The sequence below is a fragment of the Coffea arabica genome, chromosome 6e (genome assembly GCF_036785885.1).
Source record: "Coffea arabica cultivar ET-39 chromosome 6e, Coffea Arabica ET-39 HiFi, whole genome shotgun sequence".
Taxonomy (NCBI): Eukaryota; Viridiplantae; Streptophyta; class Magnoliopsida; order Gentianales; family Rubiaceae; genus Coffea; species Coffea arabica.
In genome coordinates this window covers 21,007,070-21,079,158 of record NC_092321.1, presented here as the reverse complement: position 1 = coordinate 21,079,158, position 72,089 = coordinate 21,007,070, and the positions used below count along the sequence as shown (strand labels likewise).

The 72,089-nt window shown below is 33.7% G+C and overlaps 3 protein-coding genes across 4 annotated transcripts; 2 read left to right on the top strand and 1 right to left on the bottom strand.

Annotated features, from left to right (window-relative positions):
• The first annotated feature begins 33,216 nt into the window (after positions 1-33,216).
• On the top strand, positions 33,217-35,195 carry LOC113695386 (transcription factor bHLH106). Its single transcript, XM_027214466.2, has 2 exons — positions 33,217-33,690; positions 34,517-35,195. The coding sequence occupies exons 1-2, from the start codon at positions 33,385-33,387 to the stop codon at positions 34,946-34,948; spliced, it is 738 nt and encodes a 245-aa protein (XP_027070267.1). The 5' UTR covers positions 33,217-33,384; the 3' UTR covers positions 34,949-35,195.
• A 22,129-nt stretch (positions 35,196-57,324) lies between these two features.
• On the top strand, positions 57,325-63,973 carry LOC113696251 (CDPK-related kinase 7-like). 2 transcript variants are annotated; one of them, XM_072055623.1, is made up of 11 exons: positions 57,325-58,549; positions 59,177-59,307; positions 59,982-60,023; positions 60,109-60,217; positions 60,993-61,071; positions 61,151-61,447; positions 61,782-61,894; positions 62,188-62,313; positions 62,478-62,540; positions 62,620-62,787; positions 63,342-63,973. In XM_072055623.1, exons 1-11 carry the CDS (start codon positions 58,064-58,066, stop codon positions 63,477-63,479), a joined length of 1,752 nt encoding a protein of 583 aa, XP_071911724.1. In that variant the 5' UTR covers positions 57,325-58,063; the 3' UTR covers positions 63,480-63,973. The 2 variants fall into 2 exon arrangements, with proteins under 2 accessions (XP_071911724.1, XP_027071472.2); XM_027215671.2 differs by having other exon boundaries at positions 57,327-58,549; positions 62,206-62,313.
• A 1,571-nt stretch (positions 63,974-65,544) lies between these two features.
• LOC140009783 (uncharacterized) lies at positions 65,545-67,933 on the bottom strand. Its single transcript, XM_072056099.1, has 5 exons — positions 67,190-67,933; positions 67,065-67,111; positions 66,691-66,987; positions 66,031-66,469; positions 65,545-65,682 (listed from the first exon to the last, which is right to left on the bottom strand). The coding sequence occupies exons 1-5, from the start codon at positions 67,931-67,933 to the stop codon at positions 65,545-65,547; spliced, it is 1,665 nt and encodes a 554-aa protein (XP_071912200.1).
• Between the last annotated feature and the right edge of the window lie 4,156 nt (positions 67,934-72,089).

Below are 72,089 nucleotides of genomic sequence, written 5' to 3'. Positions count from 1 at the left end.
ATTAAATTAAATCAAGGATTAACAAGCTCTAGCCAAGGTTACAACTTCGTAAGTGGTTTATACAACTGATCATTGATGCAATAATTATTTCATCTATTCGTTAATAAACAAGTTATAGTTGCCAAACAAGTGATGACAACCAACTTTTCCTTACTATCTCGATAGTTAAGGTAAGCCCGCCAACTACTTCCCTAATCAAGAAATAACACTAGGTAAGCTCATAGAACTTAATCCCTTGATTACATTAGGAACTAGAAAGGCCCTATTCTAATCAATAAACACACTACCAGAGTTTATTTAAATCAAATTGTATATCTCCCTAACATGGAATCAATCACGTTAGTCGCCACTAATTTAAACAATTAAATAATTATGGATTTAGCTATCTTAATTAACATTAGTTTGTCAAGTTGAATTAAATATCGGATTTTTGATATTCAAACAACAAAACAAGCATGAGAAACTAAATCAGAAAACATACGAATACTAACAAATAAAAGAAATTAATAAAACCAATTAGATCTCACAGATGTAGATAAACCAAATTCTTTTTTATTTCTTGACTAGAAAAGAAAATTAATTACTCTCCATTGAGAGTAACCCATGCAATTCCATTGGTGAAAAATTGCATGAAGTTCCACAATGGAAAATAAAACGAAGGAAAAGAAAAAAAGAAGAGAATTTTCTCTGCTTGTCGACGCTTGATGTTTCTACCCTCTGAAGTACAAATCAAACGGGAGAAAGCCGACTTCCCTTATTCGTTGTTTCCTACTTCGCATCTACTACTTATTAGAAAAACATGTTTTCTAAATAAAAAAAGAAACTATAAAATATAATATTCGAAGTTTCCTTGTCCAATACTAAAACTAATAAAGATAATAGAAGTTTCCAAATCTTCAATCAAAAGCTGTTCATAGTTGATTCGAACTAGGAAATCCCCATGCGCAATAAATTCTCGAGTCTTTTGGATTTGAAAGAAGGTTCCAACCGTGCCACCATCAAATTGACTCTTAACATACTGGAAAATTGCTCTTTTAATCACACTTTGCTCATTTTCCTACAATTAGCACCATTAACCAAATATAAGTAGAATCTATGAATTAAAATAATATTTGGCTAAAATCAAGGGAAAAATTATACACAAATTTAATATCACACCCTAAATTACGCACCCTGTCACTATGCTTTGTTGATGGAAGGACAATGTTATCAGATAAATCTTCCTCAACAATTATGGTATAGAAATACTGCAGCAAATTGGTTATTCCTTAATGGGATTTCAATTCCTTTCATGGATTTCTTAGTTCGTAGTTTTCACTTGATGTCAAATATGACAATTTATGTCATGAGTGGTTGTCTTTCTCTTGATACTATGCCCCATCCTTTTTATAGATGTAATCTTGCACATCTTTATTGAGGGTGTGCATTTAATCCCTTTGTTGGATGTTTATTTTTTAATTTATACTGCAGGGAAGTTATTCATGTTTGCAATATTTCTAATAAGTTACATGTCATTTCAATTAATGGGTTATTTTATCTGTTTTATTGCTGTCAAAGTATTTCCCTTTACTGGTATGTCACTTTACACAATAATCAATCCACCTCATTTTAAAGTAATATTGACAAATGACTAATTTACGTTATATTTGAATGATATTTTATGTTATTTTTAGTCACTTTGGATATATTATAGAAAGAAAATGGATCATTTTGGCTATAATTAGTGTAAAATGTTCTTAACTGTTTAAATGAAGTTTTGTCACTTTTTACTTGCATTTTGTGCATAATTTGTATACGAGTTGGAAATATACTTCATTTGGATGAAAAGGAAGTTGACAGTTTTGACACATCTTCGTATTTTGGCTATAACTTGAGTTACAATGATCGGATTGAGATGATTCTTGAACCATTTTGAAGATAAGAGATAGATCTACAATTCATGTGAAGACATAAAAATCCAGTTTGAAGGTTTTCCAGGTCAAAAAGCCGAATTACAGTAGCTAATTTCCTATGGTCGAAGTTGAGACAAGGCAGTGAACAATCAAGGGTATTTTGGTCATTTCTCAGCCTACACAAATCCAAATGAGGATATTCTTGTGCATTAGAAAGCTAACTCAAAGGGGTACAAGTTTCATATTTTGGTCAAGAGTTAATTCAGCTTCTATCATCAAGAAACGTTCAATTGAGATTGAGGCAGAATTGGAGCAACATTGAAGACTGAACATAAATTGCAAAGGAAGGCAGGGGAGTAATCCGGCCAGATTCTGGCCGGATTCTGGTCAGAAATGGCTACTCTCCACTTGCACAACTTGTTTTCTTCTCCAATAATTCACAGCTATTGATGGACGTTGACTACCACTTTGCAGCTGTAAAATGGGATGTTTGAAACCTCATTTCTTAACTAGAGTCCTCTATATATAGCCATGGACTTTCAAGATTAAGGAGAGCTTGGAGAGTGTAAGAAATACCACAAAAATGTAGTTCTTACATTTTCTTAGTGTTAGGTTAGTATAGTATATGATAATTTAACTAGTAGTTCATCCTTCTTGTTTATTAACTAGGCAAAGATGAAGAAAGAGATAAAGATGGAGGAGATGAACTCATGTGACAAGGGTTACATTTCCTTCCTAACTCTTTTTCTTTTGTACTTGATTCTAAGTTTAGCTAATATACAAGTTATGGATTTATATGTTATTATGTGTTTCTAAAGTTTATGCTTTGGGTTTGGTTAAACTTTTTATGATTGTTAGTGTTTATTATTTGGCTATTTGATGCTATTATTTTGAGCAAGTTATTTAGCAGTTTAGCTCTTTAAGTCATGATTAACTTGGTACCATTAATTGTGATTATTTAAAGGTGTTGTTTCTTCAATGAAAACTAGGATTTAACACTAGTTCAAAAAGTGCTAAACCTAGGGAGTACACTCACGAGAGTAGAGGAGCACCTTTGTGGCTTTAGTGATTCATTTCATGTAATTTCATAGAAGAAATGAATTTGTAGCTAATTTCATAACCACGAGAGTAGGTATGGATTAGTTATAAGTATAGTTGATTCACTACGAAAGTAGGTTTGACATGCATAAGGAAATTACGCCATAACTAGCCAAAATAGTAGTACTCAATGATCCAAAAATAGCACTTGCATGAGTAGTTAGAAATACCATAACCTAAGGAGTTTTCATTTGTTATTATCTTGCATAATTTTAGCATAGTTTTATCTCTTTTAATTCATTGATCGTCTAAAAAATAGAGAAGCTTTAGTAGTGCCCGTAATTGTCCAATTTTTCTCATGGGATCGACCCGATATATGCCCTAAATTACTAGTTGACTTGTATACTTGCAGTTAAAACGGGTATAAATTGAATTTAAACTTATACTTATATAAAAAAAACTTGTCAAATATCAAGAATCAATAATTTAAAAAGATTCAAGACGCTCGATCATGGCTAATTTCAATTTTTGGTATTCAAGTTGGGAACTACAAGTATACACTCTCCTGCATAAGGAGGAGTATTGAAGATTAGTTAGTTTTTAGTTTTTAATTTTAACAGCATTTTATATAATAAGTTGTTGTACCAAATTATTTGATCTGTAATTTGAAGTCTAGTTTGATAGGATTTTATCTTGTAATTTGATTTTTAGTTTGATAGGATTTTATCTTTTGTAAACATTATCTTTGTAAGGCAATTTCTATATAAATTCTTAACAATGTTAATGGCATTGGGACATCATGAATAATAATAATAATAATATCCTTTTCTAAAATTTATCAAATATGACAAAACAAAAAGTTTGGGTAGAGAGAAACTAAAAATATTTAACTCTTTTACGTGGATTATTTCCATTATACATAGTGAATCACAAGAACCACGCACCAAGACAAGGTGAAATTTGGAATTCGAAATTTTCTTGAAAATAACTTTAACTGAATATACAATTATTTCCCCTTGAAGTACTTATAGTCCAAATAGCCCCAGTCCCCCATCCTAAAGAAGCAGCTTAAAGCATACTAACATAAACATAATTAGAAATAAATAAAATTAAAAAATTAAACTGTTCTACAGCTACTCTAGCACATAAGAACTCTATAGGGTTTCTTGGAAAGCTTATTGAGGGTATACGGTTTGACCTCAAACCCCATGCTCAATGTTTTACATCACTATTTATCATATTAAACTTGGTTGAATTCCGTAGCTTGCTAAAACCTATTCTAAAAAGTTGCATAAGTCCGCAAATATAATGCAATAGTGGCCATGAGGCATTTGAAGAAAGCATTTACATGGTATAAAAATATCCTGTTTGAAAAGTAAAGCTTACATGCAAACTTGTATAATAGTGAGAAACTGTATTAACGATGGCGTAATTTCTTAGTTCAATCATATCAAGTTTTGATATGACAAATATTGATAATAATAATAATAATATGCTAAGTGTTTAGCATATAGTGTGAAGATCATCTTGTATTAGATTATTTTAGTGATGATGAAGGTTTGAGTGATGATGTGTCATGATCATCATGATCATGATGATTCAAAATCATGATTGATCAAATAAATAATTGCATGGCTAATGTGTCAATGAGAGGCGATTAGTAGCTAGAAGAAGTTAGTTGTATTTATGTTACAAATTCTGTTAAGCAGCATTTCTACTAAAACTCTATCTTCTTATATAGAATCTTCTGATAGCAAATTGTATAAATGTAAGGATGATTTCCAGATTGTAAACAAGTTTGTTGTGAATGAATTCATCTCTTTTTTACTCCCTCAGACTCTCTTTCTCCTTCTTCTTTCTCTCTTTCTCTCTCTATTGTCCAAAGTTCTTCTTTCCAGTTGCAGATTCATTATTTTTTTTCTGAAACGATAAATGCTTGTATTTCTTGTCAAAAGATGTACAAGTACGAGCAAAGGCTCGATATAGCTTTACAAGAGGTAATTATACCACTAAGGAAACGAAAGTTCCTCATCAAAGGTGATGCCTAACGCATAGGTGCTAAGCTTGGAGTTTAGTTGATTCTTATCATTTTGAACTAGACAAAAGGAGCACATATGAAACAAAAGTCTTAATTGAACAATATCATCCACATCAGTTGCTAATCTGATATCCCTTACTTGTTTCGTTCGAATATGGTTGAGGAGTTTCTGATTCTGCACTTGGAATTGTACTGCCCTGTGTTGCATATTGGCAGCTTTACACATTGCCAGTTTGAGTGCTATTGCTTCATCCACCAGCACCGATCCAGAACTGGTCTCTCATAATGCCCATCCCCTCTTTGACCTTGATCTGCTTCTGTGAGACAGATTCCAATGCCTAGCCAAGGCCGGTTCTTGTCCCTTGTGATCCCAATGCTGAAAATCAGTGAACCAAATTCTGAACCTAACTGTTGATGGTGTAGTTGTAAAGTTTCTGTTTCGTTTGTACTCATCCTAATTTTCACTTTATCTATTTCCCCAAATTCTATCCATTCCTTCATTGCCTTCTGTAGAGTCCTCCATGGCCGGTACTTCTTGCCATTGAATTCCACCTCATTCTTCTCTTTCCATATTTGCCATAGAATATGGACAGTTAAAGAGATATGTTGCCAACCTTGTGGTCTGTGTTTAGCTTCCGTAATTGATATCCACCATCTTCTGAAATAGCCATGTTGCTCCATCATTCCTTCCCATTGGATTGGGGCTAATTTCCAAGTTAGTTTTGCTTGCACGCAGTTCAGAAGTGTGTGTTCAATCGTCTCCCTTTCCTCTCCGCATCTATTGCAAATAGGGTCCCCCACTTTGATTCTACCATGGATAAGGTCTCTCATTGGAAGAGCATTGTTGAGAGACTTCCATAGAAATATTTTCTGTTTATGCTTGACCTTCAATCTCTACAATTCCTTCCATACCTTGCTGGTGTGATTGTCCCAACTTGTAGAGCTCTCGTTCTGGGTTCGTTCCTGCTTATTAGCCTTGTGAAGCATCAGAACTTTATACCCTGAATGGACAGAGTAATTTCCATCTATCCCGTGTATCCAAAAATGAGAATCTTCCCTGCCAGCTAAGCTTATTGGGATACTCAGGATTCTGTCCGCATCTTTGGTATTGAAGGTTTGAAAAATCAAATTTCGATTCCAGCTCCTCTGGCATATCAGCTCGTCTACTCTTTGCGGTCCACTATCCATAGATCTCGTGGTAGTTACTCTTCCATTTGATGTGTCCGGAATCCAGCTATCTTCCTAGATATGTGTACTCTTTCCATTGCCAATCTGTCTTCTGGTTCCCTGTTCCACCAACTGTCTAGCTCCCATCAGGCTCCTCCATATCCAGGATTCATTGTTGGGGACTTTGCACTTGAATATGAAGGACCTGAAATAGTACTTGGCTTTCATAACTTGACTGACTAGAAGGTTGGGTTGTGTTATTAACCTCCATACCTGTTTGCCTAGTAGTACTGTATTAAAGGCCTCCAAGTCTTTGAAGCCTAACCCTATCATGTTCTTGTTCTAAATAAGCTTTCTCCAAGAGCACCGGTGTATTTTATTCTTGCCATTGGTCTCTCCCCACCAATAGTTTGACATTAGTGAACTGATTTCCTTACACAATCTGGATGGAATCTTGAAGCAGGACATAGTATATGTAGGCATAGCTAGGGCCACAGATTTCAGCATTATTTCCTTGCTTGCCAAGCTTAAGAATCTATTTTTCCACTTGAGCATTCTCTGTTGTATGGTTGTCTTAACAAAACCAAAAATCTGCTGTTTTGTTCTTGAAACTACCATTGGTAACCCGAGGTACTTGCCTTGACTGTATGTTTGCATGTTCCCCATGATTTCCTTGCAGATTCAGTAGCTAAGCCAAATCCTCTTGTCCATTTTTCTATCAAGATTATAATTGGTATCAGAGCCTCCGATACTCGGACTAGAAGGCCGAATCTCTGAACTCATGGCAGAAGGTACACGAATGAAATCTATGAAGGACCAAATTCACAAGCAAGAACTTAGAATCCAAGGGATTCTGGATTCCATGGCCACTGACAAAAAGAACTTGGAAGACAAGATTAATGCAACCAATTCTAACTTGAGCAGCAAGATGGATGCATTCATAGCTGCAATTGCAGCTCAAATTACCAATAGAGACGGGGTACTCTTGAGAACACCAAAAACAAGTGGGAACAGGAGTACAGATATGGGTAGCCAAGGGCAACAAAAGAAGACCTTCAGGAGTTCCTTCTCAGTAGGGAATCCTAAGGTTGAGTTACCTGCTTTCAAAGGAGAGCAGCTACTGGAGTGGATCAGGAAGGCACAAAAATATTTCCAACTACATCACATTCCCAAGGAACAACGGATTGAGGTAGCAAAATTTTAATTGAAGAACAAGGCAGATGTTTGGTATTAAGGTTTTAAGATAGGAAGGAATAGTGTTGAATGCGAAGACTTTTCGGAAGAGCTAAACAAGAGATTTGGAAAATTGGGACAGATGGATCCAGTTGAGGAGTTCAACAAATTGCAACTTTCCACCATTGTTCTAGCATATCAAGAGAAGTTTGAAGAGTTAAAATCTAAGGTAATGATTATAGCCCTACACTTGTTAGAATCTTATTATGTTTCTTGTTTTTTGAGTGGATTGCCAGAAGAATTAAGATATCTGGTCAAAACTCACAAGCTTATGACTCTGTCACAAGCATTCGAATTAGCAGAGTTCCAAGAAAATGCTTTTGATGATATTTTGAAGTAGCAGAAAATCTATCTAGAAAAATCAAAATGTGGCCAGTCCCTTCCAAAGTTCAATCAGTACCCCATTAAACCAATCATCGATGGGGCTATTAAGAAACCTAATATTCAGAATTTCAAGAAAATTACTCCAGCAGAGATCCAGTACAGAAGAGATCATCATTTGTGTTTCAAATGTGATGAGAAGTTTGGACGTAGGCACTAGCGCAAACAGAAGGAAATGCACCTCCTAGTGACAATTGATGAAGAAAATAAAGTTGCAAAAAATCAATAGGATGAGGAGATTATTGAATACCAAGGCCATCAAAAGAAGAAAGATGTGAAATTTACCATTCATGCCTTGTCTAGTAGAATGTTACATAATACCATCAAGCTGAAGGGCCAATACATTGAGACTGAGTTGTCAATTCTAGAGGACGGAGGAAGCACACACAACTTTGTGACAAATGCTATAGTTTAATTATATCTAGAGTCAGCTCAAACCGTAAAACCTTTCAGGGTCAGGATAGCTAATAGACAATACTTGTGGTGCAGAAAGGTGATTCCTAAGATGACATGGGAAATGCAAGAGAGGACTTTCAGTCATGACATGTTTGTGCTCAACCTGGAGTCATATGACATAGTCATAGGGATGGACTGGATGGCTGCTCATAGTCCTATAACATTTGACTTCAGGAGCCTAAGTATGGTATTTGATCAGGAAGGGGATAGAGTACTGCTGCAGGGTGACACTGCAGAAACAACACTCAGATTTCCAACAGACAATACTGAAAGAAGTAAGTGGAGTATCAAACTCTAGAAGAAGTCATGTGGCATCAGATTGTCAGAAGCTCAAATAAATGACACTTTTCAACACTCCTTAGACACTTTGCTTAAGGACTACAATGATGTATTTGGAGAGCCCAAAAACCTACCCCCCTCTAGACCCTTGATCACCAAATACCTTTAATTCCCAACGCCAAACCTTTCAAATTAGCTCCATATAGATGCCCCCATGTTCAGAAAAATAAGATTGAAAAACAAGTAAAAGAAATGCTGAGTAGTGTAATTATCCAAATTAGCCATAGCCCTTTTGCCTCTCATGTCCTATTAGTCAAGAAAAAAGATGGGACATGGAGATTTTGTGTAGATTATAGACAGTTAAATGATTTAACCATCAAAGACAAGTTTCCAATACTTATCATTGATGACCTGCTTCATGAACTATATGGGGCAAAATTCTTTTCCAAAATCGACTTGAGAGCTGGTTATCATCAAGTAAGAATGCACCATACTGATATACACAAAACAACTTTCAAAACACACTTTGCTTTCTATGAGTTCACTGTCATGCCTTTTGGACTCACTAATGCCCCAGCCACTTTCCAAAGCCTCATGAACTCGATCTTTGAACCTTACCTGAGACACTTTGTCCTTGTTTTCTTTGATGATATCCTAGTATATAGTCCTAATTTGAACTCTTATCTCAACCATCTCCAAACAGTACTTAACGTCCTTAAAGAACACTTTTGTTTGCCAAGCTCTCCAAATGCACTTTTGGCCAGTCCCAAGTAGAGTAGCTTGGCCACATTATCAATGGTGAAGGAGTGATTGCAGATCCTGCAAAAATCAAGGGTATGTTGGAGTGGCTAGTACCTAAATCAATTAAATCATTGAGGGGATTCCTTGGACTCACTGGATACTATAGACGTTTTGTGAAGGGTTAATGGATTGATAACCAAACTTTTAACAAAACTACTTAAGAAAGATGGATTTTCATGGAACCAAGAAGCTGAAGTGGCTTTTCAGAAATTAAAACAAGTGATCAGTAGCACCTCAGTGTTGGCATTGCCAAATTTCTCTGAACTTTTTATAATGGAAATAGATGCTAGCCATAAAGCTTTGTGAGTAGTACTGATGCAGAAAGGAAGGCCAATTGCTTTTCTTAGCCAAGCTGTTGGACCAAAGAATCAGGGACTATCAATATATGAAAAAGAACTCTTGTTCTTGATCACAGTAGTAACTAAGTGGAAACATGATCTTCTTGGCTCTCATTTCATCATTAGATCTGACCACCAGAGCCTTAAGTATCTTTTGGAGCAGAAAATTTCCACACCTTTTCAGTAGAAATGGCTCATCAATCTGCTAGGTTTAGATTATGAAATACAGTACAAAAAAGGGAAGGAAAATCTAGTAGCAAATGCCTTGTCCAGGAGAGGGTATGAGGATGAGGTGAGTGATGAGGTAGGAGTTGTCAATACTCTCTCTGTACCTAGGCCATCATGGATAATGGAAGCTACAGACAGCTAGAAAGGAGATGAAAAAGCTACAGAACTCTTGAGATCACTACCTATCCACCCTGATGCCTATTCTGATTATACTCTTAAAGGAGGAATACTGAGATTTAAAGGAAGGATTTACATTGGTGCTATGGGAAAGTTGAGTAAAACACTGATTGCCTATTTTCATGAGTCTCCCATAGGTGGTCACTTTGGGAATTTGGGCATCTATTAGAGGTTGAAGGAACATTTCTTTTGGCTAGGGATGAAAAAAGAAATTGAGGAGTGGGTACAAAATTGTGACTGTTATAAGAGGAACAAGTTTGAGAACCGCACATATCTCGGATTGTTGCATCCTTTACCTGTTCCAGAATAGGCATGGTAGCACATTTCAATGGATTTTGTAGGACTTCCTAAATCTGTTGGATATGATGGCATGTTTCTGGCCATTGATAGATTCACTAAATATGGGCATTTCATGGCACTGACTCCTAAATATACAGTAGCTACAGTGGCCACTTTATTCTTTGAAAATGTGCACAAATTACATGGTCTACCACTGAGCATTGTCTCAGACAGAGACAAAATTTTTACAAGCATCTTTTGGTAGGAATTAATGAGCAAATTAGGCATTGAGTTACAATTGTCTACTGCCTACCATCCACAAACAGATGGTCAAACTGAAAGGTTGAATAGATGCATTGAGACATATCTCTGATGTCTATGTTTCCGATAGCCTCACAATTGGAAACAATGGCTAGTTGCAGCAGAATGGTGGTACAACACTAACTACCACACAACTCTACATATGACTTCTTTTCAAGCACTGTATGGGTATCCTCCATCATAATTGGGTCTAGATGCTGTGAGATCTCCAGTTGCAACAGTGGATTTATGGCTAGGTGACGGGGTGAAGTGGAATGAGATGCTCAGAGATAACCTGCTAAAGGCACAAAATCAAATTAAGCAATCTGCTGATAAAAGGAGAATTGAAAGAAGATTCAATGTTGAGGATTCAATTTATCTTAAATTGTAGCCGTATAGGCAATCTTCAATCTTCAGTGGCCATAAGAAAAAATCTGAAGTTGTCCTTTAAATACTATGGCCTTTATAAGATCTTGCAGAAGATAGGCAGTGCTCCTTATAAATTAGAGCTATCAGAGGGATCAAACATTCACCCTGTTTTCCATGTGTCTCTGCTTAAGCTCTCAACAAAAGGTCATAAGCCTACTCAGGATCTACCATTGACAATCGATAATGGTCAAGTCAAAATTGCCCCTAAAAGCATATTAACAACAAGAGAGCTTGTACGAAAGAAACATAAAGTACTCCAGGTGTTAGTAAAATGGGTGAACCTAAGTATAGATGACTCCACCTGGGAGGATGCCACCTTCATTCAGTCTCAGTTTCCTGATTTTTAGTTCAATCCTAGTGACTAGGATTGTTTCAAGGGGGGAGTGTTGCCATGATCATCATGATCATGATTGATCAAATAAGTAATTGCATGGCTAACATGTCAAGGAGAGACGGTTAGTAGCTAGAAAAAGTTAGTTGCATTTCTGTTACAAATTCTGCTAAGTAGCATTTCTACTAAAACTCTATCTTCTTATCTAGAATCTTTTGATAGCAAATTGTATAAATGTAAGGACGATTTCCAGATTGTAAACAATTTATTTTGAAATAATTCATCTCTCTCTTACTCCCTCAAACTGTCTATCTCCTTCTTCTTTTCTCTCTTTCTCTCTCTACTGTCCAAAGTTCTTTTTACCAATTGCAGATTCAGGAGCTAACCTAAATCCTCTTGTCCATTTTTCTATCAAGATTCATTACATGATGAAGTTCTTTTGTGTAGGAAATTTATCCACAGGATAACTAATATAAATGAAACAAATATTCTTGGCAGCAAAAAAGATGAACAACTAGAGTGGCACGAGGAAAAAATGAAGCAAAGAAAAGCTTCGGGAGGCAAATTCTCTAATTCTTTATTTCTTCCAAAATCCTGATGCACATAACTCAGCACTACAAGTATTAGTATTTATAGACTAGCTAGTTCCCTAAATAGCTAAACACAAGTTCCAAGTTGGTAAAGGAAACTGAATACAATTCGGATTTAAACTACTAATCACCAACTACTAACAAATGCTATTACCAAACAATTTAGGAAACTACTAAATAATATAAAACTTTGATTTAATTCCTACATTGTGGAATAAAGGTATGAAGACATGGTTATTGGACAAAAGGGCATGCTAGTCAAACCAAGGCTAGTTCTATCGGTATTTTATTTTTAAGCATTGAACTTATCTTAATTTATACTCTAGTTGTAACTTTTTGTGAATTAGAAACTCTTGAGCCTTTTACAAAATTTTGGTAATTTGTCCATTGAACTTCCTATAAAATAGAGTAAAGAATTCAAGTGGAGTCCTATTGTTTTATGTGAAAATAAGAAAATCTAGTCGAGTTATAAATTACAATAGACTAGACTTGTGAGTGAAATAGCAAGCCATCTGTACATATTACTTAGAGAAAAAGAGGTATAGAGTGGAATAAGATTGCTACTGTGGAAAAAGACAATTTCAATAAAGTTGTGTTTGAACAAGGGAAAGGCATAGTGTGGTTCAACTCGAGTAATTTGTGCTATTGCCACTGAAAGAAGAACAGTGTATCTGCATTAAATTAGCTACAGGTTTCAAAACCTAAAGGAGAAAATGACCTCTAGTAGTGGACATGGGCGTTGAGTGCTGAACTATTGTAAATATTTTTTCCTTCTCATTTACTTTTACTTGCACTTTACTTTATTCCGCTCTAATTTTACTTGAAGTTTGTTGTTTTTTCTATTACGCTTAGTCTAAATATTAGTTTGCTTTACATTGCAAGTGCTTATTATTGTGGAGTGTTATTTGAAGTTTTTGTGACTGGTTTTTCTCTATAAAATTTACTGGATTTTTTTCAAGTCCAAGAACTCTCGAATTCACAAGACCCTCTTTTCGAGATAATATGACTTTTTGTACAACTGTTATTCTGTTGTGTTAGATCCTAAAATCTAGGTGGTTTTTCATTAGTTGATTTCTAGAACTTGGAATACTTTTGTCAAAGGTTGGCAAACAGCTGATTGTGTCATGTTGATTCATGACCTAGTATAGGAACATCACAGAAGTAGGGAAAGCCAAGAGTTATTGTGAAATTGGAACTAATGAAAGCATATGACACAGTTGCTGGATTTTATTATTTGTCGTCATGAGGATCATGGGATTTCCTAAGAAGTCTGTGCATTAGGTGGAAATGTGGGTTACAACTTCCAAATTTTCTATTACTCTAAATGGTTCTTTAGTTGGTTTTTTACATAGTAAAAGACAACTAAAGCATGAGGACCCTATTTTTCCCGTACCTTTTCCTTAGAGTTATGGAAGTTTTCATAGATCTACTACAATGGAGTATGGAACAGAAAGAATTTGAGTTCCATCCCTACTGTTCTGATATTAAGCTGTCACGTATTGCTTTTGCAAATGACCTATTCTTAATCTCTAAAACCACCGAACATTCGTTACATGTGTTAAAAGGAACGCTTGCTGAGTTTGAATGGTTGTCTTTTTTAAAACCAAACCTCTAAAAAAGTAGTGTTCTTGTAGCAAGGGTGGCTGAGGATATGGGGATGCTTTTGTGTGACATAGTAGAAAGGCCAACAGAATCATTGCCTGTTAAGTGTTTGGGCTTCTGTTAATATCCACTAAATTCAGTTACAATGACTATCTGTTAGAGTACTTATGTGGTCTACATAACCACATATAATATTATTAAGATAATCTCTCATTAATTAGAAAGATAAACAATATTATATATATGTGTTAGGAAATTGGTTTAATTTCTTTTAGGTAAGTTTCTTGTTTTATATGGAAGTAACTAGTTTCCTAATTGGTTTTAGTTACTTGAAATAGCAGCCAAGAAATTTTTCATTTTATTTAGAATTATAAGTTATTTCCTATTCTATACAAGTCTATGAATTAAAATTGATTTCCTGCTGTTATTTGAGTTTTTAGCTAGATAATGTTCCTTATAAATATGTGGATTGACATACTTTATAGAAACACACAAGAGCGATATGTAACCTTAGACATGGGGTGATAAGAAAGGGTTCTTGAGAAGTGAGAGATAATATACAAGAGTTGGGTTTGGGTTCAAATTGTATTCTTGTATAGGGTTTTCCTCTCATAATAAAGAACGGATTTTCTCTCGATGGACGTAGACTCAATGGTAGAATCAAACTACGTTAAATATTGTGTGTTGTTTATCTTTCATGTTTGTGGCTTGTTTATCATTAAATTGTTGTGTACTTGATATCTCAATAGTTGTTTGTTTCCCGTTTGGATCCTAACAAGTAGTATCAGAGTCTGATTGCAAGATTGGACTGCTCATAAGCACTTGAATCCCAACAAACTAAATGGTTGGATCAAGAGCTCGGTTGTTCAAGATTGGATCCTAGTTAACTATTGAGATCAAGTGGATTGGCGGCTATTGCCAATTGAACAATTTAATAAATGATATCCTTGCTTTAATTACTTGGTAAAAAGCATTAATGGTGAAGGATGGGAAGTCAAAAAGTATGAAAATACTTGACGATGAATCTAAGCAGGTGATTCAAGGGTCAAAAAAAAGGTGGAATCCAATGTTGATTTTGGATGTGAATCGGTGGAAACTTTCTCACAGCTCCAATGGTTGATATTTCATCCCGATGACTTTTAAATTTCAGTTATATTTTTTGGGTGGTATGGCACGTGTCTCAAAAAAACAAAGAGATCTTATTTTCATGCGCCAGAAGACTCTGACAGTTACGAATTTTTCGTTTTAGGTGGAGTTTTGAAAATCACATATGGCGAGATAATCCTGAGGATGAGAAAAAATATGGTGATTTTACCATTTGGCTGCCTCAATGATTAGGGTTAAAACTCACAGAAGGGGATCCCAAATTGCAAGTGGTGGTGAGAAGAAATCCTGCAAAGGGAAACGGTGAATTGAGACACCTTCTCACGAGTCAACTGAAGGTTTAACTCGAGGTAACTACAAATGTTCATTTGCCAATTGAATCAATTTGGTGTTAGAATTGTATTGATTCGAGTGTGTAGTTCAGTACCATATTATTTGGTAGTTGAAAGCAAATAGTTGTTAAAAGAAATTTTAGCCAAGGTGAAAATTTGTTAGGAAATTGGCTTAATTTCTTTTAGGTAGGTTTCTTGTTTTGTGTGTAAGTAACTAGTTTCCTAATTGGTTTTAGTTACTTGAAATAGTAGCAAAAAAATTTTCTATTTTGTTTAGAATTAGAAGTTATTTCCTATTCTATACAAGTCTAAGAATTAGAATTGGTTTCTTGTTGTTATTTGAGTTTTTGGCCAGATAATGTTCCCTATAAATAGGTAGATTGGCATACTACACAGAGACACACAAGAGCACACAATGGCGACATGTAGCCTTATACATGGGGTGATGAGAGAGGGTTCTTGGGGGGAAAAATCTACTTTTCATTCTCAAAGTTTGGGTTGTTGACCAATTTCATCTTCAAAGTTTCACCCAAAACACATTTCATCCTCAAAATTCCGTAATTTTGGCCAATTAAGGACAATTGACGGGAAATGAAGGACAATTATTTCATTTGGATGGAACTTTGCACGTGAGAAGCACGCTCCGTCAGATCCAACTTTATACCCAAAAAAAAACGGATCAAACCGAATGGAGCCACATTTTGTATTGGACGAAAATTTGGAAAATAGCAAAAGGGAAAAGCTCCATTCTTCTCCTTCTTTCTTCTCCATTCTTTTAGGAACTTTGGGAAGAAAACCTTAGGGCGGCCATCAGTCTTCAAGTTCTAGAAATAGCTGAGAAATTTTCAAGAACTGCTGCATCCCACAGCATCGCAACTGATTATGGGAAACTTGACTGCCCGACTTCTATATTTATGAATGTCTTCTCTCGTATCAACCCCTGGCATTCTGGAAAGCTTTGTTCCCTGTGTTCAACAGTGTCTTTGAACTCCATGGAGCAACACTAATGGCAAGGGAAAATGATCGATTCTTGAAGCAAGTTTCTTTTCATCTTCTTCGTCTTGCATCGGAATGACAATATCAGGAAAAGAGCTGTTATTGACCTACAAATACTTGTCCGGGTATAGTTACTAATTTACTTAGGATGGTTATATGGTTCCAGCAGTAAATATGCTTCTTGACATGTTGAGTAAAGTTTAGCTTTTTCATGTTGCAGAGCTCTTTCTCCTATTTCACGCAAACAGCTAGGCTAAGGGTCAAGCTAACTATTACTCTTTCTGAATTGATGTCTAAAGTTCAAGTGACTTAGATGAAATCTGATGGAACACTTGAAGAAAGTGGTGAAGCGCTCTTAGAATATCGTTGAGGGAAATGGTAGATCAATCTAAGAGTCCTAACTTGTTAAATGATTGTGGTCTTCCAGATAATTCATTTGTCTCTATTCCTCAAAATTCATCAGAGAACCATTGGTCTTGGACTGAGGTCAAATATCTTGCTGACAACCTTCTTTTTGGCTCTTGATGCTAGCTTGGAACATGCGCTTCTGGTATATTTGATGTTATGATCAATCCTACCACATATAATATGCATGATGGATTTTTATTAATATATGGTATTAATCAAAAAATCTTTTAGGCATTTGTTATGACTGTGGATCGATATGCAGCAGCTGAGGGCTTTTACAAACTTGCATTGGCCTTTGCTCCTGTTCCAGATCTTCATAAAATGTGGTTACTGCATTTGTGTGATGCGCATCAGGAGATGCAGTCTTGGGCTGAAGTTGCACAAAAAAATTTGAGGTTACAGAAAGGCAGAGGGAAGAAGGAGAAGAATGTTGGTTTTCGTCCGTTGTAAATTATTGTTTCGTTAAAAAATGGCTCCATTCGGTTTTACCCATTTTTTTTGGGTTTAAAGTTGGTTCTAACGATAAATTTGCAAATTCTCGTTAATTGTCCTTAATTGGCCAAAATTACGGAACTTTGAGGATGAAATGTGTTTTGAGTAAAACTTTAAGGATGAAATTGGTCAACAACCCAAACTTTGAGGATAAAAAGTGCATTTTTCCCGTTCTTGGAAAATGAAAGATGGTATACAAGAGTTGAATTTACATTCAAATTATATTCTTGTATAGAGTTTTCTCTCGATGAACGTAGGTTCAATGGTGGAGTCGAACCACGTTAAATATTGTGTGTTGTTTATCTTTCATATTTGTGGTTTGTTTATCATTAAATTGTTGTATACTTGATATCTCAATAGTTGTTTGTTTCGCGTTTGAATCCTAACAATATATATATTATATAAACAACTAATTACAGAATTCTAATGATTATTCGGCTGCTTTATCTGATAGACTTACAGATTAAGTATGATTTATCAAACGATTATCAGGGTCTTATCTATTCCTATAATAGGGAGGAGTCTAAAGACTCTATAAACTCATCCCCCCACCACTTTGAATACATTGTCTTTTACTTATCAATTAAACAACATAAAAGAGAGCTAGATGAGAGAAAGTTAGATTGCATAATTCAAGACTGTGGTACGAACTTGGTGATTTGAAACTGTGCGGCTCTTCTTGAAGGACTTCGTTAATGGCTCAAAAGCCAATTGATTGTCCTGAAGCCATATTCATTGTGCAATTATGGGCCTTAACATTGATGAATTATAAAGTTGCAACGGTTATAATGTATTTATTACTGTTGAATTACAAGTCTAAATTAATGATCTAGCTCTTATGTCTGACACTATCAACCTGTAATTATCAAAAATCGCAAAAAAAAAATACATTGCTGGGCATCAAAAAAGTTGAGTTACAGATAAAAAGTTCAGTTGATCCAGTCTAGTCTCACTGGCATCTATGTATGCTAGGCTATTGTGTTTACGTTGCCAAAAGATTAATGCTATGTTAGTTAGTTTTTTTTTTTTTTTTTTGTGGACTAAAGAATCAAAGTCTTCTATGTTGCAAACGTTAAATGGTCAGATGTTTGTAAACCAAGAGTGAAAGTGGATTAGGAATACAGAATACTGCTAGATAGAATTAAAAAGTATTTGCTTTTCAAACTTATCTCGAATACATTCAAGAAAAAAGACTCTGGGCTGGGGCTGCATTCTCTCATGTTTAGAAATCATAGTCTGTGAGTGGTTGAAGTTCCTATGGATGGTAGAAGGATGTAAAGAAAATTGCTATAATCAAGGCTCCTTGCTCAACCAATGATTCATGTATCTATGGGAAATGGCATAAGCACAATTTTCGGCTTTGACAATTGCATCCTCTCGGACCTTTGTACTTAAAATATAGGGATAATTTCACCAACCTTCCCTGAGGTTTTTAACAATTACTGAGAGCTCCCCTCAGGTTTTAAAAATTACATATACCTCCCATCCCCTACTTTTACTGTTTAGTAACAATGTAGATCCAACAATATAGATTTTCTCACAAAAATCCTAAACTGTCCTTTAAAATAAGGAAGAAAAATATAGTATAATCAAGTATTTTCTTTCACACTTTGTACAAATCAACAAACTTAATTCCTAACAACCATCCAAGCATAAGTTTTAAACTAAATAGCCATCTAAAAGATTCCAAATTACATGTACAGTATCAATACTTACCATACAAAAAAAAAAAAAAAGCAAAGCAACACACACACAAACCCCATTGATAACCAATTTTATACTCCAAAATTAAATATCAATGCTCAGATACTTTTTTATTACAAATTAATCTGACATAGAACCGCCATTACAACTCTCCTATGAGCTTAAAAATATTAATATCTCAAAAATAGAAAATAAATTCTACCTCGATAATAAAATCATAATAAAAAATTTCTAATCCAATGATGAATGGTTTTGGCCAAATGGAAGGGGATATACTGCACTAGTGAGAGAATTCAGGCAATTAAGCCACCGCTGCCAGCTTATTGCATTATTTACATAGAGAAAATTATGTGACATAGAATGCTTCAGTTGTAGGAGATTTCTCGGTCGAGTCAGCAATGAAAAAACTATATCATGTAGGTGAGACTCTGGAATGGTACGCACTGGCATGGGGAAAAGGCTTTGCTCCTGGGTATGCTTTTATCATATGGTTCGTACTGTAACATAAGTTGATGACTAAATATGGAATATTGATTAGATGGAGTGTAGTTAATACATCCCAAGGTGTCTATTATGTGGTCAAGAGGATAAAATCTATTGTTTCAAAACCAGAAGTTTTTGGGATATTGTGCAAATTCTCTGCTTATTGTATCGGGGGTTGATACCTTGGAGCTAGGAGTTTTATTGGTGGTGTCAACATGCTGGTTGTGGTTCTTTTGCTATAAGCTTAGGAGACTAGAACTGGCTGTTATTGCTGTGCTTGGACACCAATTTTTTTTTCTCAAATAGGGAAAATGACCAATTTAGTTCCTAAACTTTTTTTTACTGTCAATTTAGTCCCTATTTAATTTTTTGGCCAATTTAATCCCTATACTTATTTATCGATTCCAATTGAAGAATGCCGTGGCGGCGCCACCTTGTAATTTCGATCAAGCTCTTAATTGAGCACTTAAACAGGGGTATTTTGGGTACTTCATTGATGAGGCAGTAAGATAAAAACTAAAATAGGAGGGAAAATTTACCAACACATTTTTTTAGTGAGAAAAACCCACCGAACTTCATTAACGTATTAACTTAACAAATCAAAGAGATTTAATCAAGAGGTGGTGATCAGGAGGTTCTATACAAGGCGGTAGTGATGGTGGTGGACGGGTTCTATACAAGGTGGTGGTGAAGGTGAATGAGGTGGAGGCGGGGAGTGTACAATTGGCGGTGGAGGTGGCGAGTGTACAAGTGGTGAGGGGGGGCAGCGATGAGTAAATGCACACTGGTGGTGGAGGTGGGGGTGAGTTTGGTGGCGGAGGTGGTGGTGAATTATAATATTAAGGGATAGGTGGTGGAGAGAATAGAGGAGGTGGTGGAGATAAGAAAAGCCAACTTCAGAGATAAGAAAAGAAATTCAATCATTTCTAAACCACACCCAAGATTTGATAAACACGAGTGACTGGAATGTAGTAGAGTTTCACCTTGTACTGCTTCTTAATTTGTGCTTCTTTTGTTCCGCACGCCTCGGACAGAGCCTTAATAATCGAAGCATCCCCAATACCAAGCTCCAATCCTTCATGAGTTGGAGCAATCCGGTTCGCCAAAAGGTAAACAACAGCCACCAAATCCTCTGGCGTCGTTTCCATCACAGTCCTCAACATGTTACAAACAATTGCAGTTATTGCAATCCACCCTGACTCTTTAGAAATAGCATCCAACGCCTTCGCTACAAACATAAACGGCACCCTTTGTCCCATTCCCCAATATGCCGCTTTCTTGGGATCAAAACTTGCCGGCTTATCCATCAACTCAAGAAGGCTCTCATCAGGAGTAATTAACACCTTAGGTTTCTTAACCACCACTTCCTCACTTTTCCCCAACTGGGCATCCTTAATCTTGCTCGAATAGTCATTTTTCATATCTTTTTCCAACTGGGCTTCTTTAATTTGAGCTTAATCAGGTTCATTCATTGAAATCGGAGCAGAATTTTGAGAAGTGATGGTGGTGGTGGTGGTTTTGCGTTTCTTGGGAGATGGTTTTTGTTGTTTCTGCTTAGACTTTTTCTTGTTGGCATTGGACGGGTTCTATACAAGGTCGAAGGTGAATGTTGTTTCTGCCCCAAACTCACCAGCCGGCTTTTCTCACTAGTTTTGTGTTTTTCCTTCTATTTTACTTTTTATCTTACTGCCCCATCAGTGAAATACCTGAAATACCCCTGTTTAAGTGCTCAATTAGAAACTTGATCAAAATTACAAGGTAGTGCGGCCGCGGCGTTCCTCAATTGGAACCGATAAATAAGTATAGGGATTAAATTGGCCAAAAAATTAAGTGGGGACTAAATTGACAGTAAAAAAAAGTTTAGGGACTAAATTGGGCATTTTCCCTCTCAAATATTATATTTTTTGCATCATAAAATACATATTTCAATCACTTTTTTTATCTTTCTAACTATTTTTTTATCTCATATATATTACGTCACAAAAAATGTTATAACAATTATTTCAAATAGTCTCTTTTCCGAACATATTGTTATGCCTATGGCAAGAAAGGGATAGGAGGGTGGTCCAACAATCTGCTGCTTTGCCGTGAAAGTTGTGGCTGCTATAATTCAAGGGATAATTGCAGAAACCTCTCTTGAGGTTTCTGACACTAACACTCACCTCTCCTATGATTTTTAAAATTGCACTAACCTTCCCTAGGAGGAAATTGGACCTATGACTAACAATAAATTGTATGATTTTACTTTTATACCCTAACTAATTGTAGAAGCTTAAGGAAAGAATTTTAGAAAAGAAAAATTATTTTTTGTTAACAAATTGAGTGACTGATTGAACTAGATTACCTGTGAGTTTTAGCATCATTAACCGTTGTAAGCAAAACTAAGGAATGGTGCCAATTGAGGGGAGAAAACGGCGTACATGTTTTCTATATTATGTTCTTCAAACCAGTCAATTTATGTCTAATTTTATACAACTACATAGAGGAAGGCCAATAAGCAATTCTGGAGTTTCTATTAAAGTAAGTATAAAGAGAACTTGCACAAATATATCTGTTCAAGTCATTTCTATTTCAAAAGTTCCTCTAGTTCAGCCTACTACTACTTCTCAAGTTGCTATATCTCTTTTCATTAATACAGTTATAACTCTATAATCTGGAAATATCAGCAGTAGCAACAATTTTAGTACGTGGTTCTAATGCACTTACTACAGTTTTCATTTACTAAAGACAACTTTATCTTACTAGTATGCACTTCTAATTACTTGTAACTAGGCTTATCTCATACTCAGTAACTTTTAGTGATGTTTAAGTATGTTATTAATTAACTGATTGTTTAGCGATTTTTTTTTTGTATATGATTGGTCCTAACAACATAAGCAGTTGTGTTACCTCTACAAATAGTTATTCATATTACTAATAGAGAGTTTTAAAAGTGACGTATATTCTTTATAAACTTTGTTGCAAGATCCTGAATATATAGTCATTTAACTAGCCATTAGTATCAACCGTTGCTTCATGTATTGTTGGTAAACTTCATTCAATTGCACTTATACCCCTTGAATTTTGCTAATTCTTAATAATTTTTCATATTTTGTCATTCCTCTGTTAATATAACTTGGCAAGCAGTATGAAGGGCAAATATGGTACAAATTTCTCATCTTACTCCTTAAAAAAATTTAATGGTAACTTTTCTGACATGGACTGAATTTGCAACACAAAACTTAAGTTTAGGGTGGTAAGTGCTATTTTCTAAACTACAAAGGAGGTGAGTGCTAGTATCAGAAACCTCAGGAAGGTTTCTACAATTATCCCATAAATTCAAATAGTATATCTCATCGTTGTTTCTTGGCCTAAGGCTCCCAGAGCTCAGGAAAATTGGCACTTGGTAATGGAATGGGGGATGGATCTGGAATGTCTGCAGGATTAGCAATTATTCCTTTTTGTTTCTTCCTGTGTAGCTACTGACTAGTACCCATATAGTGCTTGCTCAATAGCGACCATGGTTTGATGGATTATGAGGTTTTTGGACTCCATTGTAAAGCTTTCTTGCAGATATAAAGTTAAAAACAATATTGATAATGATGTGTTTAGACATAAATGGAGCAATTATAGTTTTTTTTTTTTTTTTTTTTGTTCTTCTTGGCTTTCTGTAATACGAAAATCAGGGCTAGTTTCACTTTGGCTCACAAAGGTAATTAATAATTTCAATTGAGCTTTTAAAAATGAAGAATTTTGAAATTTGTCTTCCGACCAAGAAAATTTGTCCATCTTAGCCCTCGAAACAGTAAAGTTTATTCCAATTTGGCCTTCATTTCTCATTCTATTACTAATGTCAGAATCAGTAAGTATGTCTCCCATGACTTTACATATATATTTCCTTAACTAATATAAAGGTAACATGTTGGGCACGTAAGCACGTTAAAAAAAAATTGTTGAGCACATTAACGTAAATCTATCATAAACTTTACAGCTAGTATTTCATATTGCTGTATAACATTAAAAAATGAAAAAAGAAAAAAGAGAGAGAAAGTGCAAATTATCTGCGTTCTATGGGAGGAAATTCTCAGTCTGTTGATGTGACTACTGCACATGTAAAAAGGGTGGGTCCTTCGAATTTTCTCGTTCCCCTTTAGGTCCGTACGAAATGATTTTGTGGAGGGTCAATGGACAATCAAGAGCCAAATGAAAATACATTTCCTTATTTGAAGACCGGAAAATTTTGTCCCGTTTCACGGGCTATTTATATTCTTTTTTCGCAAGGAGGATTTTTTTATAATTTAATTTATCCTATTTTACAGGAAGAGAATCTAAAAAAATTGTGTAAGGAACTAGCAGATATACAGATTTTATTATATTAAAAGAGTATTTTAACACTTTTTTTGAATTTATTTTTATAAGATTATGCAGGTAGAGAAAGTTTAAAGAGCCTATGTAAGAGATTAATATGTATACAGATTTTATTAGATTAAAGAATTTTTTTGACACTCCTCTTAAATTTTGTCATTGTAAATAGAATTCGAATCTCTAGCTTATAGTCTAAAAGGGATTTAGTCTTTTTGGTGACCGGACTTTTGTTCACAGGCTATTTGTAGCTTCTGAATATTTTGTTTCACGGGTTACCTTCTTAAGTATCTTTTACCCTACTTTCTTTTCAGAACAGTTTCGGTCACCAACGTACTTCAGAAACCATTCCAACGAAATAGTGAATGGTCCCACCCATAAATCAATCATTATTTTCCCAGATGTAATCGAGGCCTTGGGTGATAGTTTCCCAAGTTGTCATTTTAGCCTGACTCTACTACCATCCTTATAGTTTTAATTTTATGACCAAATACGATATTTTCTGACTAGTATTTAACATGTGTATTGACAAGGAAAATTTTTTATTCTGATTAGTTATCGAATTATGTAAGACATAAGTAATTAATCAACATAGTTTTACATATTTACTCATACTTATTTTAGAAAATTATTGTATTCCAAATGTTTAACTACTTATATTATCTTTAAAAATTTGTATGCGTAAATTTATTATAATTTGACAGCATTCAGCAAATATAACAATATAAAAAAAGAAATAAATAATACGTATTCTTTTAGATAGTGATTAAACTTTACAATGATTATGCACCTACAATTACCTATTCATTTTTAGTTAATGACAAAAAAGGCAGCAATGTATGTTATCATGATCGATTTATAGTTTCTAACAATGTCCATAAATGTATCAATGCATCAAATAAGTTCAAACTAGGAAAAATTACCATATATGACTAGAAAATAATTAAAATTTATGTAAAAAATAGAAGTTGTTAAAAGGAGAGAGAAATATTGGAAAAGTTTGATCTGAGTAGAGTTATATATAAAAATGGGTAAAATTCAAGTATCCCTCAATTTGGCATGCTACTTAAGAAAGAGAAAATTATTAATTGAATTAAGTATTTTTCATGTATATGTATGTATGTATGTATATAGATTCCACTAATTGAAAAAAGTGAAAAACTAGATATTAGTTTTGTTTAAGAATAATTTCATAACCTTGCTTAAGGATTTTCACGATTTCAAGAAGCCCCTCCCTTTGACAATTATACATATCTCCCTTACTTTCACTTCCTATGGTATAAAATAGAACTTTCCTCCTTTTCTTCTTGTTAAAAATAGAAGGAAAAATCATTCAAAACGTCCCTCACATTTTGCAAAATGACTTTTTTTGTTCATCACTTTTAAAAGTGTAATTTTACATTCCTTACAATTTCACATTGGTCAAATTTGGTTCCTACCTAAATTTTTTATTAGTTTCTTACCGGAATCCATCACGTGCCTTGCACGTGATTATTTTTGAATGGCAAAATTATCAAATCAAATTTTACATAATCCGATCCATAGTTCCTCACATTTTACAAAATGAATATTTTCGTCCCTCACATTTCACAAAACAAATTTTTTCGTCCCTCACATTTTACAAAATAAATTTTTTCATCCATCACATTTTACAAAATGAATTTTTTTATCCTTCATTGATCATGTGTACGAATAACCTTTTTTTTTAACCCATGTATATATCTATTTGATTTCACATGAACAGTACGAATAGCATGTAATATATCTCTATTTGATTTTGCATGAACGTACTGTACTGTTCAAGTGAAATCAAATAGACATATGTATGAGTTTAAAAAAAAATTGTTAGTTTTTCACTCATGTTTATTTCCTTTTACTCGAAAATTGAAAACAAATAAGACATTTAATTCTAAACATTATCGAGTGTGTATATCCAATTAAATTTGGACAAAAAAAACAAAAGAAAAGCATGATAAAAAGAAATAAATAATTGGAACTTTTAAATTTTAAGATAATGATAAGACAAGTAATTCAACTATTGGTCTTAAAGGTGACGAGTAGAGATTTCAGAATTAAACTGTAATTTGTTAGCATAACTATAGATTTCGAATTAGAACCCATTAATTAGATGGCCTTACTATACAATTCAATAAATGAATTATTATCAAAAGAGAAAAGGCCACTAATATTGAATAGATTCACATGATGAAATCAAATAAATATATATGGGTTTAAAACAAAATTGTTAGTTTTAAACCCATGTATATATCTATTGAATAACATGTGTACAACTGCAATTAATATGTTTAGGTGAAATCAAATAGAGATATATTACATACTATTCATACTATTTTGGTGAAATCAAATAGATATATATATGGGTTTAAAAATAAAACTATTCATACACATGGTTAATGAGGGATGAAAAAATTCATTTTGTGAAATGTGAAGGATGAAATAATTCAGTTTGTGAAATGTGAGAGACTATGGACCGATTATGTAAAATTTGATTTGATAATTTTGCCCTTAAAAAATGATCATATGCAAGACACATGGTGGATTTCGACAAAAAACTAATTGGAAACTTAGGTAGGAACCAATTTTGACTAAAATAAATTTGTAAGAGACGTAAAATTATACTTTTAAAAGTGAGGAATGAAAAAAGTCATTTTACAAAATGTGAGAGACTTTTTGAACGATCTTCCTAAAATAGAAAAAAAAACAGCTTCATTATCAGGATTTTTCTATAATGGAGACAGTACGGATGTCTCTACCAAGGAAAAAGCCGAGCAGACAAAGGATGAGTGGACAACTGGAAGGCGCTGAAAATGAGGTTTTATGGGGAAGCGAACGAAGATTCCAAACCGTGGAGAAAACTTGCTAAGCCGGTATTGCAGGAGGCGGGACATGCTCCAGGTGGACCAACACATCACTGCAAACGTGGAAGGGTGATTAATTAAAAAACAGAGACCAAGGGAACACTAAATTGCAAGTGGCCCTAAAAAAGAACAAATAAAAGGGATAATTCCAGATATCTCCCCTAAGATTTGTACCAATTTCACTAAGCTCCCTTGAGATTTAAAAAATTACACATTCCTCCCTTGTGATTTAAAAGACAATTTTACTCTTAATATATTTTAATGAAATTTTCTTATTTGATATGTGTATACTTAGAATGAGTTTTAAAATTATTTGTTAATTCTTTTTCCTTCTTATTCCTTTTTGTTAATTTTTCGCCAATGAAACTGTAGAACTGCCATTATTGCCTCTAGTTTCTATTGTAACCAAATATTGAACTAGTGATTTTTTTTACCAATTATTTTATATGTAATTCAATGTTTTTGTTGATCTTTGTTTTCTACTTTTGATATTAAAATTGACAAAAAATGAAAAAAATGGCCCAAAACAACTACTAAATTATGATAATTCCATTACTTGGAAAAATTAATAAACTCTAAATGAATTATTTCAACATTTTCTTTTCTATCTTATAAATCTAAATCCATAATAAAATAATATCAAAAGTATCCTATCATAGTAATAAAATTATTGTTATAGTTGTTTATCACATAGTAGATATGAACATGAAAAATTTGGCACCTTTTCCTTATAATTATACTAGATCATCTGATAATTGTATAGGAAAATAAATTAAAACTCATTATACAAGGGCATTTTTGGGTATTCATTTAAAATTTGACCAAATCAATATTATTTTAAGATTTTGTTACTAAAACTATCAAATCAAAGGAGGTAAATGTAATTTTTTAAATTTCAGGGAGCTCAATGAAATTGTCAGAAACCTCAGGAGAGGTTTTTGAAATTATCCCCAAATAAAAAACATAGTATAGATGCAAGTAATTTGTAGCAGGTTTAGTATGTTGATGAATAACAACTATTATTTTGGCAGTGCAATCTTTTTTGCTTAATGATTAATTATGAATTGATCCAAGGTGTAAATAATTGAGTAATAATATTTTGACAAAGTATTCGTAGTTGTACGAAGAAATAATTGCATTTGAAGTGTTTATCTACCATATTAGTCTTTAAAAAGTTATATATACAAAAATAGTGTGCTGCAATCATATTTGCTAAATACTACAATTCATACAAAAGATGAAAGATGGCAATTAAATTTATGATGTGTGTGATTATATTGACATCGGTATTCTTTTAAGTTGAAATAAAAGGAAAGGTACCATAGTGCATTTGTGCGTTAGTGATCTATTACTATGTAACAAAATTAATAAGTTAACCAATATAAAAAGTGAATTAATAAATGTATTGAAAATTACTATGTACAATAGTGCAAGTGTATTGAAAAAGGATAAATAAAATTAGAAGACATGGATAAAAAAAATAACTCAAATGCATTAGGTGTGATAGAGGTTATTAGAAGAGACAAATTATAAATGAAATTAGTTGGAAGAGACTTAGATGAAAAAAAAAGTAGAACTCAAGTATAACAAATTAGTTGTTATACAATCAAAGTTGATAATGTCTATATTGGCAGAGCATAAATGATTAATTCTTGAAACAATAATTATGGTATGTGTGTATGCATGCGTACATGTGTATATGTGTATATGTGTATGTATTAGTAACCATGACGAAGTCGAACATTCCATATAAGTGCACTTTTGGCAGATATGAGAGGTGGGATGTTATGGGCCGTAAGAAGGTTGTGAATAGAAGTTATAGGATAGAAGCGAAGAAGAGTTAAGTATTGTCAATTTTTTTTTTAATATAAGTGGTAGGTATCGAATTTGGAACCTCTTACTTACACTCCATCTCGCGTATTATCCAATTCATCCCTTCCTCTCTAAGTTTCGTGCAAAGTACAAGTAAAGTGTTCACGAACATGTTCGAGTTCAGTTCATTTGAGTTCGAAAAAAGATTGATGGTATAAGAAATGAATCAAACTTGAACACAGTGCTAGGTTTATTTAATAGTCGAGACGAGCACGAATCTATTCACAAACTATTTGAATTGTTCTTGAACACATATATAATGACAAAGAATAAATGAATAGCAATAGAAGTATATTTTCAAATATAGGATATATATTTCTTGTTTCATAAAAAAAGTAATTATACATGAAGTTAATATTATTTAATTTGTAAAACAAAGAAGCATAATTAAATTTATTCTAAATCATGAATGACTTTTAAAATGCATAATTAAATAGTTTTCAAACTGAAATTGGAGTTAGAGGTGAAGCTCGAATTCGATTCATTTAATTTAACAAACTAACGTCGAATTTGAACTCGAACATATATACAAATTATTGAAGCGAATTTGAGCAACATTTATGAATCGTTTAATATTCGATCAAGGTCAAATAGCACTCATATAATATGGGAACATATCTTGAACATCATGTAATTAGATCAATTTAACTTGTGGAAAACATATTATACAAGTATAATAAAAGTAAGAAAATCTGTGAACCTAGTAAAATTAAATGGTAGAGAAACTAAATAGAAAGTAGATGAACGATCGCTTGCTAAGTAGAAAAAGGGAATAAAATTTTTTTGGGTAATTTAGCAAAGAGCAAAACAGTCCACCGGGGGTATTTGTACTTTTAATTTGCAAAACATTCCCTGATGCTGATCAATTTGAATTATTTTAATTATCCATTGCCACCTCTACCCACCACTAGGCATTATCGGGCCCTATGGAGCACACCTCACTCACTTTCAAATCGGTGACAAACCAATACTGATGGGCTGCAACGAAACATCACATACTGCACTTGGGATTCTCGGTGACATGTTTTCTATGCCAATCCAATGCCATCTATAGTATTGCGCCAAGTGTCTTGTTATTGCTACTGCCCTCCCCATTATTGCTACTGCGGTGGCTCATTGCACACCACGTCCTTCAAAACCATTGCTTTACTCTTTGTTGGAGACATCCAAACTGTCTCCACTATAAAACCATCCTCATTATCAGCTTCTCTACTTCTTTTACTCTTGATAGACATTCCCACCCTTGCTTTCAATCGTTATACTTGCCAAACAAACGTGGACGGAAACAGGGGCAGCAGGCATGGTCCCCAAAACTTGTGAAAAGTTCTTTAAGGATAAAGATATCTACAATCAATGCATCAAATCCCCTACGTCATTCTTTCCTCTGTACCCTATGTCTCCTCTTCATTGGGAGCTGCCATGTCATTAGACAATTAAGTATCCTTTATCGGCAATCCGAAAGTCAAAACTAGTTTCCCTCTTCTTTCTATACTCTTTCGACAAAAAGAATCCTAGTAGTTTCATAAATGGAGAACACATCTTTTCATTTTCTTTGCATTTGTTCTTATATAATGACTATGTCAGTGTGTTGAATAACTTAATTGTAAGGGACAGGTTCGCTATTTAATTTTTGTTCTCAAGATGCATATATAGATCCTAAGTTAAACAAATCTGTACAGCATTATTCCTTGTTTGTGAGTAACAGATCTGCATGCTAAGTAAAAGCCCCTTTTTTTTGGCGCATGCTGCCATTCGTTGTTCCTTGGACCAAAAAAAGAATAAAAAAAGAGGGATAATATCAGAAACCTCCCCTGAAGTTTATCTTAATATCACCTGATACTTCTAAGATTTTAAAAATATCACTTACCTCCGTTACTTTTGTAATTTGTGTAACAAATATTTAAAAGCCCTAAACTACCCCTTCACTTGCTAAATAATAATACTCCTAAACCACTTTGTTCACTTCTAGAAAATCATCAACTAAAAAATATCTCTTATAGTATTACCACATCATAATGCTATACCCCATAAAAAATAAATTTGAAAAATAAAAAATATATTTGAAAAGAAATACGCTTGTATCAATTTAACTGTATATACTTAAAATCGATTTCTTATAAACTTTTTTATTTTTTTCAACTTCTTCTCAACCCTAGCCCAAACTATTAAATTGTACCAATCATTATAAAAATTAATTTAAAATAAGCAAATAAATCATGCCCCACGTTATCATAATCACAAAAAATAAAAGATAAACAAAATTTAATTTATTAGAATTTACAAATAAAATACTGCATAGTCATCCAAAAAATGGGTAATAGAAAATGATGGAGAAAAAGAAAAGAGAAGAAAATGACTTTTATTTTAAATTTTTGAGTTCCATTTATCTGAAATGTGAATTATGTGTCAATTAAGGGCTAACATAATTTTTTTTACAATTACTAAGGGAGGTAAGTGATATTTCAAAAACCTCAAGGATGCCAAGTGATATCAAGAAAAACTTCAAGCGAGGTTTCTGATATTATCCCTAAAAAAGAAAAGATTTATGCTTCTGCTGTTTTGCTTTTAAAAAAAAAAAGAAAGAAAAGAAAACTGAAGCAAATTGGTTTTGAGCGAAAAAAAAAAGATAAAAAAGATAAAACGACCCGATTGTTTTCACTGATCCGCTTTCTAAGAAAGCCCAGTGCATAAAAGATACTAGAGATATATTCAAATGATTCGCCACATGGCAAGTTTTGGTGGAGGCGACGGTGAGTAAATGCGGACAGAGGCTTTGAATTTGATGCGTCCTTTAAAACTTGCTTAATCCATGTAATCTTTGGTCTCAAATGCTTGATAGATAAGTGGTTTTAAAAGTAAATATAGCCTAAATGTTTCAATTTTTAAACATAATTAATCTAATTGATTGATTTTTGCCACCTACTATTGAAATAAGATCACGTGCCACAACTGAGCTTTTGAAAAATTTGTAAAAAACTAATAAAAATATTACTAGGCATAATTTGTAAAAATGTTACTAATAAAAACTAATTATTCATATGCTGATCACACGAGTAATTAATTTTTAACTCAAATTTTTTTTATCAATCGAATTTTTGTATTTATGGTTAAAGTCTAGATACACACGTGCTTAGTATATGAGTAATCAATCCTTTTGTACTACAAATTATGGCTAAGAATATTTTTTTCATGCTTTTAATTTTTTTTTTTCAAAAAATTAGTTGCCAACACGCCACAGCATGTGACCCAATTCCATAAGCAAATTGGCAAAAATTTGTCAATTGGACTAAATACGCTTAGAAAAAAAACATTCGAAACTACATTTGCTTTCATCCAAATGCTAGGAATTAAAATTGTTCGTATTCCAAATATTTGATATCAAAACTGCAATCCTCTCCTGCTAAAACAATAAAGAAGTTTCAATCCATTGAAAATTGAAGGGTGTTAGTTGACAGCCATACGATGGTTCCTGTAGTCTCAAATTGAAGCGGAGAGGCAGGCAGCCTCCAAGATGGAGGAAAGGGCCGGTGGGGTGGTGGAAGAATTCGGCGACGAGGTTGTGTCCAAGAAAATGAGAAATTTCGCGTCGTCATTTTTGTTGTGCCATAGTGCCCCCTTAGAGGCTGTTTAAGTAGGCGTTGGAACCGGTTAGCGGTCAAGCCTGAGTTCACTGGAAAATATTGGATAGCAGAGACCCGAATGAGAAAAACTGGAAAAGAAATACCAGGGAAAAAGTCGGTTTATTTTTATTTTTTTTTATTTTTTGGGTGCAATTTATTTTTATTTTATTAAATTTATTAAGTTGTCCTTAAATTCTATAGGCTTGAGTTTGATATTTAAAACCTTTATTATATTTCTTTTTGACCATTGGGTGATTTGGACAATTATAAATACTCTCATGAATTATTTTTAATTTTTATTGCAATCTCAATTTCTATAGTTTCTCGAATAGGCCTAATGAATTTAGCTATAAACTCATTGGGTTAATTTCATTTTTCCCTTTCAACTATACACGAATTTCCACTTTGGCTCCGAAACTTTAAAGTGGGATACTTTAGTACTTCCTATAGCATATAATCTGTCTAAGTTTAGGTTTTGAATTATACTTAAAGATATCCTACTTTAGCCTCTAAAGCATATAATTTATCCTACTTGAAACTTACAAAAAAAAAAATTATCTCACTCAAGAATAAATTTTGTTCCACTTCACTTCGATCAACAGTTGTATATTTTGGGAACTAAAATGTCCAATTTTGAAGTTAAAGAACCAAAATGGAAATTCGATCATAGTTGAAGGGTGCAAAGTAGAATTAACTATAAACTCATCAATTTCCACTTACAGTTTACAAACACCAGATGGAGATATCTATAAGTTTATTTCTATGGCACTTTGTGTTGTATCAAATTAATACCTACTTATGATAACATGATGACGTGATCCAATTTTCAGGTTTTAGTACCTTTTCAATCTGCGGAGTTATTGGCTAGATTCTTAACCTTGACCAAGTCGCTATTCTATTTGGATTTCGAAACATTGGATACAAAAATTTCAGATAAGTTTTATTTATTTTAAGAAACCACAAAACAACTGAAGTTTTCTGCTTTTCTTTTTCACAAAATTACTCTCAATATCGGTAGAGTGATTTATAAAAATCAAAACATAGTGCTTTTCTTAATGACACTCGTTAATATATTTAATGAACACCTAATCTATCATTTCAAATGTACAAAGTCATAATTAGTGCGGATTTCATGCAATGAAATATTATATTTTATCAAAAAGTTATATGAAGTCATACTCACACCCCCTCTTTGTTTACATACTTTAACGATGTGACATAATTTTATCCAAAAAAAAAGCACAATTTAACATCGGGGATCCTTCTTAATCAAATTCATTTATATTTTAAATCACTCGTTAAACAAATTTATTTATGTTTTGTACCACACAAGAAACGTATATTATTAACCACAATAATATAGCGTGGCTTTCATGTGACCACAACCTAAAAGACACAAACAAAAGACCCACAAAGGCATAATGCATCCAACAAGCGACCAAAAAGAAAGAAGCAAAAAAAGTAGCACCAAACCCTAGACATATCCATCCATTCTATTCCATTCTATTCTATTCCCTCGTTCATTCCTTTTCCCCTTTTCATCATTTTCCCATCTTCCACCGAAAGCTATTCAGTTTTGTCCCACCCCAATAACATGCAGCCACAGAACTTGTCGGAAAATCTTGACCTCTATGATTATCTCGCCGGAACCACCAGCTTCTCTGATGCCGGAGCCTACTGTTTGCCCCAGAACTATGACTTTCAGGGCGTGGCTCAAACTCAGAGCCTGTATAATAATACATCATTCTACTCTCTGGAGATGTCTGATGTTACTGAAAGTAGCCCTGAAGCTAGAGCTCTTGCTGCTTCTCAACAGCATAAAGAAGCTGAGAGACGAAGGAGAGAGAGAATCAACTCTCATCTCGATAAGCTCAGAACCCTTCTTCCTTGTAATACAAAAGTAACTACTATACTGTGTAATCTTCCTTCTCTTGAGCACATTTCTTTGTTAGTTTTATCTTCTTCTGTGACGAACAAGAAATCAATTAGGTTTCTGTAAACAAAAAAGAATAAGAAGCAGAAGACGAAGCAGGAATGGGGGAAACAAAGAGAAGAAAAAACAGCAGAAACGCTAGGCCCTTTGGGAGATGTCAATCCCTCTAGGGTTATCAAGTTAGGGTTTTTCTAGTTTTTTTTTTTTATATTAATCTCGTGGGTTTTCTTTGTGTCTCATAACCAAGTCTGATTTCGATTTTTTTTTTCCTGGTCGAAAAATGAAGTTGGGAAGATTTTCTCTTTTGTTTTCTCTCTGTGCAAATTGATTAAGATTTTCTAAAAGAGATATGATTACTTTTTTAATTTATGGAAAGTTTCCAAAACTAGTAATATGAGCTAATTGATTCAAGGTTTATAACTTTTTCATGGCTTGAAAATTTGATGTGATTTTCTCATAGACCTACTGTTCTAGTCAAAGAATAACTCCTGACCTTCTACATGTGTACCCTTTTAACATTTCAGACTTCAGATGCTGAATTTTCAGTCCAAAAGGTTTCTTTTGAATATTCAAAATTCCGATGACAGAAATCTGAAAAAGAAAAGAATCCAATTATTCTCAATTCTTTTTATTTCTGGGATTCCTCATTCATACATTTGGTAAAGCACATTACCTTTTGTCCCAAATGAGGATTTCCAAATTTCTTTTTCTGTTCCCCAACTCTGTGCTCATTTTATTTTCTTAGTCTTCTGGGCTTGATTATTTCTTTTTTGTTTTTTAAATATATTTTCAGACGGATAAAGCTTCGCTACTTGCAAAAGTTGTTCAACGAGTAAGGGAGTTGAAACAGCAGACTTCAGAGATTATGCAACTTGAATGCTTCCCATCTGAGGCTGATGAAATCTCAGTGATGTTAAATGACGATTCAAATGATGGAAAGTTACTAATCAAGGCTTCTTTATGTTGCGAAGATCGGTCCGATCTCATACCGGACCTAAATGAGATACTCAAATCATTCCACTTGAGTCCGTTGAAAGCTGAAATAGTTACTTTGGGAGGAAGAGTTCGAAATGTGATCATCTTAGCTGGTGACAAAAGTCAAACTGATGATGAATCAGTTCCATCCCTGAGAGATGCATTAAGGTCCCTAGTTCAACGTTCAAATCATGCCTCTGGAGATAGGCCAAAAAGGCGAAGAGTTTTTGACCAAGGAATAGTAAGTTGAGATCAAGAAAACCCTTGTTTGATTTCTTGCATTATAGTGTTGATTGTGGGATGCTTTATAAGTTTGGACTTGTAATAATTTGGTTAATTTTACCTAAAACCATATTATGTATAAGTCAAGATGTAAGTTTAATGCTATTGGTTTATGGGGATTATTGAAAAGTGTGGATTGGTTTATTTCTTTGAGTTTTTCTTTTTTTTCTTTTTTTCGAGTCCCCCTTCTTTCAAATGTACTTGGTTATGATAAATGTCCATAAACGACAAATTTCTTTTTTTTACCCCCTGGAGTGGCATATTTGGTGTTTGTGTAAAGACAACAGAACTTGGAACTTGGAAGTTGATTATACTGTTGATATTCGTTATCTAAATTTTGCAAGTACATGTGATTTGCAAACTGGATTTTAGTAGTTCCTCCTTTCGAGATGTTCTTGTAGGCAAGACAGCAACAGTGGTAGAAAAATATTCGTTGTTTCTTGGGCTCTGTGAATGTTGAAGGAGAGTGAGAGACATGATCGATATGTGCTTCAAGGAGCTTTAACTAAGGTTGGGAGAACATTCTCACTGCAATCTAGGATGATATGTGTTGGCTATTGGCTGTTGTAGCTGTGGGCATCCATTTTTTGGATATCGATCTTGACCGATGAATTAACTTTCCTCTTGGAGCATTATGCATTTTAGGCCTCTTGAAGCATTTACACCTATGCTTCTCTTGTGTTTCGCTTCATATCATGTGGTATATGTAATACTAGCTAATATAACAGTTTCCTTCCAACTTGTTCTACGTCGTTCACCATAACTACTTCTATACCACCATATATCATCATGACCATGAATGAAGCCTTTGATATAGCTCATCGTCTAGATGTGAACTCACAAATCAAGTTTAATTATGTATTTTTTCTACAAGAAAATGAGGAGGAGACAAATTTTCTTGATGTCTCATTTAATTGTAACGTGTAAAATTGCATGTTGATTCCTAGAGTGTTTACAAATCTAGACTTAGTTTTTTGAGTTGAAAATGATGATATTAGTAATATTTTAGAGCGTCAATTTGAACCATGCTCTATTTCCAATGAAAGTCAAGATAGTGTGAAGAGAAACCTAGAATTTTATCCAGGAACTGCTGATTTTCAAGTGGTGTTGTTCTGCAATAGCTCAGGCGGGAATCAAGTGTTTTCTTTCTGCTGAGAAGTGAACCTCTGGAAAGGGAGGATTATAGGATTGGAAGATAAATCAAAATACTTGATACTTAAATTAAAATTAATTTCATAAGAGTTTGTTTGAATTTGGTTTACCAACTAAAAGCCAACGTAAATAGTATTTTGTGTTCTATAATTTTTCAACTCGACTCGAGTTTGACTAGATTGGCATAAAATTTCCAGTTTGAATTGTAATTTTTTAGAATTTTTGTAGAATATGTACTATAATGATTTGATATATATAAAGTAAAAAAGTGATCGAAAAATGCGTTCACGAAAAATATAAATTTTTTTTTTGGTGAAAAGTAGCTTTCCAAACAGGCCAAAAATTCAAACTATTCAAATTTGACTCGATAAAGTTTGGTTGGACTTTAGCTCAATAAATTAACAAGCCAAATTTGAGCACAGTTTCAAATTAAATACTTTTTATTTTCAATTCATATGAATTTTGTAGAAATTTTCTTGTCTTTTGTGGTTTGTTTTGTTAGTTAAACTTGGTTTAGTTGATTTATTAATTGCTTGGATAGCTAACTAGCACATTAACACAACACATTCTTATTGTTTTATTATTCTGATATTCATGAATAACAATTGAATGTTAAGACATTTAAAGAAGTCAGAAAACATCAGCATCCGCTTTGTGCTGGTTTAAGGAAGTTATAGACAATGAATGAGAATACACTTGGTTACCTACACAAATTATTATCACTTTTACACCCAGGATTATCTTCTTTTCGTATTAGATGCTTTTGAGTACAATACTAGAAGCTTCTTACGCTGAGACTTTTAAAATCCTGCAGAAAAGGTTTGCAGCTGAGTATTTGCAGAATTTTTTTTTTTTTTTAAAAAAAGACAACTGTAATGGACATTCCTATTCTCATCAAATAAATTAATTTGACGCCTTGTCTTGAAACCAATTATAGTTCTAACACTTTAAATAAATTTATCAAAAACTATAAACATGGTTTACTCGAATTAGGGACTTCTGTAATTAACTCTATGATTAATTATCGGTGACAATTATAGATTATAACCTACATATTAACAAATTAAATTTACACATCAGTGAAATAAATTTGTACAGCAAACAGTAAAACATAAAAGATATTTATTGCATACCTTTGAGATTTGTGTACAAATTCAATCCCAATAAGTGAATAGTGAAAATTACTATATCAATTCCAAGTTTTTGAATTCAGATCGATGAGTAAAATCGAATGAGTTCTCGATTCACGGTTCAATTGGTCCAATTAATTATATTGTTCGGATCAAAGATTCTATTTTATTCTTTTTAATATTAAATAAATTGGAGTTTACTTTTAAAAAATGATTCAAAAAATCCTATTTTGAGCTATTCAACCAGTTTTTGATCGAGTGTGACCGATTTAATTAACTTTCCAGATTTGATAGAGCAGAATTGATGCTATAACTGTTTTGTGATTCAATGGATCGAACCATTCGGTTGGTCTTCAAGACACTGACTCATACCCCGAATCATAGTCTATTATTGCAATTGCAATGGTGCGAAATCCTTCAGCCAGTTCCCGAGTAGGGTGCTGCTAGGGTATAGCCGTGGAAATTCTTGCCTGAGGAGGAAAGCCCGAGTGTCTAAGAACCGAGATGGGCCATGTGGGATGGTCCCATGTCTCCATGCGTGCGGTACTTCTGCCGGCTGTATGATTAAGACTTCAAGTCTCCGGGGTTAGCTGACCAAAAATAAGAGTCTTCAGTCAATAAGCTACTTTACTCAAAAGCTTGTCATCAACAAGTGAGAAAGCTCATTAGCCACTAAAAAGGGATTAAATCCCTCTTTGCTCTTTAGAACGAGAGTTTAAATTTTATTTACAGTGAAAAAAATTAAAAAAAAAGGTGTCAGAGCAATGTTATCGGGCAAAAAAAATAAAAAGCTTGTCATTAGAAGAATAATCAATGTTGAAAAAAAAAAAGAATCACTTTAAGGGACATTATAAAACTCACCATTGCAAATAATGACCAATACAAACAAAACTCAACTTTTTTTAAAAAAATTTATTAAGGGACTTTATGTTTCAAGAATCTTGGGAGTATTTCTACCATTTATTCTTATGATCTATCAGTGGATATATTGCGAATCTTGGGGACGCGTTATATATATCCCATAGTTGACTTGACTGCACGTCACCTTTAGGAAGTGTCGGCCAGTAGTTAAGAACTTGCTTGTGTAATTTTTCAACTACATGTATTGGAAAAATAGGTTGAAGCATATAACCAGTTTTTGCTAAAACCAAATATGGCGATGGATTTTCATGGCCAAAATGTTTTCTGTTTTCATGGCCAAATATATATGCAGGCCCTAAAACCAAATCCCTTTTCCTCCTCCTGATTTCTTAAATCTCATCCCTTCCCCACTAAAAAAATAATAAAATAAAAGTTTTATTTGACTCAAGTTTTTCTCATGTCATATTACATTAAAATTGATTGTTTCATGAATTTTTATGTTCTAATTATTTCTTATAATTGCAAATTATTGAAAAATTTTGTTACATACTTTTCTCATATTTGCTGAGTTGAGGATAGTGACTCAAAGAAATTTACAAAGATTTAATAGTCCACTGAGAGGTTCAAAGAGACGAGCAATTCAATCTTGTTAAGTAGGAAGGCAATTCTACCTTTAGGGATATGTTCATCTCTATGTGCAAAGATAGATATAATGGTTGATCAATAGTTGAATGCATTTTTTTCTTCTGTTGATCGATATCACAATTGAATGCTTTTAATGTTGTTGAGTATTAATTGAATGTAATCCTCCTCTTTTAATGCTCTTCTTCTTTTTTCAGCTAAGGAAGCATTTAAATCATACAAGTAGAAAGAAATGAAAAGGATATAACCGTGAAAATAAAAACCTAATAGTTACCTACGAATGGCCCTAAAAGATAATTGAGTCTTAACAACACACATAGTACCTTAGCTTTATGTTTCTTGATTAATTCTTTTAGTGGTAGCATATGTAACTGTGTTTATGACCTTAAGCCATTTGTTGGCAAGGGTTGTCCTCTAGGTGCTGGACAGTTAAGTTTTCTGCAGTTTATGTTGGATCACAAAATATAAATCTATAACTTAGGGGTGCGTTCGAGTCGAATTGAGCTCGAGTAGTGAGGTAAAATAACCAAATTCGAGATCGAGTTCGAGTTCGTCGAGTTTTTAGAGTTCAAACTCAAGCTCGAACTCGACATCAATTTACGTTACTCGACCTCGAACTCGAGATCGAGTTTAATTAAATGTAATCAATTCAAATCAAACTCAATCGAGCCTATTCGAGCTCAATCAAACCTGATCATGGTCACGTAATAAAATTTAATATTTTATATATAATTCTAAATAAAGGATATTATTGGCATTTCACAATAATAAAATTAAAATATATATTATAAAAAACTCAATTAGACTCATCGAGCTTTCGAGTGCAAAATATTTTGAAACTCGAGCTCGGTCAAAACGAGTTCGAGCTAAGCTGGTCCAGCATCAGCCCTACCTTTAACTATGTAATTGACAGAATTGGAGGCCAATGCAACGGTCATTGTATGCATTACATATTTTGATATACACTTGCATTTATCTTTTAGTGTGTGCATGCGCTAGAACTCTAAATTTTGTTCGTGCATAACAAATGCGTAATAATTTATGAATGTCTCCACAAAATATTATAAGAAATAAAATAACAGATCACAATCACACCAAAACATAACTGAACCTGTCTGTATTGAAATGTATATGAGGGTGCCTTGCTTGAGCATTAATTTGAGAATTTGAGGTGGAGTTCGGCTTCCACAAGATTAAACTAACCATGAAATGACTCTAGAATCTTTCATAATCTAGTGTAACATACTTGAAATTATCCCACACTGGTTTGAGAATGATGCATATGGTTCCAAAACCTAGCTGTCTATACTATAAATATGTCTCAACCAAGTAAATGGAAAGAATAGAAAAACAAAAACAAAAACAAAAGCAAAAACGAAAACCTGTTACATGGATTTACCATATGTGCATGGCATACAATTGACCAAAGTTTTCGGCACTATGTCCTCTAGGACCTCTACAGACACCCTTGAACTGTATATATACATCTTTCTGCCAGTATTCTTGTTCGACCAACAAGAGCTCCCAAGTGGCTTTTGGTCGACAAAGATGAAAGAACTCAGGTGGCTCAAAAACGCAAGGTTAGGGCGGCAAAAGCATCAGCATGGTGTCAACCGATGGAGCCGAGACTAATAGTAGTATTAAACAAACATTGCAGGGACTATTCTGGGACTGAAAGAGCAGACAAATGCCGTCACGCATTGACAGCAATATGTCGGGTGGTGCTGCCGCCTGGCGTGCAGGTTGTCTCGTGAGTTGATCAGTTGCCACTTTTTTTTTTATCTCGTGAGTCATTGTTCGGAATTTTTTTTACACACTCTTTTCTTCAAGACAATCATTGCTCTATCCTTTCTCTTGTTGTTTTTCTAAGTTCTTTTTATCTCTCTGACAAACATAGTACCATAAGCGTGCACCATGAGGCGTAGCTAAAATTCACTCTCTCCTTTTGCTGTGCGTGACCATCACTCACTCTTTTTTTTAAAAAAAATTCTTGTTTCAGTTACCTTTTCATTTAACATACATCAAAAAAAAAAAATGTTACTGTAAAAATGTCTTTTTTCTTGGAAAACCCAATAAGAAAAAAGGCTTACTACTTTCTCATTATGTAATTTTTCATCTAAAAGCATTGTTATTAGTAGAAATTACAGATGAGGAAAATATGGGGTAGAGGCACGGTGATTTTTCTCCTTATCTTTAAAATAGGGCAGGCTGCCTTGTCTCTACCCTATAATTTTACATATATATGTATGTATATATGTATTTATGCATGCATGCATATACGTATGTGTGTACACACATTCTTAATTATATACTATATGACATGAAATAAATGATGGTGATAATTTGTTGTGGTAAATGGAAGATTCTATAATTTTATTTTACTTTATTTTTTTGTGCACTGCATGCTATTTATTATAAAAAAAAAGTAACGACTATTGTTTTAAAGTCTACGTCATATGAAATATGGAGAAATGAATTTGCAAGATCAATGTGATGTTTAAACTTGACTTAACGTTGAATTCTGATTAAGAATTCAAAAGAATAATTAGTAAAGTTTCTATTAGCGATATATATGTAGGAAGTAAAATAGTCAAATGAATAATAAGTAATCTTAGTGACCGGTGACAAGGGCACCCACGATTAGAGTGGGAAAGGGGAAAGGCCGAAAGGGAAGCAGGCGAATGGGACGGGCGCAGGAGAAAGTTTTGTAGCACAGGCCATTTCTAGTTTAGGGGAAAAAAAAAAAAAAAAAAAAAGCCAACAACAACAACACAATCACGAGCTAGGTAGAACCAACAAGAAGCCAATAACTCGGGAGATTTTTTCTCTCTCTCCCCCTCTCTTATAGTTTTCTTTTTTATTTTCGGTCAACAACTGATCAATTATTTATAAGCTTTGACTAGAGTCAAACTAGTCAAGCTAACGTCAAGAATTGGTTCTGATAGTTCAGTTAAAGTCAATGTTTTGAAATTTGAACCATTAACTAAACAAGTGAGGCGTTCGAATCACAGTTCAATTTGTTAGACTGATTTAACTCTGGTTTAATAAATTATATATATATATATATATATATATATATATATATATATATATATGCACATGATAAGACACTCAACGGACTAATTTAAGATTTTATCTGATAAAAATTATATTTTTAAAGAACTTGGACTTTCAAAAATAAAATTTTTAAATTTAAGTTCGAATAGATAAATTTCATCTCAATTGTATCTATCATATAATAATATTAAATCTTACCCAAGAACACCACAATATTCTCCAATTAAATAAAATTAATGTCCCTGGGAATTAGAAATTGTGAATTTAAACTTTAAACTGTATCTTTAGGAATTAAAGATTACAACTTTGCTAAAAAAAGAAAGAAAGAAAGAAACTTGGAGCTTGGATAAAGTCACGAAACTAGAAAGTAGAGTTGAAACTTGTTAAGAGGCAAAAGAAGAGAAGAAAGTGGGTGCGTGTGACACTTAGTGATTAGTTTTTTGGGGTTAAGGAGAACCTATGTTTTTTCTTTTTTATTTGTTTTAGTTTCATAGACAAAAACAAAAAAAAATTGCCAATTCAACGGTTAATTTCGATTCACATAGTTCACACAGTTCTCATCAATTCTTAAGTTCATTCAGTCCAAAGTATGAATCGGATCAGAGTCATAATGGGATCGCGATCCGATCGATTGAACTGGCTTGTCCAACCCGAGTTTCAAAACACTGGTTGGAATGCACATGACAATAGACCGGCAATTGGATTTCCACTTGCATGAGTAGTACAACAGATGAAGAGAGAGCAAATTAATTAGCAGTAATTTATTGTCCAATGTACATTATCAACTTTTCATTCTAAATCTTTATAAACAAAAAAAAATGTGTTGACATTTTTAGCCACTTATTTGACACTTAGAATCCTCTATTCCAAAATTATCTTTTGTCCTATTTATCTAGTAATTATACAGTTGTCAGGTGTATTGATACATTGATAATTCAAGCAAATCTTTGATTTGTTGATCGAGTTTGTTATCAGTTTGTTTGAATTATCAATGCATCAATACACATGAAAACTATATAAATACAGAACAGACGAGACAGAAAGTAATTTCGCAACAGATAATTTAAAGTGCTTATTTGGTGGACTAACTTTTCTTTGTACACACGTCATTGAATCTAAGGATGTTAATAAGTCGGATCTAAGTAAACGGACTTGCTAGCTATTCTGGATTCGGAAAAATAGACCGGGTCTGAGTCGGATCTCGGCCTAATAGTTATCAAGAGCCGTTAGGTTCTGATTAAGATCTTCTTTTTGAAACTCATTGAGTCATTGACTATCATTGACAGAGCTACACTAATTCGCATCATTTGCGATTGATAGGACTTGACATGACCACATTTTAATTGTATACAACAAAGGTTCGAGTCGAACGAAGGAAGCATAAAAGAAAAAAATAGAAAAAAAATTCTATTCTTGAGGATTTTTTCCTAAAGAGATGGCATTTGTATTAAAATAATTTCATGGAAATGGTTGAAAAATGAGGTAGAAGAAAGGTAAAATTGGAAGTTCTTTTCTATACAAAATCACAAAAGGCATATCCTAAATCAGGTAAACAATCTCTACTATTCCCAGTTTACTATTTAAAAGTTATAATCTTAATTGAAAATCATGAAAATTTTCTAGATGATCATAACTGCAATACAACTTGACTCATAATTATTTTTGCTAATATGCCTTGATTGGAATGCATAAGGGTCATTTGTCGAACAAAATTTTCATCTCTCCTGGAAGTAATTTTTTTAATCATATTTTTTTAGAGTTAGACTGAATTTGTTACCAAATCATAAACTCCAAGGGAAGTTAGTGTAATTTTTCAAATCTCAAGAAAGGTTAATGAAATTATTAGAAACTTCAAGGAAGGTTTATGAAATTAGCCCCATTATCTTTTCTTTTTCAATTGGGCAAATCTTGCCCATTGAGCCATTGACGGGCCCAAAGGATCACCACATCCAACAAGAGTTCTCAGAAAATGAAGAGAAGCAGAATTCCGGACTGATTGGTGCAATTGTCCGGTTGGATATGGGCTAAGGGAGTGACATTCTTGAGGTGGTAACATCTGGAAGAAATTCTTGGTTACTAGCACTGCCAAACTTGGTCATGGACAGGATATCACATTGGGGATGTCAAAGAAATCAGCTGTACGGTTCAAGCACTCTGAACCAAAAAGCAAACTCCGAAGAAACTTATGTAGGTCCAAGTTAGGTCCATCAACTTCCTGCCTATCTTACTCAAAGCCTAGCGAAAACTAGTTTACGATCAAAGTTGAGGGGCGCTAAACATTGTTAGAGATTTTTTTTTATATGTAAAAGTTGAGAGGCGCTAAACTAGTTTATAATAGTTCGGTATATGACACATATGCAAAATTTGAATTTCAAATCAAATTTGGATAACATGTAATACATTTACTATTAAAAAGAGTATACACTGTCATATTTTACCAAATAAATTTTGTTATCCTTCACTTTTAAAATGATAGTTTTACATTCCTTATAAAATCAAGTTGATAAAATTTGGTTCTAACCTAGGTTCTTGATCACTTTTTACTCTAAATCCATCACGTGACTCACATATAATCATTTTTTTGGTAAAAAAAATTAGATCCCATTTGTAGTTAAACAAGTGATCCTATTCATATTCATTTCTTCCTCTAAAAAAGTAGAATTTAACTCGAACCATATTCATTTTTTTTTCCTAAGAAAGTAGGATCGAACCCAATCTATATTTATTTCTACTACTAAAAAAATGGGATCCAACCTTTTTTGTACATAAAAAATGGTTATATGTGAATTACGTTATAATTTTAAGCTAAAAAATGGTCAGAAAATTAGGTTTGGACCAAATTTTGTTAATTTGAATTTGTAAAGGATTTAAAGTTAATATTTTAAAAGTAAAGGATAAAAAAAATTCATTTAACAAAATGTGATAGACGTTTTACACAAATTTTCCTATTTCAATCTCATGAATTACATAGTAAAGTACCATTGAAACAAGGCGTAGAAAGAAAGAAAAGGGGGATAAAACTTGATATATTTGGGTCCATGAGATACACAGATTTGCCCAAAAAGATCCCATTTAGAAATGGGTATCTCATTTCAAAACCCAAACCTAGGCCCCTCCAACCCAAATTATGGTCGGCATTACTAGAATCCAGTGGTGGTATGCAAGAGTTTGATATAGCACAAGCCATTGAATTTGCATTGACCACAAAAAAAAAAAAGGACAAAGATGAATCAAAATTGAGGTGTAGGCTGAGATAAAGAGACTTGTTGACAAAATTGAAAAGTATTAAAGTGAGATGCATTGTTGGCTACTGTGTTGGAAGATATTATCACTCTAAGCAATCTATTCTTGACATGTAAGGTTGTAATCAATAGACTAGTGTCTGAATTAGCCCAATTTGCGATCAACTTAAAAGCAAGATGTTAGAGTGGGAGGCAAACTTCCGAATGTGGCTAGCTTAATTACTGCTATTTTAAAAGCAAAAGTTTGCCATTGCTTTTCTCTGGCCACTAGGTGAACGGAGCAAAAAGAAACACAAAAATCACCTCCACCACATAGATATCAGGTGGTTAGCACCATTGGAGTACAATATATATAAAAGAGAGAGATGGTAACATCATACCACCTGTGCAACACTTAGAGCATTTAGTCTTTAGGAGGTAATGAAAGGCCAATGGAATTCAAGAGGTACAAATCAAGTCGTAGTCTTTATGGGTGTCTTCTAGTTTTGATTCAGTCTCTTTGTGCAGTTCACTTGATTGATATGATTCATGGTCATAGGAGAGAATTTGAGTGCCAAAATAAAAATGAAAGAATAGAAGGAAAAATATATAAAAAAAAGGAAAGAATAGAAGGAAATATAAGGTGCTAGAAAAGTGCAATACAAGACTGACCCAAAAGGATGAAAAGAATTCCACCTCGACGGCAAGGCTACAACCTAAATGCAAAATGCCCTAACCAAGAAGCAGAACTCATACACTTCTTTACCTTAAACATGTTCAATTTTAACTACATGTATTACAGCCTCTAAACAAAGTGCATAAGTTTGTGCTCGAATTTGATAAAGGGTTTGTTCTCAATTCTTTCTAATTTTAAAATTGATTTTATAGAATCTATTACTAAAAATCAGATTTCTCAGAATAACTTACGTTGTTGTTTGCTACTAAAAAGCTTTTAAAATGAATGCATTTCTGTTCTTAAAATTATCTTAAAAGCTAATTTTGACTAATTAATGACTAGATTGCCCTTATATGCTTCTCAAACGGATTCCATGTATTTTAGCAATTATCTTAACATTTTGAAATTACTTTTGTCTGCACAAAGAAATATTCCCCAATCTTTTTTTTCCGACAACAATAACAATTGTATATAGACCTGACTAAATCCAAGGGGTGCTTTGGCATCACCCTTGGATTTTTTGTCGCAGTAAAATTTGAACTCCCACCTATAGTCCAAGAAGGGACTTAAGTCTCTCTTTGGTAGCTACCGAACCAAACTCAATGGTTGTCCCCAATCATTATCCAAAAAATATATAAGACCGTTTTTTCTGTTCAACTTTTTTTTTCCTAGGTTACAAAAATCTAAAATTTGTAAACAAAAAGGCAGTTGAAAATATAAATGAATAGATTTTTTGAAAATTAAAAGAAAAACTAAAATCAAGTCTTTACAAGCCCCAACTGCAAAAAAATTTTGAAATGGTGTTCATAGTTTGGGCTCTTTCTAAAGTTAGGGAGTTGACAGGCTCTGTAAGAGGGCCAGTTGGCCCTTTCAAATGGCTGTTAATCCATAGCGCAGAGGCCTAGCCCAATTTAGTTTTGGGTCACTCATGGGTTAATCCCTCACTTTTAATATTTATCATTTCTGAAAAGCGCACTAAGACGCCATGCCACTAACAATTTGGGGGCTGAAATGAAAACACACTAAAATCTTTTCTTGTATCTTATCAAACCACGAAAATCTTTATTTTCTTTCCCTGCTGTTTTTTCCGATTTCTTTAAAAATATTATATGCCTGCATTTACTTTATAATGTCTCTTACAAATTAATGATCCCTGATACTAATAAGTAATAAATATTGAAAGTCTCCAGATTCAACTTTTTCCTTATTTTAACTAACATCCTTGTTTCCTAATTTTCCTACTAGTGTGTGCTATTTGCATCTGCATTTGGAAGCTAGTTTAGTATATGCAAAGACTTACACGAGTTCTAGTTACATTGTTGGAGTGCTTGGTAGAATTTTTAGCCTTCATTTGGATTGAGGGATTTGACGGAAGATTTAAAATTCACCCAAATCGCTCCAGTTGTTTGGGTTATTTAAGAGGCTTTTGAATTTATAATTCACCAATTATCAAAATACATTTTAAACACTATAATAATTTGTAATTTATAAATTCAAATACTTCCTAAATAATATAAACAATTAGAGGCATTTGAAAGAATTTCAAATCTTTCGTCAAATCTCTCAATCCAAATGAAGCCAAAAGTATTCCAAATATCGATTGTCTTTAAAAAAATCAACATTTAATAGGTATATTTCTAATATTTATACAATACATAAAAGAGAAGTATCATTGTGTAGTCGTAACACACATTATATTTCAAATATTTATTTACTTCCACACACAAGCATATGCCTTAAACACCATTAGTACTTAAATATACCTATTGTACACATAACGCATAATTGAAATATTAAAGGAACATTCTTTTTGCAAATGATAGTTGAACGAGCTAGCACATATCCAAAAATTTTGTGGTAGACTTAAAGAATCCAAAATTTTTGCATGCAGTTTGACAAGCTAATGAGCAAAGATTTGCATGTATTATTTGTGCAAATAGAGAATGTACTAGTTAAAATTAAATGTTTAAATTAGAATGATTGAACTTGTAATAAGGTAAAGTTGGAGATTAGATAAGTTCTTTTATAAGTTTCTTTTTTTTTTCTTTAAAGAAAGGTTATATCATAGCATACTATCAATGTGTAAGAATCAAAGATGATGTTTATGGTTTTATAGTCGAATAATAACAAGGTTAGGTCTTTTGTAACTATTTAACAATAATGCTTATATCTGCCTCATATGCTAAAGTGTGTTAATTCTGCAGGAAAGGTATCGCTTTACTTTGTATATGTACAATCGTTTTGAATTAACTATGCTAATATTTTTCAAATCCAAATATTTCTTGCAAGTTTTAAAGCTTTCTTAAAAGATAGTTTAATCATTATAAAGTTTGTAAATTTAGAGAATCTTTTTAATGTTTTCTATATAATTTCACATCGGATGCATTTGCGTCAACACACAAGCTAGACTAAAATCTAAAACCAAATTATGTAAAATTTAAATCAGGTGATTGCAATTTCAATTAAATATATTAGTTGCACATACTTATTGCGTTGGTATTTGTTGGTGGAAGTCACTATTCTAATTAATGGTTGCTATACATATCTGATTACAGTGCAAATAACCTTCCATTGTCATGGTTTTACTGGCAAGAAAAGTGGCATGGACTTTTTTGTGAGTCTAAAATTCAACCAGGAAAATTTTCAATTGTGTTACTATTTACCAACCGTTCGTGGAGGTTCAATGTCCAAAACTTGCCAGCAAAGTGAATATTCACGTCGGGCGAATGTTCCTTAATTCTGATACAATTACCTTGTACACAAATAAATAGATTAATATGAACAATAATTGAATATCATATCAATATTATAAAATTGGACAAGCAATTTACAATGAATTACTCCTATAATGTATTAAATAGGTAATCTAGTATTCACGAACGATTTAAGGAACAACGGTTGACTGTTCCGACCTCTCTTAGGTACTGGCATGCACTTGCTGCAACTACAATCCGATGTTTGTAGAAAAATATACTGTAATAATTTGATGTATGTGACATAAAAATGTGATTGAAAAATGTGCTCAGGGAAAACGTAAAAATTTTTCTGCTAAAAATCACAATTCAAACATTGGAAAAAATTATTTGAAATAATATTGCAACACATTTTGTGGTATGATTCATGTATAATAAAAATGTGGATGAAAATCATGTTTCTGATGCAAGTTGAATAACATTTAATTTTTTTTTTACTTTTGCAATTCAGGCTAATCAAGCAATCCACTAGCCGACCGTAGGATCCTTTACGAAATTATTTTGCACGGATTAATGAGGTAATCCACTAGCCGACCCTAAGATCCTTCACGAAAGCCCGCCAAGAATCACTCGTAGTTTAACTCCTCCATCTTCCACACCCCCCCCCCCCCCTCTCCCCTACCACTGCTTGGATAAAAAATTGCAAAACAATGAACTACTAAAGTACTAATTGTGAAGCAACAGAAAAGGACCCATATTATAATCTCAATCTCAATGATAAACCCCTAAAAGTGGTGGTCCCTCTAATCTTCATCCTTGCTTTGGTCAGACCATTTAGCAAGTGAGAACTGGCAATAGTGGGTCACCAAGGAAACTCATAATTATATTTAGAAGTGGTGGTGTCAAAAGTATCAGAAAAAATATAATGACAACAATTCTGCAATTATTATGTTTTATTGACCAAATTCTCCACACAAATTAACTAGGATTTCAATATTAACAACTCATTAGTAGTTGGTTTTCTTAACTCTACATCAATTCCAATCTCTTGCTTCCAAGGTACATTTTGGTTAAGAGGATCTGAACCACCTACCTCCTCCATTGGGATCCTATCAACACTAATCATCAAGTTGTCATTATAACAAGAAATAATTTTGTAGCCAATTTATATATATTATACATTTGGCTTTCCTCTAGCTACAATATGAAAGAAAAACACATGTAAAGTGCTTCAGTATGAACATTAAACCCCCCCCCCCCCCCCCCCAACAACAAAATGTCAAGTCAAGATGAGGCTACCAAAGGGCATATTTATTTGAAGCTTTTGACAAGAATAAAACAATATAGTGGAACAAGAAGAACTAAATAGTTGATATTTAGTGCTTCAGTTAATCTCTTTGTCAACCAGTTGGTATTAGACTCTGGAATTTTTATTGCCAACTTATTGACAATTGACAGGAGTTGCAGTTATACGTGCCTATTGTCAATATCTACTAAATGGACAAGAATCTCACTCAACGGAAGGGGAAAAAAAATGACGACAATTTGACGTAAATCTTAAACACTATTGTTATGTTATATAACTTGCATGATGGCACTTTTAGGGTTGACCATATTTTGGTTTGGATAAAAGGTTTTCTTATAGCTGGTGAATATATTTTGCTTTCATCTCATTGAAAAAGATAGAAGAAAAATAAGGAGAAAATCAATTAATTTCTTGTTTGCTATTTTGGATTACAATTGATACCTACAAGGGTTTGTCCTAAGTGTGCTTTAGATTTTACAAAATTTAATTATAGAGTGTGATTATACGGAACAATCAAAATTGGCCAAAATTATTATTTGACTGACACAGAATTTAGCTTTTTAAGCTATTGAAAAAAAAAATTCTAAAATCTAGATTCAAAAGCAAATAAGAATATCAAAAATGTTTAATTATTAAAAATAAAATATATAATAAGGTGAAAAAATTGATCGACAACAATATGGTAGATACATATTATAATCCTTGGGATAATTATTTTCTCATACGAAAGACTTGGATTTGGTGGTAAGGAATAGGCACAAAAAGAAGCGTATTGCATAGGTGCCGCTACATGAAACAAAATTTTGGTATGATTGGCAAAAGGAAGCGGCCATACGTCGTGATTTGCGTTTGGAATGCCATTGGATTCTCATTTATCAAAAGGGTTCTTAACAAACTTTGACCAAATTGCCCAACAATTGTCCTCTTGCTTAAACAAATTCTTGAGAAAACATATTATCTGTACTCCATGTTCCTGCATGTTCATGTGCAAATTTTATATTCACAAAACACAAATTATTCTCTCTAGCCAAAACCACCAGCCCACCTCTCCAGAAGAATTTAAAAAAAAAAAATTAATTTCCAATTCTGTCATCTCTTTTTTCTCAAAATTTATTCGAACTTTTTCCATCCAGGCCTTTTGTAGATTTATTAGCTTTATTCCACAAGAAAAAGATGTGGCTGAGAAAGAAGAGCATCAAAGAATAAGAATTTCTCTTTTCTCTTGCAAAAAAAAAAAAGCTAGCTCCACTATGCCAAAAAGATGGCATCAATAGATTCAACACGCAAAATTATTACTAGCTTTCCTATATTTTAGGAATGCATGTCAATTTATGCCAAGGCTCGAATGGAAAATGCTATTTAAAGTTCACATGATTTGGTGGTTTTTGTTACAAAAAAAGAATTTGTCATAATTATGTACAGTGAGAAGAACCAACCAATTCTCTAATTCCTTTGTCTTTAGGTAAATGAACTTGTTTTTGTAATGGGACCTTCAAGAAATATTATATAGAACCAAGCACTGTCTTTTTGTAATTCTTTAAACGGCTTTAAAAGTTGTGAGGGTTATAAAATTGGTATTGTTTGTCTACTCTCCACTAATTAATTGCATTATCGAAGATTATTCAATAAACATATCAGAATCTCATTCTCTGTAACCAGAAGTTTTCTATTAGGGCATGGTTCTCGAAACTATACAATTCTTATCCAGTTTTTCTTTTGGAAGCTAATGAACAATAATTCCTTTGGTCCCATTCAATGTTATGAGTTAAGTACATAAATATTAGGCTACGAAGACTTAACTTCGCCAAAATTAGTTAGTGGTAATTTTCTTTATTACCCTTTAATACATTTGACAATATCAAGATTTTTTACGCTAGACAGTTCGTATACACGATACATTAGAGAATTTAATTTCTTAAATAAATATCATTTATCACGCATTCAGGCCAATAAAATAATGCAGCCCTTATAATTTCGGTGTAGGAAATATTATTTAAAATCCAAAATCAATGAACCCTAAAAGTCTTACCTATTTTTTGAGATTGGAAAGAATGAAAAGGATCGATGTGGCTGAGGGAGGGCAGTATTTCCCTTTAGTCATTCATGAAGTCCCAAGTTCAACCACAATGTGACAAGGAATAAACCTTTTTAATCATGAAAGAAAAGAAGGTTTGTGCAAGAACAGTAAAAGAATCGAACAAAATCCCAATTCTAGATGAGGGGAATAAATTCTGTTGGATGAGCCTTGAAGACCTACTTTTAGGAGGCACCACATTAAAGGCACAATAGCTCAAAAACGAAGTAATGAATTTTATCTGAAAATGAACTCTCATACTTCTAACAATTTTTAAATTTCCAAAACTTTTCAGCCTAGCTCATTTTTTTCTATAGTTATTACATATTGCAAATATTGTCGTGCAATTGTTCGGATTGCAATTTTTCTCCAAGAAGTTTTATATTTTCAGTAAATACGTTTCTTAGTCACTTTTTTATCTCACATACATCAAATCGTCACATTACGTTTTTCTATAAAAAAAATTTTCAAAAATCGCAATCCAAATGGTTTATTAATCTTGAAAAAAATTTCTTATACGTTTCTGCCTCAATAATCCCCTGGCTGGAAAATACTGGGACAAAGAAGCTGAGGTATCCTATCATAGAGGGAATTACAGTTACTATATTTTATAGAGCAATGAGACAAACGATCGTGATAATGACAATGGCCTTAGAGCATCATTATCATGGTAGGTTTTGTTTCTTCTGTTACGATTTTTTTTGCTTCTGGTTTTGTAGATAAGTTTGGTCAAAGATAGGAAAATTTCAATGATATCAAAATTAGGTCCGGACTTTGTAATTTACCAAAGTAGGAAAATGGCCTCTAATATGAACAAAACAAACGCATTCAAACCACAAAAACAAGAAAAAGAAGTAGAGGATAAAATGCTAGGGAAATCCACAATTACAATTCAGAAAATCATTTAAAAAAGGAATAGAGGTTTTCTTTTTCATTTATGAAAGGGTTTTTTTCTTCTTTTTTTTTTTTCGGGGGTGGGGAAGAATTGGAAAAGTTTCATATGCAGGTCCCACCTCATCCTATTCTCCTCTGTGAGACTTTCATTAGACCACCCCTTGTATATGACTTTCCCTTTAATGGGTTGTCATGACAAGGAATAGAATAAAGACAGCACTTAGAAGACACCTTAAAATTGAAAGGTAGGGATTAAGACTTATCCAAGATGAATTTATTACCAAGAAAGAGAATAGAGGGGAGAGAACACATCATTCTTAACGTAAAAACATAATGAAATAAACATCTTTACCTTGTACAAGATTTCGAACTAAGAAAAAAAATTAAATTATAGTAAAAATAAAAAAAGGAAAAACATAACAAGCCTTCTTCTTTAATTAATTGATAGGGTTATTGCCCACCCGAACTTAGGAGGTAATCACACTTTATCCCTCTCAACCTTAAGTATATATACTTCACCCCTCATGAAAACTAGTCAAACAAAAAAAAAAAGAGTACGATGACATTATTGCCCAATTATTCATTAAATTATCTATAACTTAGATTATTTTCTTTTATTCCTAAAAGAATATACATCTCTCTATTGTATCATGTATACAACAATATCAAACCGAAAAAACTAAATAAAGTTTAAATTTATTTTATATCCTTAAAATTTTTTCTATCAGCTAGTATTCACTTTTATATATGCTTTATTCAATTCATTAGGAGTATAATTTAAGTCAAACAAAAAAAGAATAAATAATACAATACTAAAATAAATGCAGGTACCAAATTTCTTTTTGAAAAAGATATAACATTAAACTTGTTTTTTATTTAAAAAAGTAGTTTTTTATTATTCTAGTTTGTATGAACTTTTAGAATAAAGCTACTGTCATTTTCTATTGATGTATTTATAGTTTACTATTATTTATTTTTCTTCTCAAAAGAATAAAAATGGATTTAATCTCCATTTTCCTTCTCTATGTTTAAAAATGAGACATATCAACCTTTTTTCAGCAAATTTAATTAAGAATTTCGTATTGGACTAATTTGATAAACAAAAAAGCAATGATATTATTCTAAAATTTTAAAATTAAAATTATACTTTAAAAGTGAGTTTGGTATTACTTTTTTTATATAAAATTTGGTAATGATATTTATTTTTAGTATTGTGTTATTTATTTGTTTTGTTTGACTTAAATTCTAATAAATTGAACCAAACACTTATAAAAGTAAACATTAATCCAATAGGAAAAATTTCAAGAATATAAACTAAATATGAACTTTCTTTAAATTTTTTAGTTAGATATTTTTGTATAATTGATACGATATATATGATGTAAATCTTTTGGCAACGACAGGAAAAGATATTAAGTTATATAATTTAAGGAAAAGGATGGATTGAATGGTATGAGAGAAGAAAGTGTAAGTGAGAGGTTCTAAATTCGAGACCTCTCACTTACACTAAAAAAAAGTTATAAATAATTTCATGAATAAACCTCTGTTTGGATTGTAAATTATTTGAGATATTTTTACTGTAGCACTTTTTTGTAATGTGATGTATGTGAGATAAAAAGATAATTGAAAAGATAAAAAGGTGTGTTAGAAAATGTAATGATGATGTAAGCAAATAAATTTTGGCAAATTATCCTCTATCCAAACAAACCTGTAAAGTGTTCATGAAGGATAAAGTGTATGTATTTAAGGTTGAGGGCGGTAAAGTGTGACTACCCCTAAGTTCAGAGGGGCAAAGTGTTATTACCCCTTAATTGATATCCTTTTTGGATGATCTGCATGCTCTTTCATAAATGTGCTGGTTGACTTTACTGTTGCTGCTGGTCTCTTAGCTACCATAAAAGTTGGGTTAGGCTGGACCAGATATTAACGTTTGGATATGCACTTGATTCTTCAATAGGGTTACCCTATAACTAAAGGGTGAGCATTACGAAACAAAATGGGGCTGTATTCAATTAATTGGACTGACTTTTTTCTATGCAAATGAGTACAAAAACAAAGTACACACAAGACATTAGACCGAAGTAACAAGTTTCATACCCATTTTTATTCCTCAACATTCTAATGTGTGATGCTAGGGCAAGATTTGATTAGTGCTGAAGTTAATGTTTCAACAAACTAAAGTAAGCAATAGAAATTTGGCTGTACAGTTGTTTTGAGTAACGAAATCAAATGTTTTCGTGTGCGAAAGAGAATTGTTGAAGTAAAGGTGAATTATTACATTCTCTGTTTTGGGTGCAAAAAGGTGCATTGCATTATCTCAACTTCATATATTGATATATATATATATATATATATATATATATATATATATATATATGTAACAATAGATTAAAGGAGGCAAACTGTGTCCTGAATATAATTGATACAACCAAGTGTTCTGTGGTTTATACGTGTAGAAGAAAATTCATGATGGTGAGACATTATAGTTACGTAGTTTTCCACATCAATGAAGATTGCATTGACGATCAGAGCTGGTCAATATAAACAATTCTACGTGCCATTGTTGTATAAGATTGAAGACATAAAATGAGATGAAAATAAAATGGATAAATAAGAAGGAGAGAAAACTCAAAAAAAAAGAGCAATTCAAACAGAACCTTTAGTTTCCTCCAAATTAACCTTTATTGCAATCTTCCAGATATTAATGCTTCAAGCTAATGTTTGAAGTGCAAACATTGCATGTCTTCATGAAGTGAATGTATGTCTATACAATCGCTAGATAAATATTGAAGTGTTTTCATGAAGTGAATGTATGTATGAATCTATGCCAATAGATCATCTTTAAGATTTATGGCAAACTATGATATAACATAAAACCCACATTTTGTAAATGGGCAAATTTTTAAGTGTCGAAAAGTGTTTTGTTGCTGTTGAGTAGTACTGAAAGATAAAAGGATAAGTACCCAAAAATACAGCATCGATAAAATGTTTGGAATGTAGTTTTCTGCCAAAAAAATTTATGTTTTTCGTTCACGTATTTTCTAATTACCTTTTTATCTTACATAAATCAAATCGTTATAATATATTTTTCTACAAAAACTCCCAAAAATAGCAATCCAGAGAGGCTATAAGGTTTCCTAATGGTCAGTGTGTACATGACGAGTGATGTTTGATTTTTCATGTTTGCCAAATTTGATACTATAAGGCTCTTCTTATATATATATATATGCACTATAAGACTCTTGTAATTGTACAAAAGTCTATGTATAACATGTCATCCAATTGTATCCATTGACTGTAATTACAAGATATATAGACTAATTACAGATCATGTAATAGGTAATATGACATTTTTTTTTTGTAACTATTGGCGCCAGATTAATCCAAACAATAGCACAACTCAAATGGCACACTCTATATGCGATCATTGCAAATAAACTAAGAAAAATTTCCATCATGACATGGGAGATGAATATATATAGGTCACCAACTTCAAATTGGTAAACGACTTCTCACGATTCTCTGCAACTATCATATGAAGGCGTTATTCAAATATAGAAATGATCATGAGGACAGTCCACGCCAATGCCTTTGATCTGCTGATTGCCTCCAAATATTTGCTTACAGAACAGAAGTCAATATCCTTACTTATGATAACTCACACTTCATGTTCTGTAAAAGAAGTAGCTGAAAAAAAACTGTGGTCACTGATGAATAATTGTTGAACAGAAGTAGCTGCACCTAATGTATTGAAGGCAGCTTCATTTCAGATAATTAACTGCATCAAATCAGTTCTGATTCTAGCTAGGTTGAAGTACATCAGCCTTTTGGTTTATTTAATTTAAAGAAGATAATTAGTGTTTGTTTCATTTCTTTTCCTTTCAATGGAGATGTCAAGAGTCCAAGAAAATAAACTTATAGTAGTTAATTAGTAGTATTAATCAAGACAAATTTTTTAATGTTGAACTAGCCAATGAATAGTTGAATTGCATCGATTATTGGGCTTTATTTGCACTGAATATGCCGTTAGTAAATAAGATTAAACTATGACCATTTTGAAATAACAAAGGAAAAGGGAATCTAAAAGTATGACTAGTATGGATCCCAATAGCTACTTTTATTTCCATTTTTTTGCATTGGTGAACTATAAAGCTCCACAAAGAAAAAAACAAAAGGTAGAAAGTTTGTTATTCCAAGAAGTCAAATTTGTTATGCAGAACTACGTAAATTTCAAATTAAATGAGGTAAAAAAAAGCATTTCAAAGTGTTCTTTTTCCCCCCAAAAAAGAAAAAAATTGGCCAAAAAAAAAAAAAATAAAGGCAAGTTCATACTCCAAACTCCAAAGCCCACAAAAAGCTAGTCAAAGCTCAAATTACATAGAAAATGTTTAGTTAGCTTAGTTGTATGCAAATGCTTGCATATGAAACCTCAATAGACAATAAACATCACCCTCTCTCTCAACAATAAGGACAGGCTGGAAGGATCCAAACCTAAACCCCACACTCATTATTCTCAATTAATAATAGGCCCTCTAACAAAATCATTTTCCCACAAAACCACAAAAAGAGCAAAAAAAGAAAAAGAAACCAACAACCAAGAAAGACCACTTCAAAACTCTCCACCCCCTCTCTCACCCCATCCCGCTCCAAAAAAAAAAAAAAAGAAGAGAGAGAGAGAACAATAAAGAAAAGCTTGAAAAAGCAGAGCAAGAAAAGAGGTTGGGTTTCTTTTCTTTTTCCTCCTCACTTCTCTTTTCTTGCAGCGTCTGCTAAGCATCTTTTCCCACTTTTTTGCTCTTTTTTCTGAGTACCTCATTCATTTCTTTACCTTGTTCCTTGAAAATTTTAATCCTTCCTTCCTTCTGATTCCAGACTCCTCTCTTACTATTTCTTCTTTCTTCCCATAACTTCAGCTGGAAAAACGCTTGCTACTTAATTCTCTGATTCTTGCTTGCTGCCCTTTGTCTATCTGGCATTGATCATTTTCTTCATAAAAGTTCAATTCCTTTCCTTCTTCAAACTTTCCCATTCTTGAGCCTTTCTCTTTCCCTTCTGTAAATTGTCAAAGGAAGTTCACTTCCTTGCTAAATTTAGCCCTGATCTTTTCTGGGTTCTGCTGATCAGCCCAGAATTGCTATCTTTTTGTTGTTTCCAATTTAAAGACCAAAATTTGGAAATTCTTTTCCCTATTTGAGTAAATAACTAAAAACAGTTCAATCTTCTTGATATTTTCAGTTTTTGCTGTATTATCCCTTCTCTTCTAATGGTCTAATTTGCTGTAATCTCTGTTATTTTCTTCACCAGTTGAAAACTTTTCAACTTCTTTATTTAATCCCTTGTTTCTTGAGTTGTTTTTGAAAAGTGGGTTTCTGATTCCATGGGACTTTGTCATGGAAAACCAATCGAACCGCCAAGACATCTATCAGAAAATCCAATAATCCCCTCAGATAATGAGCCTGCATTAAGTACTACTCAAACAGGGAAAACACCAAAGTTTCCATTTTACAGTCCAAGTCCATTGCCAAGTGGATTCAAGAACTCACCAGCAAACTCCAGTGTTAGTTCGACACCTCTGAGGTTATTTAAGAGGCCGTTTCCTCCACCATCACCGGCTAAGCATATTAGAGCATTGCTTGCAAGGAGGCATGGCTCAGTCAAGCCTAATGAGGCTACCATTCCTGAGGGAAGTGAGTGTGAGATTGGACTGGATAAGAGTTTTGGATTCGCAAAGAATTTTGTAAGCCATTATGAGCTTGATGAAGAGGTGGGTCGTGGACATTTTGGTTATACCTGTTCCGCCAAAGGCAAGAAAGGGAGCTTGAAGGGGCAGGACGTTGCTGTCAAAGTCATCCCAAAATCTAAGGTAAATTTTTATTTTTTTGGCTGCTACTGGTAGAAGTTTCTTCCAGTTAATTTTTCAGTTTACTATTTGAGATCGTTAATTGAGAGTATGTAACACAAAATTAGAAGTCTACAGAACTGACTTGTGCATAGTTTTAGGCAGTTTCATCTCATTTGTAAACTTTGTACTCGTTGAGGAAGTGCATGATATTTTGTCCTCTTGAATTATATATTGTATAGTGGCGTTTAAATGAGCCTTTTTGGACCCCCTCAACATGTGTGTATATCAAAATTTTAGCCTGTTAATTATGGTGGATTATCAGATTAGTTTGCTTTTGCAGCTGCTTGGGTGTTTATTTGTTCTGTGTTTGTCTGAGTTCTGGGATTGTCTGGACAGCAATAAGATGTAGCTAGAAATTGTTACTTCGTTCTTAACTAGGTGATGCGTGCTAAAATTTATGATTCATATGTTTTTTCATGATCAATTGCCTACTTCGAATAACATTTGGGCTTCTGCCATGTAAGGTTTTTCTTTCAAATGGATGTGATGCTGTTTCTTGCATAGGATTTTTGTTGTTAACTGAATGAGTTGCTGTTTGAGTCGTACTCCCATGTGTTTCTGTTTTACCATGAGTTAAATGCCATGCAGATGACTACGGCAATTGCAATTGAAGATGTGAGACGAGAAGTTAAAATACTACGTGCTTTAACCGGGCATAAGAGCTTGGTGCAGTTCTATGAGTCCTACGAGGATGAAGACAATGTTTATGTCGTGATGGAGTAAGTTTGGTCAATGAGGACCCAACTATGATATTATGCTTATTCATCGTCTTTATAACTTGTCATAATTGTCTTGACAAAAGTTTGTAAGATTCATACAACATTGGACAGATTTTATGGTTTTCCTTGTTTTGTCCCCTCTTAAGTGTTTGTGGCTCAGTTACCAGTGATAGCTCTGCCATAATGATGGTACATGAGATTTATAATAAATAAACTCTCTTTTACCTGATTTAGTCAATCTGTATCTATTCTTGTCTTTGGTCCATTTCTTTTCTGTTTGTTCTTTTCTATTGCCGTACTTTTTTGCTTTCATCTTTCCAAACATGATAATTGCTGACATTAGGTATTCTACAAGTTGCTGTCATATTAAAATTTTCTCCTTAAATGAGATGAACTTCTCAATGTGTTTGAATAAGGGACAGATAATCATTTTACATAGGGCAATCATTGAGATAACTATGGTTTGAATGGCATGATGTCAGTGCATTTTTTTCTCTCTTTTTTGCTGGAGTTTTAATTTCTTAATCCTGATTTCATCTTCTAAAGTAGATGTCTTTTCTGAGATGGTCTTTTCATGGATTTTATTTCATGAGACATCAATTTCAACTTTTCAAGATTTCATTTACCTTCTAATGTTAGAACCTTCTTTTTGCTTGTTCTTTGTGCATTTTCAGATTATGTAAAGGGGGAGAGTTGTTGGATAGAATACTTTCAAGGTACATAAAACTGTCAGATCCTTTATCCAGTTATTGACCTTACCTCTAAGATCCTTATTCACTAATTTTCCAAATTTAACTGAAGGGGTGGCAAATACTCAGAAGAGGATGCTAAAGCTGTCATGGTCCAGATTTTAAGTGTGGTTGCCTACTGTCATCTCCAAGGTGTTGTTCACCGTGACTTGAAACCTGAGGTAATTAAGATTTTGAATCATTATCTTTTTCTTGTTAGTTGTAAAGTTAAGGTTTTTGAAAACGGTATCCTGAAGAAAATTCCCTCTTTGAAACTCCTGTGATCAAGATGTCTGTTTGACTCTAAATTTTAGTCAAGAATCTATAAATAAAGGACATACAAATTGAAATACGGTCTGGCTTATGCATGTAAATCCTTTTTCTTATCCAGTTGTAGAGTATGAAACAGAACTTGGTTTAAAGTTGGTAGGTCCCTTGGATAGATATGCCTTATATCTGTCCAATTAAGGCTAGAATATAAACCTCCATAAAAGTTGCTATTCTGAAGTTTCTTGTTTATGTGTCAAAGAACCAAGGATTTGAATGTACTCTACTCTGTTTTTTAAATCGTCACATTGAAATTTTTTATGTGCTTACATTCCAGCTCTTTTGTGTTTTGTTCCTACTGATTTAACTTGGACACGACAAATGGGTTTCATTTTCAAGTTCTTGGTTCAGTATCAATCTTACGCACAAATGTCTGGTGCTCATTTTCTGCTATTCATATGTTGGTTGTGACTTATACATCAGTAAAAATACACAATGTTAGAATATGATATAAAATACACTTCAAGTAACTTACCAAGTTTTCTGTTGTTTCTTGGCATCGTCAGCTAGCATACTTTGGGTTCAAAACTGTCTTTGCCAAATTGCTCTGCTTGTTTATGTAAAAGTTCATTTCACAGTCATAAAGAGTTTCTCCTCCTGGTGCACTGATTGCTGCTTTTTGTGCTTCAGAATTTTCTTTTTACTTCGAAGGAGGAACATTCTCCTCTTAAAGCTATTGACTTCGGCCTTTCAGATTATGTGAAACCAGGTCAAGTCACATACTTGGAATTTCTTGCTTTTTAGTTGTTCATTAAGTAGATTAGAGATTGATGGTTGGACTTTGACAGATGAAAGGCTGAATGATATTGTTGGAAGTGCATATTATGTGGCACCTGAAGTTTTACATCGATCATACGGAACAGAAGCTGACATGTGGAGTATAGGTGTGATTGCTTATATTCTTCTATGTGGAAGCAGACCCTTTTGGGCACGGACAGAATCAGGAATCTTTAGAGCGGTCCTTAAGGCTGACCCTAGCTTTGATGAAGCCCCGTGGCCGTCATTGTCTGCTGATGCAGTGGATTTTGTGAAGAGGTTGCTAAACAAAGATTACAGGAAAAGGCTTACTGCAGCTCAGGCTTTGAGTGAGTAAATTTCTGCCTTATGCAATCCTTATGTAGTATCACTCCTTTAATTAGACTAAATTAATCATATTTGCTTGACTCTGCATTTATTTCTATTCAATTTTTCTTAACTTGAATGTTGTCCTTGGAAAATCATCTAACAGTTAGAGCTGTTATGTGATGAAAAGGGACAGTGTTAATGGCTCTCTCTTAAAAGTTTATTCCTGAATTGGCGGAAGAAAGTGTGGGACTTGTAACACATTATGGGGCATTTTGAAAGTGTCATATCTTGTTACCTTGCACGAAATGCTTTGTTGTATGCTGATGTTAATCCTGTTGGTTAATTTCTTGTAAGGTCATCCATGGCTCGCCGGACATCACGATCTCAAGATACCTTTGGATATGATAATATTTAAGCTAGTAAAAGCTTATACATGTTCTTCCCTTCTCAGAAAAGCTGCTTTAGGGGTATGTAATTTACCTTTGGCAGGAATCTTCCTGTCATTATGTAGAATTCATTGCATTTGACTTTCTTCTGTTTGATTTCTGAGCTTATTTCTAGATTGTTTAAATTTTATAGTATTTTCTCAGTATACTCTGAGAGGCAGAAGGTAAGAAAAGCAAGGCGAAGTATTTTTAACACAAACAGATTGAATTGCAAATAACTATTTCAGTGCCTTGGTTAAACAGATTCAAGAATTATTAATTCTGTTTTTTGGACTCAAAACATGTATATCTACCTTGCTGTGCACCAACCTAAGTCAACTTTGGCTTGGCAGGCTCTTGCCAAAACACTGACAATACCACAACTAACATATCTTCGGGAGCAATTCACAATGTTGGGACCAAACAAAAGTGGATATGTATCAGTACAAAACTTTAAATCGGTAAGTGTCACACACTCTCTCTCTCTCACAGACACACAAACAGACACCCATGCACAGGCAATGCACTTGTTTTTGTGGGTCACACTGCTTTTGGTGTTTCACTTTTTATTTCAAAGTAGTGATATTGACGGGTAAAAAGAAAACCCTGCCATGAAATTCTGCAGGCTGTGACAAGGATGTCCACTGATGCAATGAAAGATTCAAGGGTTTTGGAATATGTTAGCCTGGTAAATTTCTTACTCTCATTATGAAATTGAAGTATCACTTAATTTCTCGACTAGCTCAATATATTTCATCTTTGCGTAGGTGAGTTGTCTTCAGTACAAAAAAATGGACTTTGAAGAGTTCTGTGCAGCTGCAATAAGTGTGCACCAGCTTGAAGGCATGGAAAGCTGGGAGCAACATGCACGCCGTGCTTACGAGCTTTTTGAGAAGGATGGGAACAGACCGATTATGATAGAGGAACTTGCATCAGTAAGTTTTTCTCTCTCCCTTGCATACCCTTGCATTGACAATGCAAAACACCCCCACACAGACACACACAGCCACAGGAACCATAGCTCGCAATCTGAAACTCTGTTACAGGTGCAACTTTTTGAGAACTCATAATAAGGTTGTGCATTTTGCTAATTAGCATGACTTATTAAATATCTTTTGAAGTGGGCAATAGGAATTTGATGCATTATAGATCCACAACAGCCAAAATGATCAACTGGGACTTTTCACTCCAAAATGCATATTTATGTCTGAAATGTAATCCTTGTATTAGCTTTAGAGCCAGTAATCCAGATGAAATAAAACGCAATGACTAGAAGCAGTTAGCCGCTGATGTAGATTTACTCTTACATGGGTTTACTAAGAAATGGTTGAGAATAGTGCTTTGTGTCATGATGCTAATTGTAGCACCAAAATACATAACTCTCAGTTCTGTGAATTAGGATCTCCTAACACTTGACTTTATGATTGATGAGCAGTGCATTAAATGATAGCATTCTTAATGCTATTCCTGACTTTTAATTGCTACACAGGAGCTCGGACTTAGTCCGTCAGTCCCTGTTCATGTAGTTCTGCAGGACTGGATACGACATTCTGATGGAAAACTCAGTTTCTTGGGATTTGTTAGACTTCTACATGGAGTTTCCTCGCGAACATTTCAGAAGGCTTGAAACCACCAGCTACTCAGGTTGATCCTTCAAATGCTTTTCTGAATCGACAGACTAGCAGCATCTTAAAGGGTTAAAGATTTGACTGTTAAAATGACACGTAAAAGGCAAGAATTATCTGTTAATTGCAGTCGCAGGGCACTGTCAGTGCAGTAGCTGGAATTTGTCAGATTTGTCAATTCAAAGCTATTTCAGCTTATTCTGGCAGTAGTATGCTCCTGCTCGTTGTTCTCCTTGTATCTCTTCCCCCAGCGTTCGGTAATTTAAGATTTAGAGGATTGTACAGTTGAGGATAGATATCAAAAATGTATTTAGGACTAGAAAACAGCTTAAAGCTGTAGTAAGTTTTGCGGCTTTGGGTGTATCCTTTGTGTACCCCGTCCACCTTAGTTTCTTAATAAATCTTCACTTAGTTCTATGACTTGAATGTATTCTTGAGCTTTCGGACTGTAATGCGTTGAACTCCCATCTGTTGCAGCTCTGCTTTCCCTTCTCCATGGACTTCTGATGCAGTTAACTACTTTTTGCTTTGTTTATATTCTCCTCTTCTTTGGATTATAAGTTATGCATTCCAGAAAAAATAAATAAAACAAAAACTCTATATGTTATCTCCTGATCTTTGAGTCATTCGATGGAATATACATTAAAATGAAGAGGAGGCATTTCAGTTTGTTTCGCTAAAATTTGTTTTAGGGTGGACAAATTTTTCATAAACCTGAAATGCGACTAAATTAGAAATAGCGACAGCTGCAATAGGGATAAAATGATACAAAAATATGAACGAAACGGCATTCCAAACCGAAAATTGTCATGTTGTTTACGAGGTTTCTTCGCTTTTGTAGTAATAAGGATCTTGCATGGTAGGAAAAGAACAAGGGAAAAGAGTCTCAATGGCCCTCCAACTCTTACCCAGGTAAAGTTTTGGCCCTCCAACAATTAAAGATAAATTTTTGGCCCTCGATCTAACAAAGTAGCATATTAGTGGCCATTCTGTCAAATCCAACAGTTAACTATGACGGGAAGCTTCATCTCGTGAGACGCATCACCAAATATGAAGGGCATTATAGTCTCTAAAGAATGGTTGACCAAGCAAAGAGAGAGTAAAAAAGGTTGCTTCTTCTCTTACCTTAAGTTAGAGCAACAAAAATCTCCATCCAGTCAAAGTTGGAGCTGAAAATGCGAAGAATGAACAGTTCCCCTTTATCGGTGTGCAGATGTGAGAAAGAGACTAGGGTGATTACATCGTGGACTTAAAAAAATCCTGGGCGAAGGTTTGCTGTGTGTGCAGAAGGTTGCTGTGGATATTGGGCATGGATCGATGAGGAGATGTGTCGACGGGCTACAGAAATTATACATGGCATTCTTTGAAAGATTAATGCAACTGAAAAGGACAGAGATGAATACGAAAAAATAGCAAGAAGAAATGAAAGAAAGGTAACAAAATTGAAGAAAAAAGTTAAAGAATTGGAGAAAGACATTCGCAGCAAGAAATGGGTTAATAAGTTGCTGGTCAAATTGCTTTTTTTAACATGGATATTGATTTGTTTAATTTTGATGAGTTGGGGCCAAAAAAATGGAAACCTTGTCAGTTTTCGGCAAATACAAGGTGCTTGCAAACACAGGGGACGAAGATGATCCAAATTGTTCATTTTAATGTAAATTTTTTATTTATAGTTGTATGATGTATCCGCAAAGCTTGTAATCAAATCTGTGTTTGTGCTGGTTCCAATGAAATATCTGCTTATCTCTTTTTATTAAATAAAAATGCTGTAGTTCATTTGTTCGACTCAATGAATTGGTTTGGTATTGTGCTTAGAAAGAAGGCATAATAATGGTGTAAGAAGAAGAAGCAGATAAAGCCATGTTGTATACATCATAATAATCACTTGACAATGAGCATTAAAAGGAACTGCTATAATACAAAGTAAAATCAGCATGTTACCAACAAGCAACTGCTAGACAAAAAAAAAAAAAAAAAGAGAGAAGAACTGCTAAACACAAAAACATGTTCTGATATGGTAATGAATTGTCATCATCAGTTTACACAGCATAAAACAAAAAGAGTTTATCAAAAAGAAATGGGTCTATCATGGCTGAGTTCCTCTTCTAGTGGCTGTTCCTTCTCCCATTCCTCTTTCACCTTGTCTTCCTCTTTCTCTGCCTCTGCCTCTGCCTCTTCCACTCTATCTCCCCCTCCAGTTGTCAACTGTGAATGGGGGTTCTTTATCCAAATAAGCATAGTTTGCATTGATGGCTTTTTTTTCTGCATCAGTAAGCGGCTTTGTAGCTGAGTTTTTTCTTCGCTGTGAATGACGATGTTGTTGGCTCTATTGTGGATGTTGCTGTCCAGTTTCATTGCTAACCTGTTGCGTTTGTTGTTGCAAATTTTGAGAAGACTGGCCTGGGTCCTTATTCTTATCAAAATTGTAAATGACACGTGTAAGTACAAGATGGATATAGAATAGTGAAAAATTAACAGCAATTGCATGTACATACTGTATTTGCCGAAAACTGACAAGGTTTCCATTTTTTTGGATCAATTGCATGTACTTACTGTCCTCTCTTTTGCTACTGATTGCTGCCTCTGCTGATTACTCGGTTGAGTCTCGGATGACTTGTTAGAACCTTGTTGTGCTTCTTCATTGGGAGGCTTCTTGCACGTAGCTGCGTTATGACCAATCTCACCGCATTTTTTACAATGAATGGCAATCCTCCTCCTCAACCTTCTACCATGATCCCTCCCCTCAGACACATCCCTTCTCCTGGCCTTTTTAGGCCTACTAGGTTGAGTAACTGGTATTGGTGGATCCAACACAGGCATGGTGGATGAGGGCCAATGATCCTCGCCACTAATTGGCTGCAAAACATTCTCATAAATCTTGAAGAAGAGGCCTCTGCTATAAGAACGATCCAGATAATTGTAAGGATCCTCTTCTCGCATGAAGATAGCAGCAATTGCATGACAGCAGGGAATTCCGCTAACCTCCCATAATCTACAAGTACAATATTTTTTTTGCATATCTACTGCAAATTGGGCCCCTCTTGGACCCTTGACTTGATAGCCATGCAGTGCATTTCAAATGGGCATCCACTGACTTAAATGCTTGACCCTAGTTTGAACAATCTCATTAATTAAAGGTTCAGTGGAGCCCTTGTATTTCTCCATCGTCTTCTTTGGATCATGTGCATAAGATATTCCCTTATCAGTTCCAACATTGTGATGATAGGTTGGTCCCTTGCATCTTTAATATGGGTATTGAAGGACTCGCATAGGTTATTCATTATCATATCACTCTTCACGTGAGTTGGAAAGTATGCTTTGCACCAATGTCGAGGATGAGGAGCTTTCTTGACCCATTCATATGCATCCTTATCAAAAGTTTGAAGTTCTTCCATAGCTTTGTCGTATATTTTCACTGTTGTGCAACATGCTATATTCCACATCCTATCTTTAAGAGCCAAACCAAGATGCTTTTTCTTGAAATTACGGTACATATGTTGCACATAGTACCTGTTTTTACAAAGTCATTTAAATCGTTATTAAATAATTGAAAAATTATAATGCAAAAAAAAACTTGATAAAAATACCTGTGCTCACATCCAGGTAGAACTTCACTAAGTGCCCTGTCTAGCCTCTAAAATGAAATCATGATACACTATTAGCTTCTACCATATTTGAATCAAATTTTGAATTTCAAAGTTTCATATCATACCTTTTGCTGATCTGATATAAAGGTATAGTGACACTGATTTTCGATTTCCAAGTCCTCACTTAGATATTTGAGAAACCAAGTCCACTGCTCAGTTGCTTCTCTCTCCACAACTGCCCAGGCAATAGGCCACCATCCATTATTCGGGTCTGCAGCAATGGCAGTTAGTAACTGTCCTTTATAAATCCCCTTTAGATGGCAACCATCTAGGCCTATTATTGGCCTACGGCCATCCTTGAATCCCTTCTTCAGTGGTCCTAAACAGCAGTATAACCTCATGAATTTAGGATTACCCCTTGGTCCTCTAAATGGAGTAAACATTATCTCCATTGTACTCCCTTCATGTGTCTTCTTTATCTCAGCACAATACTCCCAAATTTTCTTGTATTGGGCTTCAGCCGACCCTTGTATCATTTTGACAGCCAATTTCCTCGCATTAGAAGCCACCCATTTAGAAATTTGGGTTTGATACTCCTCATGCACTGTTTGCCTAATCTCCCAAGTTGGCATGCAAGTGTTTGATCTAATTCTCTCCATATATCTATTTGACAACCAATTGGCTTTCAAATTTTTATTTTTCCAAGCATGATTACAGTTTTCATGCTTGTCATACATTGTCTTCACAACCAAATCTGCTGTGCCAAGTGCCTTTTCAATTGAGACAAACACATACCATGGACATGGATCTTTACACCTGGCTCTCACCCTCTTTGGTTCATTCTTCTTTATGTACACTGGCTTTCCCATCTTAATTCTATATTCTTGGATAGCAGTTTTGAATTAGCTCTTGATTCAAATTTCAAACCCAACTCGAACCTTGTATCAATCCTAAATTTTTTTTAGGAAAAATCTTTATACCTACCAGCATACTGCTTAGCTTTTTGATCTTCCTCTGATGAATCAGCATCACTACTTAGATGATCTGAGATTGTATCTTCTGCCAACGCATCTACTTCTGGTGCAGAATCTCGGGTCTGCTGCTGCTGTTGTGTTTTTCTTCTTCGCCTTACTTGTTTTTTTTTTGTTGTGTTTGCTGTTGTTCTGGGGACTTTGTGTTTCAGCTTGTTGGGTAGTAGCCTGTTCAGTAGTACAATGTTCAGTAGTAGCCTGCTCAGTTGCTTCTCCTCCCTACTGTGAAGGTCCTCCAGTTTGCACCTCTTCTAATGTGCTTCTACACTGAGTTGGCTCCAATGTCAAATCATCAAGAAGATTCTCATCTCTACAATATTCTACATCACCATTGAATCTGTCACATTCATTTTCTGATCCAGAATCTTCATCATCTCCTCCATTTCCTTCATCTTCATTAGGCGGTTGACACCTCAATCCTTCTTGTGTTGTATCAGTTTCTCCAACATGCTGCTAGCTATGACATGCTTGTGCATCACCATTTTGTCATCCAGTTGAAGAACCTACATGTTGCTGCTCAGGTTGCTGCTCCTGTTGCTGCTCACTTAAGGACCCTACATGTTGCTCAAGTTGTTGCTCAGGTTGCTGCACATGTTGCTGCTCGCTTAAGGACCCTACATCGTGCTCCTCATGAATAGATGCTTGTGCATCACCACTTTGTTCACCAATGTGTTGGTTTTTGGCTGTTTTTCTACTTCGACTCTATCCTCCAGTTGAATCTTTAATTAACAGCCTCCTCTTAGGAACTAGGTGAGAAAAAGATTCCTCTACTACACAACCCTCTTCATCCAACTCTTCTATCAAAACACCAGTCTTCTTCTTCTCTGCCGGTTGGATCACTATGGGAGACTTGCAACTCTTAATTTCTTCAGTTGTTAGATGGTTACAATAGACTTCCATTACCTTGTACTTATAAGTCCAAGCACAAAATTTGTTAACGTCATCATCGGTGCACAACTCTCTTAAAACCATTTGTTAGATCCTTATTTGGTTCAAGGTAGTAATACATTATGGCAGCATTACGATGTCCCATTTTCTCCACCATTTTATTTAGTTCAATGGTTGACATTCTTTCGGTATCACAAACATCTACATAGTCCACCTCTCCATTAGCATACCATACATATCGTTCCCACATAATTCTACCCCCATGATGCATCCGAATAGTAAACCATTCAAAATCAGTCTCTACAATAGCAATTGGGATAAAACAGTCAACAAAAAACACACAGAGGCTGACAAATGAAATACTGAATTGGTCAGTATTCAGCCAAAAAAAAAAATCACCCTAAACAAATAAAGTGTCTCTTTTTAGCCATTAAAATACATCACTTTCAAAACAACCTATTTTGTCCGACATTGTCAATTTACAACAAACAAAGTAGGACCACAAATTGGACCACTTAGCCTCCCAACATCACCATTACCCCAACATATAAACAAATAAGTCTCATTACATATGCATATAGTAAACAAATAAGTTCCAGTACACATTACCCAAACATATAAACAAATCTTAAACCCAAATGGGTTAGTAAACAACAATTTCAATTACCGTAAACAAGGTACAGATCAAAGTAGTCATCTTTCCTCTGTATTTGCCACTCCATTTCTGCCTATGCAACCCCTCCCACGCCGGCAATTACCACTTTCGCTACAGCGTCCGGATTAAGTACTCTGATTTAAGTCGCACTAGGGTTTTACAACAAAGAGGGTGGAAATTGTTGGAGGAAAAATTGTTGGTGAAACTGTTTTTGCTCTGTCTTGGCAAAGAGACTATAGTCCCCTTCATATTTGGTAGCGTATCTCACGAGATGAAGCTTCCCTTTATAGTTAACTGCTGGATTTGACAAAAGGACCACTAATATGCTACTTTGTTAGATCGAGGGCCAAAAATTTATCTTTAATTGTTGGAGGGTCAAAACTTTACCTGGGTAAGAGTTGGAGGGCCATTAGGACTTTTTTTCCAAAGAACAATGAGGTAAATGAAAATCCTTAAAGGACTACTAGGAAAGGATAACATGTTTGTGTCTGGATAGCACTTATTTGTCCAAAAATTATTTGCTTGCATAACGAATACATCTTTTATCATACCATTTTTATCTTTTCAGTCATATTTTTATCTCACATATATTATATCACAAAAAATGCAATAGCAATTAGGGATAATTTCAGAAACCTCCCTTAGAGGTTTTTCATAATATCACTTTGCTTTTTTAAGGTTTTTAAAATCTCACTTACCTCTCTTTGATTGACATTTTTTGTAATATTTTAGCCCCTTTAGAGGAAATACAAAAAAGATAAAACTTTTATTTCAACAATACCCTCATATTATGATACTTATGAAGTTTACAACAACAATAAAAGATAAAATTAAACTAAATATTTATAAGGTGTAAATTTCTTGACTTGAACTATTTATTTTGTTGTATTGGAGCAAGAACAAAATTTACATCTTCAAAATTCACACGTATGAAGAGATTATTTTAGTTTCAGTACCACTTAAATTGCATCATATACTAAAATACATTTCCTAATTAAATTTCTTGACTTCCTTATAATTATTCACAAAATTTTTCAAGTGTCAATTACTCACCAACATCCTTCTAAATGGTTGATTTTGACTAGATTTAATTTACCCACATTCTTTGTTATCCTACAATGACCTCCGTATAAAGAAATATGGACCATTATTAGATATCAATTTTTTAATCTAGATATTTTGGTTTAAAATTTTATTTTATTTTATTTTTTGGTTATATAGTTATTACGAGCAAGGATAATCTTGTGAATTTTGTGACATTTGATAGGAATATTTAGTCTTGTCAAACTGACAAGGAAGGTAAGTGAGATTTTAAAAACTTTAGAGGAACTGAGTGATATTATAACCAATCTCAGGGAAGGTTTTTGAAATTATCCCTAGTAATTATTTCAAATAACATCTCAAATAATTTACCATCTAAACATATAAGGGTAACAAACCATTCCTTTTCATCACAATCGTGGATGTCAACAGAGGAAATAGGATTATTAGCAGAAAACGTGAGACGTTGACGTTGGTCTTCTCAAATTATGTAAGGTACAATTAAGAATAAACTAAAGCATCCTCACAAAAACCAATCCAAACTTCATTTAATAAAACATCCACAAGGAATTACACATAATTCTAATACACAACCAATATCCAATGATTAGGAAATGAGCCCATCGGAGGCACATAGGCCAAAGCATTCATATATAAAACGTGTAGTTTTGTAGAGTTATCAAGTCAAGAAAAGCATTTAGAAAAGTAAGAATCGCTTAACTCTTTACCTAAGTATAGATTAAAAATCTAACTTCAACCCCTTTATGCTTTGGACTAAAAACTATATGTTCACTAGTAAAAGTTCAAATTAATGGTTTTTACCAACAAATTATGTGTAACCCAAATTAGCAGTACACAACATTAAGGAACTAAATTGTTGAATTGTTGTAGATGGTGAAAAAGTTAGTTTTTAGTAGTATTTAGTATCTAAATTGGTGTGAAAGCTAATATTTCATTTTAGATTAAACTTCTAGTAGTTCTACAGCGACTTTCAATGGCCACCCTTGTAATGAAGTACTATTATAGTATATATTAAACTCCTCCCTATTTGGAAGACAAATTCAAGCACATTTTTCTCTCAAAACACGCTTGTAAAAAGATACTTCAATAAAATTTTCTTAAGAGCACCCCCCAATAACCAAAATGGCAAGCCTAATAAATTTCTAAAATATATTCTAATGTTTAAGAGCATTTTTTTAATTTAGGGTTATTATCACTTTACCCCCTTAACATTCGATGCCACTATCAATTTCCCCTTTAACGTTATCTTTTAGTCACTTTACCCTCAAACCTAACGGTCAAACTTAACAGAATTTGTTAATTAAAGTAAAAATACAAGTTTATCCCTTAAAGTTATTATCATTTTACTCCAATAAACAATAGCCCCATTATCGATTTACTCCATAAAGT

Bases quoted from the DNA above. Each gene is read 5' to 3' on its own strand.
- LOC140009783 (XM_072056099.1), bottom strand. From the start codon at position 67,933: ATGGGAAAGCCAGTGTACATAAAGAAGAATGAACCAAAGAGGGTGAGA. The intron at 66,988-67,064 runs GTATTTTTATCA...TTGTAAAAACAG, and splicing joins CTACCTGGATGTGAGCACAG to GTACTATGTGCAACATATGT. The intron at 65,683-66,030 runs GTAAGTACATGC...CCCCATTCACAG, and splicing joins CAGTAGCAAAAGAGAGGACA to TTGACAACTGGAGGGGGAGA.
- LOC113696251 (XM_072055623.1), top strand. From the start codon at position 58,064: ATGGGACTTTGTCATGGAAAACCAATCGAACCGCCAAGACATCTATCA. The intron at 58,550-59,176 runs GTAAATTTTTAT...AATGCCATGCAG, and splicing joins AAGTCATCCCAAAATCTAAG to ATGACTACGGCAATTGCAAT. The intron at 60,024-60,108 runs GTACATAAAACT...ATTTAACTGAAG, and splicing joins TTGGATAGAATACTTTCAAG to GGGTGGCAAATACTCAGAAG.
- LOC113695386 (XM_027214466.2), top strand. From the start codon at position 33,385: ATGCAGCCACAGAACTTGTCGGAAAATCTTGACCTCTATGATTATCTC. The intron at 33,691-34,516 runs GTAACTACTATA...ATATATTTTCAG, and splicing joins TTCTTCCTTGTAATACAAAA to ACGGATAAAGCTTCGCTACT.